The 72,089-nt window shown below is 35.4% G+C and overlaps 3 protein-coding genes and 1 non-coding gene across 4 annotated transcripts; 2 read left to right on the top strand and 2 right to left on the bottom strand.

The window, feature by feature from the left end:
* Positions 1 to 22,375: 22,375 nt before the first annotated feature.
* On the top strand, positions 22,376 to 34,165 carry LOC122308273 (peroxisomal fatty acid beta-oxidation multifunctional protein AIM1-like). The gene is made up of 18 exons (XM_043121510.1): positions 22,376 to 22,683; positions 22,781 to 22,852; positions 23,507 to 23,569; positions 23,674 to 23,730; positions 23,865 to 23,932; positions 24,029 to 24,110; positions 24,270 to 24,325; positions 24,927 to 25,229; positions 25,472 to 25,558; positions 29,338 to 29,512; positions 29,940 to 30,061; positions 30,329 to 30,492; positions 31,752 to 32,006; positions 32,231 to 32,352; positions 32,463 to 32,584; positions 32,741 to 32,889; positions 33,456 to 33,594; positions 33,958 to 34,165. Exons 1-18 carry the CDS (start codon positions 22,590 to 22,592, stop codon positions 34,000 to 34,002), a joined length of 2,175 nt encoding a protein of 724 aa, XP_042977444.1. The 5' UTR covers positions 22,376 to 22,589; the 3' UTR covers positions 34,003 to 34,165.
* Positions 34,166 to 35,049: 884 nt separating this feature from the next.
* On the bottom strand, positions 35,050 to 41,400 carry LOC122308272 (protein tesmin/TSO1-like CXC 5). The gene is made up of 8 exons (XM_043121509.1): positions 40,632 to 41,400; positions 39,398 to 39,505; positions 38,622 to 38,799; positions 37,675 to 38,034; positions 37,216 to 37,319; positions 37,047 to 37,141; positions 36,454 to 36,870; positions 35,050 to 35,735 (listed from the first exon to the last, which is right to left on the bottom strand). Exons 1-8 carry the CDS (start codon positions 40,949 to 40,951, stop codon positions 35,479 to 35,481), a joined length of 1,839 nt encoding a protein of 612 aa, XP_042977443.1. The 5' UTR covers positions 40,952 to 41,400; the 3' UTR covers positions 35,050 to 35,478.
* A 1,702-nt stretch (positions 41,401 to 43,102) lies between these two features.
* Positions 43,103 to 47,996, bottom strand: LOC122308271 (basic salivary proline-rich protein 3-like). The gene is made up of 3 exons (XM_043121508.1): positions 47,684 to 47,996; positions 44,125 to 44,428; positions 43,103 to 43,891 (listed from the first exon to the last, which is right to left on the bottom strand). The coding sequence occupies exons 1-3, from the start codon at positions 47,889 to 47,891 to the stop codon at positions 43,279 to 43,281; spliced, it is 1,125 nt and encodes a 374-aa protein (XP_042977442.1). The 5' UTR covers positions 47,892 to 47,996; the 3' UTR covers positions 43,103 to 43,278.
* Positions 47,997 to 65,033: 17,037 nt separating this feature from the next.
* On the top strand, positions 65,034 to 65,139 carry LOC122308625. The gene has a single exon (XR_006242144.1). It is a non-coding gene; the product is annotated as a small nucleolar RNA R71 (small nucleolar RNA).
* The last annotated feature ends 6,950 nt before the right edge of the window (positions 65,140 to 72,089 follow it).

Genomic DNA, 72,089 nt, shown 5'->3' with positions numbered 1-72,089 from the left:
AATTCCTACCAGTGTGACCTTTCAATCTAGTATTTGAAAAGAGTTTTTCTACTCATCATCTTTATCCCACATATCTATTAAAAAAAGAGAAATATAAGAAATAAAAAAGAAATATGGGTTGTAGGTGAGATGATAAGTAGAACTTTTGGTTTGAAACTATTGAATATCTAAATGAAATCAGAAACGCTGCTAAGCGGTCCATCCGCATTTCTTTAAAAAGCAGCCCTCCACTTAGAAGCTGCCACCTTAGTATTTTCACTAAACGGTTCCTACACTTGTGCGCATGGGATTACAATGCTTTCTCTGTTCCTTTTCAATTTCACACGGATTTTGCCTTACTCAAGCATTTCACCTCCAGACCACTTTGCGTCCAGACTCCAGACCACTCCCTGTACTACCAAAACCATCGCCGACCAGTTCACCACCACCAGCATCCACCGCCGACCAGTTGACCAGTTCACCACCACCGTCAACCAGTTCCTCCTTCACCGATTTCTCCCAATTTCAGCCTATCGCTACTGGCCGATTGCATTCCGCTACTGGTTTTAAAAAAACAACACCTCATCAACCATAATACCATAATCATATTGAAAAAACAATTAACCCGATAGTTTCTGGTTTCCCGTAAGCTACCCCACCATCCAAACGAAACCCCCCTCCTCACCCCAACCCCTTCCCGTAATCTGAAACCCCACCCCTTCCCGTAAGCGAAAACGAAACCCCCCTCCCCACCCCAACCCCTTCCCGTAATCTGAAACTCCACCCCTTCCCATAAGCGAAAATGAAACCCCATCCCCATCCCCGTCGCAGCTTCGGAATCGCATCTTCCGTTCACAGCAGCGAAAACAAAAATGGAAGAAGAAGATAAGAAAAATAATTTTTTTTACTTACTATTCCGTCATGAAATAAGATGAGAGCTCGCGGGCCGAGAGTGGCGGTCGTTTCACCACCACCGTCGCGTAATGGGGCGGCCGTCACAGAAGGGGGTGGGCTGCGAGGGGCTCTGATTTATTTTGTTTTGGGGGTTAGGTCACACAGAAGATAGAAGGAGAAAAAAAGGGGGGTGGCGGCGAAGAGGGTAACAGAAATTGAAAAGGCTCTTTTATTTTTTTATTGTATGCATCTCGGTCACACAGTTAAATGGGTTTGTCTCATACGTGGCATCACAGGGTTGGTGAGCTGTTTTTAAGCTCTTATAAGCCCGACCAGCTCTAAGGTATTCTCAAATGAAATAGTACCAACAGCTAGCCTATTTATCATGACAATATATAGTACCGTACGTGTGTGCAAAAAGTCGGATCAGTATTAATATATAACAGTACCGTATGGATGTTTAATGTCACCGACCAATCCCAAGCAAAATTCATGATCTAGCTTTGTCCTTTAACGTTAAATGTTGTACCCGAAAAGTCGGTGTCAAGTATATAACTTCATTCCAACCATACCAAACCACTTGATTCCGATATAATGCAGTGAAATGCATCGCGAATTGGCCATGCATGGGTTTATTTTTTGGAAACAAACCTACATTCCTGACCTAACGTGATTGTATTTGGATTGGAAAATGGTCTCATATCGTCTCATATCATCTTATTTTATCTCAATATTATAATATCATAAATATAAATATTTTTTAATTTCAAATTTTCAAGTTTCTCATTTAATTATTATAAAATTATTATAACTTTTCCAAACTTTCAAACAAAACATAAAAAATAATTCAAAATTTTCAAATTTGAAAACAAAATTATATTGAAAATTATATTATAACAATATTTTAACTTTATAATATTTTTATTCAACTTTTTCTCTCTCATTTTTCAAAATCCTATAAAGTATATCCTATAACTCAAACTATTAACTCATCTTAAACTTGTCATTTTCAATCACACTAATAGACTTTTTTTTATGTTAATCAATTAAATAAAATTTATTTAAAATATGTGACATCATCTAATATCAATAATAATATTTAAGATGAAAAAAAATTTTCCTTCTTAGCAATTTAACTTTTAAAGATATTTTTAAAAGAGCCATGCTACATAGACCGAGGATGTGAGGTGGATGTAGCACCAGAGGCTCCTCATTTTTGTTTATTTATTTATTTTCTTTATTCTTTTTTTATATTTTTAAATATTTTTTAAAATTATAGAATCACTAAAAAACACTTTCTTAATCACTAAGTTAAAAAAAAAAAAAAATTGTCGATACCCATATCTCAGTGACAATAGCATTTCTGTTTTCAAAATCATATGGTAACAGTAATTAATGAGGAATCCAAATATCAATTGTACTCTTTATTCCTTTCTAGGATCACTTGTGATTTAATTTAAGTTTAAACTTAAATGCATACCAACAAGATATAAGATACTTTTAATTTTTTTTTTAATTTTAAAAATAGATATAGTACATGGTTGTTACAACATTTGATGTTGCTTTTATGAAGTATTTGAATATAGACCTCATGCATGTATTTAATAATGTATCTAATTTCTCTTTCCATATTAAATCATATGATCTGAGTGGAAGCCAGAGAGTATGTAAATGAATTGAACGAGTGACATGATTTCTCCATGGGTTGAAAATCACCCCTCCCTTCTTGACCTCAGAAATTAAGGGTTGGAGAAAAACATGAATTACATGACAATTTTGAGAAAAATGTGAGTTTGAGAGGGACATCATGAGAGCCCAATTGTCCGAACATCCCTACCATTTACAGCAATACAAGCCCTTTTTAACATATGGGCCATTTTGGCCACAATGCCATAGGCCTTCGCATACATGTAGTTTTTTTTTTTTTTTTTTTAATAATTTTTTAATGCAATACAAATAAGAAGATGATTACAAATTCCCAGCAACCTTCTACCAAAATCACTCGAGCACAGTTGAAAAAGAGGTCGTGCTGCTCATGTCCTTCATGTGCTAAATTCGAATGGTTTGGTTGATGAAATAAATGAGACTTACATTGCTCTTGTTCCAAAATTAAAGTCCCCTAATAAAGTTTCTGATTTTAGATCAATTAGCATTTGTAATGTCATTTATAAAATTATTTCAAAAGTTGTGGTTAACATGTTGAAATCTATCTTGAATGATAATATCTCTCTCATTTAGTCTGCTTTTGTGTAAGGAAGGTTAAATTCAGATAATATTATTGTGGCATGTAAGGCAATGCTCAAAATAAACAACAGAGTGGTAAGAAAATCAGGCTATATGGCTTTAAAGTTAGATATGAGAAATGCATATAATTGAATAAAATGGACATTTCTGAGAGCAATTTTAATAAAGTCGGGATTTGCACAAAGATAGATTGACCTGGTGATAAGGTGCATTAAAATTGTTTCCTACTTAATACTTATCAATTGTACTCCTTAGGGCTCTTTCAAACCAACATGAGGAATTAGGCAAGGTGACTCACTACCACCTTATCTATTTATTTTATGCATTGAAGTTTTGAACAACCTTCTATGCTGTGCAGAATATGGTGCTATCTCAGGCATTCCCATAGGTCAAGGAGGTTTCATATCAACCACATTTTCTTTGCAAATGACTCTCTCTAGTTTTGTAAAGCTAACTCTTTAGAGTGGAGCAGGTTAATACACATGGGGATGTATGAGAGGACATCTGGCCAAAGGTTAAACAAAGACAAGACCTTCATCTATTTAAGCAAGAATTCTTCCAGATAGTCCCAAGATATAATTCTCAATATAGCAGACATTAGATCAACTCTGTCATATGAAAAGTACCTAGGGTTGATAGCACTTGATGGAAGATCATGGTCCAATTCATATAAAAGCATTCTGGACAGGGTTAGACAAAGAATTAGTAATTACAAAATGAAGTTTCATTAATAGGTAGTGAAAGAAATTCTTCTCAAGTCAATAATTCAAGTACTTCCCACCTATAGTATGAGAATTTTTAAATTTCCCAAATCCCTTATCAGCAATATAAATTGAGTTATGCAACAATACAAGTGGAGACAACAAGAAAATAAAAAGAAGATACATTGGGTCTCTTGGAATATGATGGGAAAGGCAAAATCTGCATGAGGACAAGGATTTAGAGTTTTGAAAAGTTTTAACCTTACAATGCTTGCAAAGAAAGGGTGGAGGCTTATCTAGAACCCTAATCCCTTAGCATCTAAAGTTCCAAAGTCCAAATATTATGCTGAGCATTTCTTCTTCTAGGCCAAACTTGGCCACAAACCTTCATTCCTATGGAGACGCATCTTTTTAGTAACACATATAATACAAGAAGGAACAATGTGGAGAATTGGCAATGGTAAACAAGCACGGCTGTAAAAGGATTAGATCGGATCGATAGTTTTATTGGTTAATCTCGGGGTGTAGTTTTTTTGGATCGGACCGAGATTAACCGGATGTATATATATTTATATATTATATAGCAGTTGTATAAGTTAATTATATAACTTTTATCCAAGAGATTACCATTAACCATATATAAAATGAAATTACTTAATATTCATTAACCATATATATATAAATTTTAAAGAGATCACTTAATTTAATTAACCATATATATATATACACAATGAAAAAATGTTCATAGATCAAATCGGACCAAATGAACCAATCGAATTGATAGCTAATGATTCGGTTTGGCCATACAAAAATGATGGATTGAAATTTTTCGGTCTGTGACTCCCCCTAGATTGAACTGAACCGAACTGATTACATTCATATGAACAAGTTCATATTTGGAAGAACAAATGGATTTCCCATCCAATCTCATTCAAAGTCCAAAGTACTATCAGGATACTAGATGAAAATTTCAAAGTGAAAGATCTGATTGAACCAAACACTCATCACTGGAAACACACTCTGATTGATCAATGTTTTTCAAAAACAGAAGCTAAAATCATAAAGAAAATTCCTCTAAGCTTACGTAACAATCAAGACAAGTTAATATGGAGATGCACTATAAATGACCAATTCTCTATGAAGAGTGCTTATCACTTGCAAAAAGAAATAAAAGAAGTGTTCCTAATGTAGAAAAAGCTTTTTTTGTGGAGAGCATGTCTAGAGTCTTTACCAACAAATTTGAATATGTTGAAAAAAAAAAAAAGTATTGTGGAGCCTATTGCCTGATATGCCTTGGGGAGGTAGAATCAATGACACATGTCTTATGGGAATGTATTGTAGCTCGAGATGTCTAGAGTCACCATTCTATGAAAATACAGAAAAGCTACTTTTCCAAAGAAAAGTGTTATGGAGCTAATAGAGGCCATGTGTGATGCTTTTTAGAAAGACCAACTAGAGGAGATTGCAGTAGTAGCAAGAAGAATCTGGCAAAAGACGAAATGGGCTTGTGTTTAATGATGAGTTAACCTATCCTAACTCTGTGGTGATGCACTCTAAGCAAACTTTGCAAGAGCTGAAAGTGAACCAGACACAGAGGAAAAGTTTTTAGAAGCAACTAGCCATCTAACTTAGTGCTGGAAACCTCCACCAAAAAATGCTATAAAGACCAACTGGATACTGCTATTGAAAACACTCAATGTAAGATGGGAATTGGGTTGATAGCTCGAGATTGGGAAGGAAGAATCATAGCTACTATGAGAATGAACGGGAGTCTATTCCCTAATCCTTCACTGGCAAAAACTTTTGGTGCTCTTCAAGCAACTATTTTTGGAGCAGATTTGGAGAGGCTGGCCCTTCTTGTATTCAATCCTTATTGAGAAAGTTGATTAATATATAAAACAATCTTGATTTCAAAAACCAAAAAAAAAAAAAAAAAAAAAAAACGTGGTTACAGCCATTATATGTAAATCATCTTCTAATTGTAATATAAGATCAACATCTTAATATTGAATTATTGATGTGTTACAAAATTCCTTGATCAATTATGGATTAATAAATAGTATTTTTACTACGAAATTATGGGATCGGAACCATTCCGTTGGTTTCGATATTATTTTTTGTATTTTTTTTTTACCACCATATTTTGGTTATGTCACGCTAGTAGATTTGGGTGTTGATCTAGGCTATAAATGCATGGGTCGTCATGGTTTGAAATGAGAATGAAATCACATTAGTTTATTAGAAGTTAGATCAAAATAGTACCTGCCCTAAAAAATAAATAGTATTAGTTTTATCAAATGATATAATTTTCTTCAATAAGCTATGTTTGGAACAAACCAGCTCATGAGCTCATTTAGGTTGATTTTAAATTTAAGTCTAGCTCAATATTCAAATACACAACTCTCAATTAATTAAATATTACTCAACTTAATATCTCTTTACGAGCAATGCTACATACAGTCTCTATTTTGGAATTGCAACACAGTCATAGGCAATTTTATCTTTAAAATTTTTTAAAATTATTAAAACACCCCTCCTAAAATGATATTTTTTTCTTTTAATAAAAGATCTACACATGCAGTCCCCACTTAAAGACTGCAAATAGAATTTCTATCTCTTTACACATGGGATATATAACTTTTTTCAACTCAACACTTTTTGCACGCGAGATCCACAATATCTTTCAACTTTCCATAAAATATATCTAACCTCATCTTAACATCCAAATACATCTAAACTCCTCTTAGGTGAGTATCACAAAACTCACTCTACCATCTCAACTCATTATTATTGAACTCAACTCAGCTTAATATATAAACACAATCTAAATAGAATATAACTATTTTATCTCCACAACTGTATCTTCTTTACCAATTGCATGACATATTCCAACAATCTGCTTCAAATATTACTTGACAAGGGTCTAACAAAGTGGCTTGTTGGATCAGAAGTACCAGAGCACTTTGCTCGCACATTGCCCCATGGTTGGATTATTTTCCTATCATGTTTCTTTTTACAATCTTATGTGATTGCAGCTAATATCGACAAATTTGATCAAACAGCAACATTAAAAATGGGAAAATATTAATTTTGACGACCAGTCAAAAGGAAATATACATTGTTGAGCTTTCTTTAACATGCTCTAAAAGTGCTCATAAATTTCTCTCTCACATGGGTTTTGTTATTTATAAATAAAATTACGTAATAATTTACATATTAATACTAATTTTTTTATATTAAAAATTTAAATTATCATTATTATTAATAAAATTTATTTTATGATCAATAACACTAAAGTAATATATATATTAGTATTGTTATAAACTATCTTGAATTGTATGATCACATTTAGTTAGCCGTCAAACACATAGTGCTAGTCGTCAAAAGCATAGTTAGCTAGCCGTCAAATGCATAGTATTAGTCGTCAAAAGTATAATCTCTTTTGTAACCCTATATATATGGGTATATAGATGTTATATGATATACAGATCAATAAGAGAATCTCTTCTCTCGTTCTCTCTCAATCTTTTGAAACTCTCTCATTTTTCATTGAGTTCATAACACGTTATCAGCACGATTCTCGTTGCAATCCATGATCACCGATCTGAAATCTGTCGCTACCAATCATACTCTCGTTTCTGCCTTTCCTTCGAAATTCATCACTTGCTCGCACGAACTCAATCTGTCTCTGAAGGAGACATCAACTGGTGTGAGCTTGTCCGGAGTATTGAACTTCATGGACAGGTCCGTGGGAGAGCAATCATTCGGTGATGGGAAGTTGGATCCAAAAGCCAAGGCGCGACTGCAAGAGATGGACGGTGACAGAGGTTCCCTGGAGTTACCGTTTTTCGAAAACATAACCTGAATATTATACTGGTCCGTACAAAAATAGAGGCAAGTTCACCGATCAAAGATTTCCAGCAGAATCTTTCCGATTCTTCATCTGGGTTCGTGGTTGGGAGCCACGTACCTTGATTTCCCAGTTTCGGACGGACGTAACAGCATACAAGGCTATGGACCTACACTCCTTGTACTGGGTCATTTTTACATCATCAACAAGCAGATCTAGCAGAACTCACCGTTGGTACCGTGGGTCGACCTCACGTTCAAACTCGGTGCATCCAAGACCTCATTTCTCGGCCTGAAACTTGGCACTGCAGGACGAGTACGGCGCTCCATGCGTACGGTATACTGGACGCCTCCATCCTTAGGTCGTTGGTTTGGACGTTGCAGCTTCCAGATGGATTCGCTGATGCCGAACTCAACGACACCTTATCTGCAACTTCTTCGTCAGTGCTTGTAATGGAGTTGCTGATAATAGAAACTCAACCACACGAAGGGATTAGTCTTGAGCACCGGCGCCCAACTGAGGCCTCTGTACCTGCTAACCACATCCTTTGCCTTTCTAAAAGCAGATTCAGTACCACATGGAGTTTTATTTTGTGTTGCAGGTGGTGCAGTGAGCGTGGATATAGACACAATGGGGCCCAACCATGTTAAAAGCTGAACGTCTGCTTATTGCTAATTTCTTTTTTCAATAATCAATCGAATGATTGAGTTAGCCACCACGAATTCGCTGCAATACCACGCGAGAATCGCGTCACCGGCGAAGTCTTCCTAACTTGATTGCCAAATTAAGATGTTATCTTGCTAACAGCTGAGACGTTTGGATCTTTTGCAGGTGATTTTATTAATGGCAACCAGATCGTAGTCCCTAGCTATAATTCTCATAGACATAAAGACGTGTTTTGTTGGACGGTGGTATTCGACGTAAGAAGGCAGAGACTTTGAGTCATGTCAAACAGTTGATCATCCGTGAAGGAGATAAAGAAAATAAATGGGCGAGAAGAAGACAGACTTGGTGAGGATGAGTGGAGGATTTGGTAAGATGCTGTCGGGGAAAAGAATCCAAAATAAAGGAAAGATTTACGGAAAGGTACGGCGTAGATAAGGAATCAAATGAGAAAAATCATAAATAAGAACCAGGTGGTGAAAAAATAAAAATAAAAATAAAATAAAAAATAAAAAAGGTTTTGGAGCCTTTTCAAAGTCAAAAATGACTCTTACCAACCTCCAGTAAAAAATGGTTGCTTACCATCCACATTAGTCTTATTTAGTCAAAAATAGCTGTCCACTACTCCTAACTATTTGGCATAATCAGGGTTTAACATAGACAGTATATATTACCAAATCTGATTGCAAGAAAAGTCTTTCTTTTCTTTTTCTTTTTGGTACAGGTTTCCTTTTGAGACGTGATGATGAAGATGATGGTGAATTAATTTTTCTTCTCATCAGTAGCTTTTCTACTCATATGATGTTGGACATCAAATAAGTTTTTCAATATATTATTTGAAATCTCTAAGATACAAATTGTTGCCCAGATGACTAATACAAAAGGGGGGGTGAATTGAGTTGTATTAAAAAAATAACAATTATAAATCAAATATATAATATAAAATATAAACAAAATATGAAATAACAATAAATATAAAGAGTAAGGGTAAGAGAGAAGCAAACTCACTATGTTAACGAGGTTCGGCCCCAATGCCTACGTCCTCGCCTCAAGCTACCCCTTGAGGATTCCCAAATTCACTATTCAACCTCCTTCAGGTGGAGATAGAAACCTATTACACCTTTGAACAGCACCGCTACAAATGATCCGTGTAGAACACCCTCTACACTTGCAATCACCTTACACGTGGTGATTCAACTATTCCTCGTGTAGAATACTTTCTACACGCACAAGGGTTATACACACCCTCTTTCTGATACAAAAGCTGATAGTGGGTAGATTATCAGAAAACACTCCTCAATGAGTGAAATAAGAACAATACAGTGCAAACTATATCTCTCAAAATGAACAAGGATTAAGGCTCAATGCTTAGAGAAGAGAGAATGAAAGTTTTGAATGAATGTTGTATGCTCTTGGTGTTGTAAATGTGAAACTCTCAAATGATCTATTTATAGGCATATGAGACTTCATATTCAAATTTAAAAAGATTCACATGTCAAAGACAACATCATTCACTTTTTCAAAAAATTCAAATAAAAGGTTCTTCTTTTTCAATTGTCAAAGACAACATCATTCATTTTTTCCAAAAAAATCAAACCTAATCTTTTACTTTTGGCATATGACAAAATAAGCACACTTTCCTTTTCAAAAAATTCAAACCTAATCTTTTACTTTTTGCATATGACAAAAGGAGCATACTTTCCTTTTCAAAAAATTCAAACCTAATCTTTTACTTTTTGTATATGACAAAATGAGCACACTTTACTTTTCAAATTTTTCAAACAAAATCATCTAACTTTTGTATAAGTCTAAAAAAGCATCAATTACTTTTGAAAATATTCAAATAAAACATGCACATGTGAAAGATGACAATCAATCATCTTTAATATTTTCAAAGTTCAACCCTTTAATCAAGGCATGCACATGTAAAAGATAACAATCAATCATCTTTCAAAATTTTCAACTTTAATTTTCAAAAAAATTCATGCAAATTTGGAAAATGTATTTTAATGTTTTATGATAAAATATTAATTTTGAGCATTAATCCTAATTTCGAATTTTAAGAGATTTACAACATTATTCTATGACTTTAATGTGAACTTATTTCCTTCTTGCTCATACTTGGTTCTTTGATGTGCTTAATTCAATTGTGTGAACAACTTGAGCTTGAAACTCCTTTATTCTTTGAATTCATTTGTTATCATCAAAATCCATGTGTAGATTTATAATCACATGAAACTTGAAACCTTTGGTTCAACAATCTCCCCCTTTTTGATGATGACAAATACTTGATAGAACTTGAAACCTGTATTAATACTTAAGCTCCCCCTGAAAATATGCGTTAGTTTTTCAAGCAAAAGTATAAATATAATTCCAAGCATATATAACAAGTTTAGCAATTTAAACAATGTTAATGTTCTAGTCTAAAACTTCTCCCCCTTTTGGCATCATTAAAAAGGATCGGCAGCAAGTAAATGGACTGAAGAAAATGATGCGTTTAATAGTCATTGTAGATAGTTGAAAAAGGAGCCATCCGTGACCCGACAAATGCTGCAAAATCTTGAGGCTTAACTCTATGAATTTAGTGCGGCTGGAGATTTAAACAATCGCCTGATGTTGTTGACAAACGTGATTGAAGGCTCTGAGTTGCTATAAAAAAATGATCATTTTCATCTATCGGATGCCAAAAAAATAATCACTTCTTGACCTGAGTTCTGTTTTTCCACAACGATAGAATGGCTGAGCAATTCTCTTCTACTAATGTTCCAGACTTGAATCAGGAACCCTTGACGCATCAATCATCAATCTTCTCTCCTGAGGCCGTCAATACCATGATAGGAGCAGTGAACCATTTTTCTAGTAAGGCTGATTCTGAGATTATTGCAGAATCAAGAATGCTCAGTAGTCAATATGCTGCCTCTGTTACGATCATGTCTCGGAGGTTAATGGCGAGGGTGAGTGAGATTGATCATCTTAACATACAAATATTTGAGTTACGACAGAAGCTTACTAATAAGGATAGTGAGAATAAAAGGCTAAAGCAAGAAAACCAAGAGTTGAAAAAATTTACAGATTGGTATGCTCATGATCTGCAACCACGAATAGAGGAGCTGAAACGAGAAAGGGTTCAAATACAAGGTCAATATCGGCAGATAACAGCAGAGATTCATCGTTTACTAGAAAAATAGAGACAATCTACTGTTAATCTCGCTGGCTTAGTAAGAAAACTTTTGACAATGTGTGTCCAGCATATCTTGTATTTCTTTTGACTAAATAAGATTTGAAGAGACAATAGTTTGTCTTATTCTTTATACTATCTCTATAAAATCAGTCCTGAAGTTCATCCAATCCGCATCAAGTTTTCATCTCATCTCTATAACTCATATGCATTCTTTCAGTATTCTCGTTTTAAGCCTTCTATTCTTTTCTCAATGGCTCATTCTTCTAACATTTCTCTAGATCCATCCATGAGACATTATGTATCTCAACCTCCTGTCCTTTCTGTAGCTGCCATTGGTGCCATGTTGCAGTAAGAAAATAATAATCTGACTAATAAGTCAGATTCTGATGCTATTTATGACTTGGTGAGTCTTGGTACTCGCTACTCTTCATCTATTGTTGCTTTTTCTCAGCGGCTACAAGCCAAAAATCATGAAGTTGAAAAGCTCAAAGAACAAATTGTTGTACTTCAACGAATTGTTCAAGAGTCTCACACAAGGGAAGGAATCATTCGGCAGAAGAATAAACAGTTGAAATCTTTATTAGATTCTTTATTCCGTTTGTCGGTTCCCATGGATAAGAATGACATGATATTGTATGAAGAGATTAAGCGTCTCAGACATGAGGCTAAGAATCTCAAGTTTATGTAAAAGTATTTAAAAAATCTATCTCTATTTTTATTGACTCTAGTCTATCTTTTAAGAGATATTCATAGTATGGATCATACCTATTTCTCTTCTGATCATACATAATCTATCTTCTAGTAAAGGTTTTGTAAAAATATTTGCTAACTGATCGTGTGTGTTTGTGAATTCTAGTACTATATCGCTTTTCTGCACATGATCTCGAAGAAAATAATATCTTATTTCAATATGCTTAGTTCTAGAATGTTGTATTGGGTTCTTTGAAAGATTTATAGCACTTGTATTATCACATTTGATTGGAATGTGATTATACATGAGTTTAAAATCTTCAAGTTGTTGCTTCATGTAAAGAACTTGAGCACAACAACTACTCGCAGCAGCATATTCTGCCTCAGCAGTAGATAGTGCAACAGAATTTTATTTTTTACTAAACCAGGAAATTAGTGCATGACCTAAGAAATGGCATGCTCCACTAGTGCTTTTTCGATCTATTTTACATCCAGCATAATCTGCATCTGTGTAGCTGATTAGATCGAAAGATGTGTGCTTAGGGTACCATAACCCTAGGTTAATTATACTACTAAGATATCTAAGAATGCACTTAACTGCAATTAAATGTGATTCTTTTGGAGATGATTGAAAGCGTGCACATAAGCACACACTAAACATAATATCTGGTCTACTGGCTATTAAATATAATAAGCTACCAATTATACCTCGATATATCTTCGAATCAACTGACTTACCGGATTCATCTTTATCAAGTTTAGTTGATGGGCTCATTGGTGTTCCAATTTCCTTAACATTTTCCATCCCAAACTTCTTCAGTAATTCCTTAATATATTTTGATTGATTGATGAATGTCCCACTTTTTGCTTGCTTAATTTGCAATCCGAGAAAGAATGTAAGTTCTCCCATCATGCTCATCTCAAATTCTTCCTGCATAGTCTTAGCAAAAACTTGACACATATTTTCATTAGTAGCACCGAATATTATATCATCAACATAAATATGAATCAAAAGAATATCATCATTTTCATATTTAATGAAAAGAGTTGTGTCGATTTTTCCTCTTGAAAAACCTTTTTCAATCAAGAAACCACTGAGTCTCTCGTACCAAGCTCTAGGAGCTTGTTTAAGTCCATATAGGACTTTTGTGAGTTTGAAAACATGATTTGGAGAAATATGATTTTCAAAACCTGGAGGTTGCTCAACATATACCTCTTCATTTATAAAACCATTTAAGAAAGCACTTTTAACATCCATTTGAAAAAGTTTGAAATCTTTATAACAAGCATATGCAAGTAGCATTCGAATAGCTTCTAATCTTACGACAGATGCATATGTCTCATCATAATCGATTCCTTCTTCTTGATTAAAACCTTGGGTTACAAGTCGAGCCTTATTTCTAGTAATGACTCCAAACTCATCTTTCTTGTTTCTAAAAACCCATTTTGTTCCAATAATAGTATGATTTTTGGGTCTAGGAACAAGTGTCCAAACATCATTTCTTTCAAATTGATTCAACTCTTCTTGCATAGCTAGAATCCAAGATTCATCAAGAAGTGCGTCATTAATATTTTTGGGTTCAATTTGAGATAGAAAAGCAGTATGATTGCAAATATTTCTAAGAGATGATCGAGTACTTACACCTTGTGAAGGTTCTCCCAAAATTTGTTCTACTGGATGATCTTTCACAAATTTTCACTGTTGGGTTGCATCTTGTATTAAATTTTGATGATCTTTCCTGATGGCTCCATGTTGAACTTCCTCTATTGTTTTCTCTTTGTTGAGATTGAGACTTTCCGTATTATTTATACATCCTGTTTCTTCATCAATAGATTTCTTGGAGAGTGAAGAATTAGATTCATCAAATACTACATGCATAGATTCTTGTACAGTCAAAGTCTTTTTATTGAATACTCTATAAGCTTTACTATTAGTAGAATATCCGAGAAAGATACATTCATCAGATTTTGCATCAAATTTGCTTAAATTATCTCTGTCATTCAAAATAAAACATTTGCATCCAAATACATGAAAGTAACCAATGTTAGGCTTTTTCTCATTCCAAAGCTCATAGGGGGTTTTATCTAACTTAGACCTTAGCATAACTCTATTTATAACATAACATGCAGTACTTACTGTTTCGGCCCAAAAATAACTAGGCAAGTTGTTCTCATTGAGCATTGTTCTTGCCATCTCTTGAAGAGATCTATTTTTCCTCTCTACTACCCCATTTTGTTGAAGAGTTCGAGGAGCAGAAAAATTATGCACAAAACCGTTTTCATCATAAAATGTTTCAATATTTTTATTAATAAACTATTTTCCCCTATCACTTCGGATACTTGAAATAATATAGCCCTTTTCATTTTAAATTCTCTTACATAACTTGGTAAAGGCATTATGTGCCTCATCTTTATGAGCAAGAAAGATGACTCAAGTATATCTAGAGAAATCATCAACAATAACAAATGCATAATATTTTCCTCCTAAACTTGCAACTCTATTTGGTCCAAAAAGATCCATGTGTATCAGTTGCAATGGTCTAGTAATGGAAATATGTTTCTTAGTTTTAAAAGAAGTTTTTGTTTGTTTACCAAATTGACATGCATCACAAATTTTGTCTTTAAGAAAATATGTTTTTGGTAAACCTCTCACAAGATCATTTTTTGAAAGTTTGGAAATAAGTTCTATGTTGACATTACCTAGTCTTTTATGCCATAACCAACTAGTTTCATTTTGAGCTGAAAAACAAATTGCATCTTATGAGGTAATTTCTTCAAAATCGATTGTATAAACATTGTTACTTCTAAAAGCAATATAACAAATATTACAATCATGATCATTCAAAATAATCCATTTATCCATTTTGAAAGTAACTGTAAATCTTTTATCACATAATTGACTTATGCTCAAAAGATTATGTTTTAGATTTTCAACAAGTAGAACATCTTCAATTATGAGAGAAGATTCATTACCAATTTTACCTATTCCCACGATCTTCCCTTTCGAGTTGTCTCCAAATGTCACGTGTCCTTCTTCTTTAGATCTAAGATCAAAAAACTTAGTCTTGTCTCCCGTCATGTGTCTTGAACATCCACTATCTAAAAACCATTTGTTTTTGCTTGTGGAAGACTTCATGCATACCTATAAAAACAATTAAAATGATTTTTCTTGGTACCCAAGTTCTTTAGGTCCTTTATTTATTAGTATTAGAAGAAACAAGATTTTTAGGTACCCATATGGCCCTAATAGTTATTGTATGATTTCTTCTAATAGGACAAGTATGATAATTATGACCATTTCTATTACAAAAATTGCAAATAGCATGTGACATATATGAAAAACTTGAATGATTATAATAATATCCTTTTTTGACAAAATTATTTTTATGAAAAAAATTTTGAATATTAGTCTTTGATATAGAATGATTATCAAAGAAATTTTTATAAGGTTTGTATTTTTTTTTTTGCATATATCCCAAACCCGCCTTGTCAAAAACACATCTTTGACTACCAAGAAGTTTTTCAAAATTTCTTTTTCCATTCGTAAAGTTTTCAACAATATTTTCTAAATCGGTTTTCTTCTTATTTAATTCAAGATTTTCATCTTTCAAAATGATACTTTCTTTTCTTAAAATTTCAATTTCATTTGTTAAAGAAAAATTTTTCTTTTTCAAAGCAGTATATTTGATACCCAATTTTTCAAATTCCTAATAAACATCTTCTAAAACATTTTGCAATTCTTCATATAAAGGATTTTCAATATTATCGAGATTTGTTACCTCAATGTCATTTTTAGCCATAAGACAAAGATTTGCTGATTCTTCATTTCTTGATTCACTATCTGAACTACTTGAATCATCATCCCATGTAGCTTTCATTGCTTTCTTGCCATTGTTTCAATCTTTCTTTAGCAGGGGACAATCTGGCTTGATATGATCAGGTTTATTGCATTTATAACAAATTAAAGTGTCATTTTTACCTGAATCTATCTTGAAAAACTTTTTGAAAGATTTCCTAGGAGGAGTTCTATTTTTCTTCAAGAACCTCTGAATTCTTCTTGTTATCATCGCAACTTCTTTATCTTTATCGTCATTTTCTTCATCTTCATCACTTTCACTTTCATGAGGAACAGCTTTAAGTGCTAAGCTCTTCTTTAGCTTTCATTCTTCTTCTCCTCTTTTCAATGTGTATTCATAGGTGATAAGTGACCCGATGAGTTCATTGACTTCGAGCTTCTTGAGGTCTCTAGCTTCAAGAATCGCTGTAACTTTTGATTCCCAACGTTTTGGTAAAGAGTTGAGAATTTTTCTTACTATCTCCACCTTGGAATAAACTTTGCCAAGAGCTGTCAAGCTGTTTATGATGTTAGTAAAATGAGTGTGCATACTAGAAATAGATTCATCATCATTCATCTTAAACATTTCATATTCATGAGTAAGAATATAAATTTTTGATTCCTTGACTTGAGAAGTTCTTTCATAAGTTACTTTCAAGTTATCCCAAATTTCCTTTGCCGTAGCGCAATTCATTATTCTATTAAATTTATTTCCATTAAGAGCATTATATAATAAATTCATAACAGTTAAATTTAAAGTATAAAGTCTATCGTCTTCACGATCAAACTCTTCTTCTTCCTTTTTGACCTTTACTCTATCAATCGCTTTTGTTGGAATATAAGGTCCATTTACAATACATTTCCAGATTTCTCTACCTTGAGCTTGAAGAAATATTCTCATTCTAACTTTCCAGAATGAATAATTATCTCCACAAAAGAGTGGAGGCCGACTGCTAGATTGACCTTCACCAAATGAAGCTGCAATGTTAGCCATAAGATCTTAACTCAAAAGATAGTTAATCTTATAATATAGCTCTTAGCTCTGATACCAATTGTTGCCCAGATGACTAACACAAGATGGGGAGTGAATTGAGTTGTATTAAAAAAATAACAATTATAAATAAAATATATAATATAAAATATAAACAAAATATGAAATAACAATAAATATAAAGAGTAAGGGTAAGAGAGAAGCAAACTCAGTATGTTAACGAGGTTCGGCTCCACTGCCTACGTCCTCGCCTCAAGCTACCCCTTGAGGATTCCCAAATTCACTATTCAACCTCCTTCAGGTGGAGATAGAAACCTATTACACCTTTGAACAACACCGCTAAAAAGGATCCGTGTAGAACACCATCTACACTTGCAATCACCTTACACGTGGTGATTCAACTATTCCCCATATAAAATACTTTCTACACGCACAAGGGTTATACACACCCTTTTTCTGATACAAAAGCTGATAGTTGGTAGGTTATCAGAAAACACTCCTCAATGAGTGAAATAAGAACAATACAGCATAAACTATATCTCTCAAAATGAACAAGGATTAAGGCTCAATGCTTAGAGAAGAGAGAATGAAAGTTTTGAATGAATGTTGTATGCTCTTGGTGTTGTGAATGTGAAGCTCTCAAATGATCTATTTATAGGCATATGAGACTTCATATTCAAATTTAAAAAGATTCACATGTCAAAGACAACATCATTCACTTTTTCAAAAAATTCAAATAAAAGGTTCTTCTTTTTCAATTGTCAAAGACAACATCATTCATTTATTTCAAAAAAATCAAATCTAATCTTTTACTTTTGGCATATGACAAAAGGAGCACACTTTCCTTTTCAAAAAATTCAAACCTAATCTTTTACCTTTTGCATATGACAAAAGGAGCACACTTTCATTTTCAAAAAATTCAAACCTAATCTTTTACTTTTTGTATATGACAAAATGAGCACATTTTACTTTTCAAATTTTTCAAACAAAATCATCTAACTTTTGTATAAGTCTAAAAAAGCATCAATTACTTTTGAAAATATTCAAATAAAACATGCACATGTGAAAGATGAATTTAATTTTCAAAAAAAATTCATGCAAATGTGGAAAATGTATTTTAATGCTTTATGATAAAATATTAATTTTGAGCATTAATCCTAATTTCGAATTTTAAGAGATTTACAACATTACTCTATGACTTTAATGTGAACTTATTTCCTTCTTGCTCATGCTTGGTTCTTTGATGTGTTTGATTCTGTTGTGTGAACAACTTGAGCTTGAAACTCCTTTATTCTTTGAATTCATTTATTATCATCAAAATCCATGTGTAGATTTATAATCACATGAAACTTGAAACCTTGGGTTCAACATAAATTTTATTTATTCTTTTATACTTGTTATAAATTATTGATGATATGATTTATCTGAGAATGGAAATGGAACATACCTGAAGGATCGCCCTAAATCAATAATAGCTTTTGAGTATCTTATAGTTTAAATGATTGATACTTGTACCGAAAGCTCATTATGATTTATGCACCTGAAGTTGCATAATTGAAATTGTGAAAAGAATATATATTTGAATGAACGTCTCGAATATGCTCCTGAAGTAGCAATATCGAGTATGCTCCTGAAGTAGCAATATGAAATGCAAACGTTCACAATATATTCTAAATTTATATCTGATCTTTTAGTGACTGAGCAAAATAATGAGCTTTTGATAAGAATCATTAGTCACGTCTTACTAGATCTACATCATTCCCTGAAGTGAATAATAATGAATTTATATCATTCTATTCCCTGAAGTGAAAAGAATGATGCGTTTCATTCAAAGAAACTAAGAGATTGGACGTGATAATGAATATCTTTTCGGGCCAGAAACTCGTATTGAAAAAGCTGTAAGCTTTCTCTTTGAGATGATATTATACAAATTATTGAATCAAATATTATGATGCATCAAAATGTGATATGATTCAAAATATTTGTATCTTTTCATGGTTATCTTGATCATCCAAAATCAATTACGATAAGTCGAATGATTTTCATATGGACGTCCATAAAAGAACCAGAAGATTCTTTTACTATAAAGTCTTACCACTAGAAGTGGAAAGAAAAATTTGCTTGAATCAAATAAGATGAAATTATTTGACGTTATCTTGATTATCATATGTGAACCAGAAATTCAGATAATAATTAAATTTTGGATGCAATAAGATAAAAATGTCTCATATTCTAGCTGCTAAAATCCCAGCGAGGATTGAAGTTCCTGTAGGACAATTAAGAAATTCAGCAGTTTGAAAGCATGTGAGACTTATTGATACAAAAGATAGAGCATCTCAAAAGAGAAAGGCACAAATAATTGGTGCTCCTGAAGAGGCCATACCCACAGAACAAGCAATAAAGTCCATCCAAATTTTCTGTATAAAATTCTCCTATATAAATCTCCTGAAGAGTGCCTCCTGAAGAGATTTTTCATGAAAATGTCTTCTTTGAAGAGGGACAGGTACCTGAAAATAAAGAGATCTCGGTATATTTCATGAATATTGGAGAAATTATGGAGAGAAATAAAATCGTTGTCGACAACGTATTTCCATATGAGATGGCAATTGACATTATCAGAAGTAATGATGAAAGTGAATCAAGAACCGTCGAAGAATACGACGTAAAATATTGGCCAAATTTGAAAGAAACAATTCCTACAGAATTGATTCACTAGTAAAATATGATGCATCGGGACTTATAGTCCAAACACCTATAAAGAGGTGATGCTTGTTGAATGTCAATGGGTATTTATGGAAATGAAATAAAAATGTGATATATAAATCACGAGTCAGTTTCTCAATTCCTGCAGAATTGATATCACTAAGTAAAATGTGATAAATATGGACTTGAAATCCAAACACCTAAAGAGGTGATTTTTGTTAAATATCAGTGTATATTTATATATATGATATAAAAAACTTGAAACTTTTAATATGAAAATGTGATATAGAAATCACAAGTTAGTTTCTCGAAGAAACAATATTGATATGATTTTAAAATGGTTGAAATTATATTGAGATTTTTATTAGCTTGAAAGTTACCGAGAGTTTGGATATGCATGATTAACTGCATATTTATATGGATCATTGGATCATGATATATATATGAAAATCCCTGAAGGATAGGAAATGTTTGAAACTTCTAATATGAATACATCTAGAAATATGTATTCTATCAAGTTTCAAAGATTCTTATATGATCTAAAGCAATCCAAACGCAAATGGAAACAAGCTATCATTGCAGTTTATATATATGATTTAAATGTCATTGAGGCTCCAAAAGAGTTCATGAAAACTGCATATATTTGAAATATAAATCTGAAACCCTTGCGGCTTCAAGGGGAAGATGGATGATGTTATTAGTTATGAAATACCATCTTTTAATACAATTAGTATTTCAGATTCATATTATGCGTTTGATATGAAGTGTGCATTATTAAATAAGAAATAAAAGGGAGCACACAGAACATCTACCAAAAGATAGAAACACAAATATAAATATTTGTGAAATATTATTTTATTATCTTGAAGCAAGAATTACAGAAATTTGAGGCACTTTACCTCATTCTTCAAACGCTCTTGTTTTTCAAGAATCTGCATGGCATCCCTATCTAAAGGGGTGGGCAATCGAAAAGAAGATTTAAGCAAGGATTTTAAATTCCTATTCTCTTGCTTTATTAATTCTATCTTCATCTTGAACTCCAGAAGAAGTCTCTGAAGTATAGCAATATTCTCGTGGAGATTGTCAACTCCACAAGTTTTGGATTGCAGTCGCTGAGAAAATGCGACAATGGATGATGAGTATCAGGTACCGAGACTCACAAGCTCATAGATAGCTTCATTATCTGACCTATGAGTCAGATCATTATATTACTTGATAGCACCTGTGGTAGAAGCAGGAACAGCTGATGAACGAGGTTCATATACTGACCCTGAGAAGATTGTTGAGCCATTGCAAAGAGAGATTGCAGGATAAGAATGCAGGAAGAGATTGCAGAGTAAAAATGCAGTATGATTACAGAAAAGTGAAGAAGATGAGATGCGAATGAAGATGAGCTGAATATCTCTTTTATAGAGAAAATTATGATACAACATCTCTCGTGAAGCAAGAGAAAAGAGATAAAATATAGCTTCATAGCTCTGCTGCGCCTGACTGCACGCCTGACACCTACAGAGGAGTTGAAAATCCACGGTGCTTGTCTGATCTAAAAAGGCTGGTCACCGTTTTTATTGAAAAAGGAGGTTAGCGGTTTAATGTTGATGAATTCTCCACTGACAATGTTATTTACAAGAACTTCAGAAGAGTACAACTCCAGAAGAGTAGTGATGAGCAAAAAGATCCAGTTGTAATTATTTTATCAACATGGTTTTAGTCCACAATTAGTTGGATGTACAGATGCGAGTTATCTTTCAGATCCACACAGAGGTAGATCTCAAACTGGATATGTATTTACTCATGAAAATTCTGCTATATCATGGAGATCTGTCAAACAAATACTATCTGCTACCTCTTCAAATCACTCAGAGATCATTGCAATTCATGAGGCAAGTCGAGAATGCATTTGGCTAAGATCAATGATCCAACATATTCAAGAAAAGTGTAGTCTTCCAGTGATTAATGATAGTCCAACAACTTTATACGAAGATAATGCTGCTTGTATTACTCAAATTAGAGGAGAATATATCAAAGGTGATAGAACCAAATATATTTCACCTAAATTCTTTCATACTCATGAACTTCAGGAGAAATGTGAAATTAACGTCAAGCAGATCGATCAAGTGATAATCTGACAGATTTATTCACAAAAGTATTACCAACTGCAACATTTAAGAAAATTGTGCAGAACATTGAAATGCGGAGGTTTAAAGACCTGTTATCATACACTTTTCAGGAGAAGTAATGTCTTGAAAACTTGTACTGATTGTACTCTTTTTCCTTCGCTAAGGTTTTATCCCACTGAGTTTTCCTTTGCAAGGTTTTAATGAGGCAATCCTAAAACACTTGGCGGTTCACATGAATACTGTACTCTTTTTCCTTCGTCATTGGTTTTTTTCCACGGGTTTTTTCTTGGCAAGGTTTTAACGAGACATATTTTTTAAATATGGTCATCTAAAAGGGAAGTGTTATAAATTATCTTGAATTGTATAACCACATTTAGTTAGCCGTCAAACACATAGTGTTAGTCGTCAAAAGTATGATCTCTTTTGTAATCCTATATATATGAATATATAGATATTATATAATATATAGATCAATAAGAGAATCTCTTCTCTCATTCTCTCTCAATCTCTTGAAACTCTCTCCTTTTTCATTGAGTTTATAACAAGTATAACAAGTATACATTATTCTTGTTAGTAGATTTTTCCTTGGAAGTTAAGACGAGCAGAAATCCGTTGACCTGTGCAGTTGCTCTTTCTGCGTAACGCTCTGATAGACGGAGCTTCTTCGTTTTCTTCATCTTCATCGATCGTGAGATAAAGGTCTAAACCCTTGGTTCTCTCATTTCGCGGTATCTATGTATGGCGGAGGTTAAGGTCACCTTGGAGGTGGGAAACGATGGCGTCGCGATAATCACTTTCTCTAATCCGCCGGCTAACGCCTTAGCCGTTCAGAGTGAGCTCCGCGCTTCTTTCGATTCTGTGGAATCTTGTGTATTTTTATTATATATAAAGTTTTTGTTTTGGCTGAGATTTGTCTATTGTCGGTGCAGTTATTGCCGGGTTGAAGGAGAAATTTGACGAGGCGATCAAAAGAAATGATGTGAAAGCTATCGTTTTGACTGGTATCCTTTTGAGCTCTCTCATTCCATGCCTTTTGAGTTTGCCTTTTCTTTTTGGTATTCATTGTACGGTTTGATCGGGTTGAAGGATCTCTATGTTGGTGATTGTGAAGTAGTTGTAAGTGCTAAGGGTACCTTTAATTATGAAATTTTTTTAGAATTTTCTTGATATGTATCGTCTATTGGATTTTGGGAAAGGAGAGTCTTGTTAAAATAAGCTTAGTATTTTGTTCGTTTGGCATTGGATAAGTAGAGTGGAAAAGTTGTTTCACTGTAATTTTTTAAAAGCAGTTTCTGTTTTGGTATTTGTAAAGGTTGGTTTGTTTTTTGTGGTTGGATAATGAACAAAACGTTGAAATAGAAAATTTCTTTAAAATTTGAAGATATTTAATTTGAAATTTTCAAAATTTTGAAAAAAACTTGTAGCCAAACAAGGCCCAAGTTTCTTCGAAGTAAATTCAATTTGGTGATTATCATATGTTAATTAGTGATTACCCCTGCTCCAATACGTGCCATGTGGATATTTTGAATTTTGTCGACATGTTTTGTGGGTATTCTTCTTTCGTGAGAATAATATGTGGGAGTTTTGCATTTGGTTGCTGGAAATTGACCTCTGATTTTGTGTTTTGCTGGGGTTGTGGTATTTGTTCATTGAAGGTAGAGGAGGGAAGTTTTCTGCAGGGTTTGACATCAATGTTCTTGAGAAGGTTCAGGAGACTGGTACGAGTTACTTTGACATACCCTGTACAGTGGACCTCTAGATACGTAGAACTTAGATTCCACTGTCAGTACTTGGTATTCATCGCTCTTGTTTGACCTAGCAGGGAATATTTCGCTCATACCTGATGTATCAGTTGATCTTGTGGTCAACACAATCGAAGGTAACTTAATCTTCTGGATCTCATGGGCTCTGTTTTTTTGCAAAAGTTTTGGTCTCCAAGAACCAACCTTTTTATTTGAGCATATTTTTTTGATTCACTCTTGGCTTTTTAATCTTGTTTCTTCATAAGAACAGATTGCAAAAAGCCTGTAGTTGCTGCTGTGGAAGGACTTGCTCTTGGAGGCGGCTTGGAGTTGGCACTGGTGTGTCTTTGTTGTTAAGCAGTAGCAGTTTCCTTTATTTTACTTTTCCTTTTCTTTACCCTCTTTCTTTGCCTCATTCCATTTAGCCTCTTTCAGGGATCCCATGCACGTATCGCAGCACCAAGAACTCAACTTGGCTTGCCTGAGTTGACACTTGGAACTATTCCAGGGTTTGGAGGTACACCTACATTCAGTGCACACATTTTGTTACGTATGTTCATTTTTTCATCTGTTCTGACAATCAACAATTAAAAAAAAAAAACAACCATGTTGATGGTCAGAACAGATGAAAAAATGACTATCAACATGGTTATTAAAACTTCAGTTATTTTATAAGGCACACAACGTCTTCCAAGGCTGGTAGGGCTGTCAAAGGCAGTTGAAATGATGCTGGTAAACATCCCCGGCATTCAATTTTTCTTTTCCATTTCCAATTGCTTTGAGCTTGTAAACTGACTTTCTACATTTCCCAATTTAACTAATTACTGATACTAATACTACTTGGACATGGTAAGCTACAGCCATAAAAAAAGGGGAGAAAACTGAGGGTTTTACCTGAGAATCTGATGATTTCTTGAGAAAAGCTTACTTTAAATATAAAACCACAGCCTTAGTAAATTATTTAAGGATAGTTGAGTGGGAGGGACACTAATAAGCTCTTTTTTTCATCCCATTGTCTTGCTTATGCTAGTTTGTGGTGTGATGGTGGTTTAACGTATGAATTTAATATCTGGTGACAAAAAAAAAAAATCTTTGCAATAATCAGCGTGAGTTTAGTTATGCTTTGAATGTTCAAAGAGAAAGCAAATACCTAGCTAACCTTTAAAATTCCTTGAATATGCTGTGGGAAGAGTGAAACCACCAAACATGGTATTTATCTGAATAGTTTTGTTTGGGACCATACTCTACACCTTCTGAGTTTCTCTCTTTTTGGTGAGTGGTCTAATTCCTTTATCGTTTAATGTCATGTCATCTGATTGAGTACGGGTTTCAGTTGTCCAAACCAATCATGTCAGAAGAAGGGGAGAAGCTAGGTCTTATTGATGCTGTTGTGGCCTCTGAAGAGTTACTGAAAGTATCTCGACTATGGGCTTTAGACATTGCAAACAGGCACAAGCCATGGATACGTTCCCTTCACAAGACAGACAAGCTTGGTTCCCTGTCTGAAGCATATGAAGCATTAAACGCTGCAACACAACAAGCCAGAAAAACTGCCCCAAATATGCCTCAGCACAAGGCCTGTCTTGATGTGATGAGGGATGGAATTGTTCATGGAGGATATACTGGAGTTCTAAAGGTATTGTTGGATTTTTTAGGAGCTACTGTTAACGTGTGTAAATTACCTTCCTCAAGAAGAAAAAATATGCTATTTTATGGCACTAGGAACTTTTATTGGTCTTTCCTGTGGGAATGAGATGTTTGTTATTGTTTGCTGAAGTAAGCATGTTTCATCACTGAGAAGTCATTAATTTAATATTGATGAAGGAGCTGGGTTGTTACTTGTTCATATATGTCCTAAATATGAAATTATCATTGCAGGAGGCTAAAGTATTTAAGGAGTTGGTCTTATCAGACACTTCAAAAGGACTTGTCCATTCCTTTTTAGCCCAACGTGTAACATCCAAGGTACTATAAGTAGTGCTGGGACTCTCTCTGGCTCTTTTCATGATTTTCAATTTAGGAGTTATCAGATTTGCTTGATCCTTGCTTGGATTCTAATGGCTTTCTCTTTTCGGTAAGCAATGGCTTTTATTTTCTTTCAATCGTGCTGACAATGTGTAAGTTTAATAAAAATTATGACAGTATTTCTTTATGTAAAGCTAACGGTTGCATAATATGGGCTCATTGGTTTTTGTTTTAAAGTGGCAATTATTTTACCTGGCCATGTCAAGCCATAAACATATTCCTATTTACCACATAGTTCAAATTATGTAAGATATGTGTGTGATTATTATTTCATAGTTTATTTGCATCTGTCTATTCCCAGTCTCTATTCTGTCCTAATCATGTATTGCAATGCTTGCTCATAGGACTGAAAGGAAAGTAATGTATGACTACTTAAGGGATATGATGTTTTTTTTTTTATGTGTGAATTATCATATTGCTTATATGGCTTAGATGTGTAACGCCCCATTCCCCTAGGGTTAAGAATAACATTAATTAAAAAAACAGTAGAGGGACCAAAAGTGCTACTAACCTTGCGATTATTTTTTTTTTCCTTTAATGTAGCGCTAGGTATAAAGATTCTATAATTTAAAATAAAACAAATTTCAGTCAAACTTACTGATAAAAAAAAAAAAAAAACTGATCAAAACATATTTCAGTAAAATTTAAAAGAGTCTGCAAAAGCACATTAAAATTTTTCAAATTTTGTACTATAAAAATCATAAGTTAAAAATGGCAGGCGCACTCGTGTTTCAACCCACTATACTATTGATAGTTGTGGGCACTGTGTACATACAGCCTCTACAAGAAGCAAGTGAATGGGGCTGGTGCGTGGCAAATGGAATGGTTCATCAAGCCATTTCTCGCTCTATGCCTTTGTCTCGCCTCCATTGGCCAAGTCCCATCCTACAATTCCATTCTCCAAAAGATCCTCACCTGGGGTGGTTAAAACATAAAAATGTACAAAAATGAGTCAGATACTCAATAAGTAGCACATCATATAGTAAACATAATAAATATAGGGTTTTCTTGAAAGGCTTGTGTACTTGATACTTATACTAACATAAATATGTAACTTATACTATGCATAACTTGTTAAACTTGTCTCTTCCTTTCTTTAACGGCCAGCACACCTTAACCCTCGGACCCACAACACATACCCTTTTATATGAACATCATCCACGTTACATACATAAACATCTAATATAATTAGAACTAAATAAAAAATATAGGTCTATACTGAGCAAGAGGGAGAGAGAGGGAGGAAGAAGTTACGTAGAGAGGGAGAGAGCTTTACGTAGAGCGAGTGTATGGAAATAGAGGGAGAAACTGAGAGAGAGAGAGAGAGAGAGAGAGAGAGAGAGAGAGAGAGAGAGGGTTATACAAACGCGGGGAAACTTGCCGAGAGGGGTTGGGCTTCCATGATGGTTGGCCTCTACATGCGGCGGCTTCTACATGCAACCTCGTGGTTGGGCTGCATCCATGTGGAACGTGAAGCAACTTGTACATGAAGCTCCCATCGTGGTGAAACTTGGATGTGACAGTTGCTAGTGTGAACGTGGGAGGTGGAGGAGATGTGATTTATGGTGAGGCTGTTTCTATCAAGGTGTAGTGGTGTTGGGTCTTGAGGGGAAAGGTTGCTGGCCTTGCTGTCCATGGTGGTGGTTGGCGCTGTCTGGTAATGTTGCGGCGATTCTTCAGTACAGCCATGGTGCAGCGGCAGCCTGTTGAGACGAGAAGAAGGCAACCCACACGGTGGTAGGCATTTTTTGTGCCAGTTTGAGGTGCTTCCAATGCAATGCTATGAGTATAGTTTTTTATCCCTTTTTGGTTTACAAAACAGGGGATTCCATGAGGTTGCAATGAAGGGGAGTGACTTGACCGTGTGGATAGGGCAAGTGGTTGCTTCACGGTGGAGGCTGCAATGTGCTACAGTGCAAGTGAGTTTGCCGTGACTGTGAGGGAGAGGCTGGGAGGTGATTCGCTGTGCAAGGACCTGGGCTGGCAACGTGGCTGGAACAAGATTGGGATGTGGGTCACGGTGGTGTCGGATAGAGGCTTGAGGCAATGGCTTGGTGGCTTTGGTCGTGCAAGAGAGAGTTCGACAGCATGAGGTGATGGTTCACAGAGATTTGTGTCTATGGCCTTGATATTCTTCTTGTTGGTTTGACGTGGTCTGCAAGTGGTGTCAAGCATGATTACAACCAGAGTCCTCCATGGCCTGACTGAGCTGGAAAGTGCTTTGCTGTGGGAAAGGATGAAGCTACAGTGGGTGCGATGCAGATCGACATCAACGTGGGGGTTTATTTTGATTCCAGAGGAGGTGGCCATGGCCGAAACTGTCAACAATGATGCTTGGTGCCGTGACTGTCAATGGCTGAGCAAAATAGAGGGAAGCACGGGCTTGGGAGGGGAGGTGATGTGGCTTTGGACGCTAGGGCTTCATGAGAAGGAAGAAATATAGTGCTGATGAGGGCTTTATACACTTGCGGGTCTGGGAGTTGGGTCTTAAGGGTAGTGTGTTTATCAAGCACATGGGCTGGGCCGTTCACATGGGTTAGTCCATTTTTGTGGGCTTGGCCCTTGAGTCCTAGGATTGTCCAAATGGGCTGGACAATTTAATGGGTCCAACTATAGTATAGGGCTTGCCTATAATTTCATGGGCCAAGTCACTTAACAACCATAACAGGCCGATCTTAAATTTCAAAATGAGCCTAACTTGTCCAATAAATATTTTTGAGCTCATAAATTAATTCTTGGGCCTAATACCCAATTAAATAAGGGCCTGCTAGATCCATAAATAATAAATGGGCTTTAACTCAATTTCTGAGCCCAATATAAACCATTAATCCTCCATAATAAATTTTGGGCCTGTGGTCTATTCAATATTATCCAATAAATCTCAATTGGGCTTTTAGAATAATTTCTTGGGCTCAAACCAATTTAATAGGGCTCACTTGGTCCATAAGTATTAAGTGGGCTTTAATCTAATTATTGGGCTCCATAAAACCATTAATCCATCATAATAAATTTGGGCCTATGGCCCATTCAGGATTACCTGATAAATACTTAAAAAAATATTAGCCTATTAATGCCATCAAAAATAATCGACCGAACCTTAACATGCCTTAAAAATAACCTTTTGGGCCTATGCACCTAATTAAAATTCTTAGTCATCCTAAAAAATTATAGCGATAAAAAAAGTTGCATGTAATTTTTTAAGAAACAAATTTGAAAAAATAAAAATAAAAATCAAACAATAGATAACCTTCATGAGAAAGAAATAAAAGATTAGATATTCTATTATGCAAGCTATTGAACAAAGGTCATCGTAGATATCTTGGTTTTTTGTAGAAAATTGAAGTCCTAAAAAACCTTGTAAATTCACTAAATGAGGCAAGTAGGTAGGAACCATCTGCCACTCAGCTACAATTTGTGAGCTGCCACCTAACCCTCTCCAGGGATAAAATAGATCCACAACTCTTCGGGGCACAACCCAAGCCAATCCAATCTGCCTTTTTCTTTTCTTTTAATGGGCTAAATCTACATGACTTTCTTATATCTTTAACTTCTTGTAGATTGGCATCTCTTTTGTATACTTTCTGTGTACTTGTAATTCTTTTAGCTTTTGGAGATGTACAGATAATTTAATTTCTCGTTTCCTAGGTAACTTGTCCTGGTTTTTGTTGACAAAATTGAATTCTTTGCTTAATTCCCCTGTTTCAATATTTTTTTTACAGGTACCTAATGTTACTGATGTTGGGCTTAAACCAAGGCACGTAAAGAAAGTTGCTGTAATAGGGGGAGGACTAATGGGTTCTGGGATAGCTACAGCTCTTATTTTGAGTAACATATATGTTGTTCTCAAGGAAGTCAACTCTGAATTTCTTCTGAAGGGAATAAGAACAATAGAAGGTGGCTTCTTTTTTCACAGTAGTTTTGAGATTCACAATGTTATTTTCTCGTTCAGTTTGCTTTAATTTATGAAGGAGATAGTTTAAATTATATTAACTGAAGTGTTAGCTGGTATAATTGATGAAAAGTTATCAGGTATTGTCTAAACACAGACACTCTAGTTAAAGCTGCCTGTCAGGATTTCTCTTTATACTTCACTCTTATGCAATCATGCTAATGTATTGTAGTTCTTTTTTTATTTTTATTTTTTTTAAGGTTACATATTTCAACAATGGAAAATGAACCCCTACCCCCCCCCCCCCCCCCCCCCCAAAAAAAAAAAAAAGACAACAATTTATTTTATTGGCACTAAGTGTCCGAGAACAACGTCTTGACTATGCCATATCCATGCAATAGAAACTTATGATGACTGTAATTTGTGTGACAGCAAACGTTCGCGGTTTGGTAACAAAAGGAAAGCTGACACAAGAAAAGGCAGAAAAAAGCTTATCACTGCTTAAAGGTGTATTGGACTACTCAGACTTTAAAGAGGTGGATATGGTCATTGAGGTGGGCTTTCTCTAAACTCATTCTGATTGTGAAACTTTGGAACTTTAAACCTACAAAATCCTGGCAGTGCTAGCACTACTTTCCATTTATAAAATGGGTGGTAATCTCAGTCTGCAGTTGGCGGATGTGTTATCTGTTCATGTTTGCTAAATACATTATGTTCATCTACCCTATTTTTTTCTTTAAGTAATATGTCTTTTGAATGGAGAATCCATGACATATTTAGTGCTGTGTGTTTAACATTATTCGGTTTATCCTATTTTGAAGGCTGTCATTGAAAATGTTCCTTTAAAACAAAAAATATTTGGTGAAATTGAGAAAGTCTGCCCTGCCCACTGCATTTTGGCAACAAACACATCTACAATTGATCTCAATTTGGTTGGGGAAAAGACCAGTTCTCGAGATCGCATTATAGGGGCACATTTTTTCAGGTTATTATATTTCCCTTCAGTAATACATGCTTGCTATCATCAGCTTTATAGTTAATATATTTGCATGCCATGGACCTTCTTAGTTTTTTTTGTTTTTTTCTTTTCTTTTCTTTTTTTATTAGTTGTAGGAGTATGTATTCAATAATTGCTGTAAGTACCTGACTGACCAAGCAGATCCTCTTTCAGATTTTGGCAGTAGATATCAAACTTTTGCTCACTCATATTTCATTGAGGAATTGAAAAATAGTGGTTTACTTGAGCTCTATAGTTGGGCTCATCCAACAGAGCAGATTTTTTGAAGTAGCAATGCCACCCATTAGCTAGGGTTGCAACCCAAGTACACTAGGGGTATACAAAGGGGAACCTCTAGTTTAAGGAAGGTTAGGGCAACAAGAGCTAGTAAAATCTATAGAGGAATTGAAACAGTTGTCCCTCCTGAGCAGGAGGTTAAAAGGCTCCCCAGAGACACCAATCTGGGCGAGGAAGGCATCGAAAGGAGACCCTACAGGTGGGTTGCTCCTGGCTGATCTCTGGTCCTTGCGAACACGGCACCATGGTGAAGGTGACAAATTTGCTGGCAGAGACATCTTTTACCTCGGGGATTAGTCGAGAACCAGAGCCTTATCTAGGGCAGTGAAAGTTCTCGGATACCTCATCATAAAAAACTTACAAAAAAAAAAAAGGAATTGAAATAGTTGTTGTTGTGGATCTTAGTTTACTCATACAATGACCTAAGCATGAAGGTTCTCAAATCTGGCAAAGTTCTTCCCCATGATCTTTGATATTATTGAACACTTAGAGTTTGTAAAATATTGATAGGATCTGAGGCTCATACAAACTTTTCCACGTGACAAAAAGACCCCTGTCATGAAACCAAAGCACAGGATTCACTAGTTTTTTCAGAAAACATTTCCCCTGAAGTTTTGTTTGGTTGAAAATAATACGTCTAAAGGCAAAAGGTTCCAACCCCTTCTAGGAGGATAATTCTTTCTATCACTGTGCAGAGGCATGCATGCCATTTTAATCAGCTGAGCATGTTGCATACCTAGAATTCAATAATGATGGAATTCTAACATTCATGGTGTTAGTTTATTAACAGCAGTAAAATTTTATGGCAATGCATCAAGGTGTCCAGTGATATTACAATGCTTTTTTACTGCTATAGTACTCTCTCTCTCTCTCTTTTTCAATTCAGGCATTTCTATAGGTCATGATGCATTTGGTATATTCTTTGGTTAACATGGATCTTTGATATACAGTCCTGCTCATGTGATGCCTCTTCTGGAGATTGTAAGGACAGAGAAGACATCTGCTCAAGTTATTCTTGATCTCATGGCAGTTGGGAAAATAATTAAGAAGGTTCCTGTAGTAGTGGGTAACTGCACTGGCTTTGCAGTCAATCGGACATTTTTCCCATATTCGCAAGGCGCGCATGTTCTGGTAAATTTAGGTGTGGATGTGTTCAGAATTGACAGAGCAATCAGCAGCTTTGGCCTCCCAATGGGTCCTTTCCAGTAATCTTCTTCCCTTAATTGCTTTACATTTATATAGGGCAGTTAAAAACAAGTCTCCTATGAAGTTCTATCCCCAGCCATTTTGGGTTAAGAAGATTTGAATACTTTTTTGGGTTAAGCCCTAATGCTCTCTTCATCATCACCTCATGGAAAGACACAAAAATGAAATCAAAAAATAATAACAAACCATGAGATGTCTATTACCTGATGCTCTTGACTTTCAGGCTTCAGGACTTAGCAGGATACGGAGTAGCCCTAGCAACTGGGAAAGAATTTGCTAATGCATTCCCTGATCGCACGTTTAACTCGCCATTGGTTGAACTTTTGGTGAAAAGTGGAAGAAATGGTTATAATTACTTCTATAGCCACCCATATGAATATTTCGTATTGTTCTGATGTTGTGTGTGCTTTTTATGTTTTATAATTTGGGCTGACCATGCACTTCCATTGTTTTAGGTAAAAACAATGGAAAAGGTTACTACATTTACGAGAAGGGGAGCAAGCCAAAACCTGACCCCTCTGTGGTACCAATTATTGAGGAGTCTAGGCAACTAACCAATATTATGCCTGGTGGAAAGGTACTCGTGCTCCACATCAATACACGAGCATTCCATTTCCATGAAATTACTTAGTACTGCTTCAAGTTGTTGTTGGTCCACTTGTTACACTTAATTTTTTCAGTCCCTGTAAGACAATCAACTAATGGGTTTGCTGGATTATTTTAATGCTGGCAGTCTATATCTGTTACTGACCAAGAAATAGTGGAGATGATACTCTTTCCAGTGGTGAATGAGGCATGTCGTGTTTTAGGTGAAGGGATAGTTGTTCGAGCATCAGACCTTGACACTGCATCTGTTCTTGGGATGAGTTTTCCATCTTACCGGTGAGTAACTTTATGACCATTATTACCTTCTTTCTAGTTGGGCTTTCAAGTAATCATTTATTCCTTTCCAAACTTTTCCTATATACTCTTTCCTGAAATATTTTCATCAGGTTTATATCTTATTCTAGCAAGTGTAGGTACAAATTTGTATGTGTTACCAGTCTGCTCATTTTTGAGTTCTCCCTCTTGCCAAACTGTGCGGGCTGTTATGTACACTTGATAGATATCAGAGATTTTTTCCTTGTTCCTTAATGATAATAAGTCACATATATCTTGTCTGTGTAATAAATGTATCAAATCTGGTCCGCTGCTTGAAATCTAAAAGGCTGAAAGTAGGTTTCCAAGTAAATAGAGGCTATATATTTTACTGATGGTTATTCTGGAAACATTAGTATTGCATTATTGGAAATGAGGATTTATGATGTTTCACAAAATTATTGTCCAAACTCCAAAATGGGCTATTGAAATTTGATCCTGTACATCTACTCTTTTAGGTATATCATATTGAATCTTACATTTCCTTAGCCATGTGTATGAATTTCACAGCAATCATTTCTTTGTTGCAGTGGTGGTATTGTTTTTTGGGCAGATGCAACTGGACCTAACCATGTTTATAAAAGTCTCAAGAAATGGTCAGAACTATACGGAAATTTTTATACACCATCAAGGTTTTTGGAAGAAAGAGCGAGAAGAGGCATCCCATTGGTAAGAATTCTGTTTTATTCTTTGTATGCACCACTTAACCTTTTGGATAGGAAAAGGTTAATTGATCGTGATAAATTTTTATGCCTCATGGGTCGGCTTCTTGTTTGTTTCCTTGTAATTTGAAGTGGCCTTTAAAAGTGTGGTTATTTCCATGCCACTGATAGGGAGTGGTTAGTTGATAATGACACTAGTATTAATTTTGATGCGTCATGGCTATCAGCTTCTTGTTCGTATCTCTGTAATTTTAAGTTGGCTTTAATTGGTTTGGCTTTGTTCCTTTGACATTTGGAATATGTATGACCCTCCACCCCTCCCGCCCTCCCTCTCTCTATTTGTTATTGACATTCTTGTTTTCTCCTGCAGAGTGCACCTATTTCATCATTTCCAGCTTCGAAGTCACGCTTGTGAGCAGGAACTTCAACTTTAATCCGACCTTAATCAGACGGAATAGGATTAGAGATGTTCCTTTTTTCGTGGTGGGCAGAATAACTCATATTTGGTTGGCTAGTGATTCTTCAATATTCAGAAAAAAAATTCTCAATATTTAGAAGTAACAAGATCTTGATTTCTATGTTTGTTGTCTCTTTCTCTCTTTCTTCTTGGCGCGCTTTTTCTATTTCTATTTTTATTTGTGCCTCCTGAGTCACCCTCGGATGAACATTGTCTCCAACCCAATCTACCAGGTTGTCACGCGTCATTTGAGTATGATTAACTATTAATGAGTTAGTAATTTTACATATAATTATAAAATGCATAAATGTCGCGTAATTATTTTGAAAAAAATAGAATTCACTATTAAAAAATTAATTTTTTTTATGCGAGTCTTATGTTTTATTCATTTTTTTTTTAAAGTAATTACGTAGTGAATGCACAATTTATAGTTGTAAATATATTATTTTTTATATAAATATACTACTTTCTATCATTCTCGGATCATTCTTTATTTTTTAAGAAATAAATAAATTTAAAGATGATTGGATGAGGTGGATGAGAGAATGGAGTGATGGTGTTGTAAACTTGTATGTAGAAGTCACATTTTATTTTCACTTAACCATAATACAGCTGGAGAAGATGATGTGGCTCTATAATATAATTTTTTATTTAAAAAAATGCTACTCTTCTTGCTGGGAGTTTCCGTAGGAATTTATTATTATTATTATTATTAAACTTAATGATTAAATAAGTATTTTTTTAATAATGCTGTGATTTTTTTAAAAAATATTTTAAAATGTTAATAAAACATGTTAAAAAAACTTGAAAAAACATAAAAACAACTAGCAGGAGCCCCAGTGATACTTGTAGAGCTACCCTTTTATTTAATGATAATAAAATGAGATCGTAGATGATGTAACTTTACAAGAATAAAACTTTTGCTTTAAAAAGTATATTCTGAGGTAGTAAAAAATATACAAGAATGAATAATGTGCACATTTTAATTACTTGGAGCACGATAAATCAGATATAAACACTAAATTATTATTCTTGAAGAAATTCTATGAAACATATTCCATTACAAAATTATAATTCCGCTCTTTGTTTCTCTAGAAATGTGAATGGTTCAAATGAACCTCCTAGCACCTAATAATACAAGCTATATTGCCATTGGCATTATCACATCTTCAATTACAAAGGCTTGACATTTTACACCACTTTGGGCTCAAAGTCAAACTATGGCTGAACCTGGAAACTAACTTAGAAATATATTAATGGCGTAGAGGAAAAGAATAGAAAAAGAAAAAAGAAACATTGAATTAGATCCCCGTCAGCTCTAATAATGAGACCCAATACCATCTTGACCACTGCATTGAAGAAAACCTATACTGGTGTAGTCTTATGGAAATGTAGGGAAATGCCTTGAGGACAAATTTCTGTACTAAAATCTTTTTACACCTCCCTTTCAGTCTTCTGTTTTCTTTCACCATTTTCGGGGTGGAATGGAACTTTTGGAAGGAGGTCATTACTAGGGGTCGCAATGGCTAAAGCCATCTGAGATGTCATGGCTGTCTGTGGAAAAAAAGGTTTTGCAATACCATTGCTAACTGGACCCTGTTGATCCACTGCTTCAGACCTGGCGTTGGCATTGGCAGCACCATTGCTCTGACCTCCCAATTCACTTCTGGCTAATGATGAACAGTTTGTCTCTGCAATGTGTCAAGTAAATGTCAATAATTTTCAGTACTTTTTTATTTGCACCAAGTGTCCGGAAACAAAGTCATGACTAATTCCGGGGTGTTCAGGCCCTCCACAATAAGTGCATCCCGAGTAATTCAAGGGGAAGTCACCCCGTCCGATTGTCCCTAAAAATTGTTTACACTCGCTCAAGGGTACGCATACCACCAAGACCAAGGGCCTATATAATTTTGAGTACTAAAGCAGGCAATAATGAGTGCTGTTGTCATCAACTGTCATTGCTGTAATTATCATTAACATTAGCATAATAAGATTTGAGCATCCATTGGATATGAACTCTACCCCCAACTATAACAGTACACAGCCACAAAGGGGATAGGGTGGGGGCGGGTGTAGGGAACAAAGCAGGCAGATGAAGAAACCAACTGCACTCAGTAATTTACAACATCTGAGGGGTACTCGGGGCAGCCGGATGCAGGCACCCCAAAAAAAAAAAAATAATGATCCTAATTTTCAGACTTCCATCCTCAACCTGTTTATTTGTTCAGTCAGCCATAGTTTAACAGTTGAATTTTGACTTTTAAGCATTACTTAACAAGATTTAGATGGAGATCAACTTGACTTTCCCCAACAATGATCAATGATTCTATTCTAGTTTGGAAACTTGATTTAGCTGTTTTTCTTTCACAGTTAAACCATTCATCAAAATTTAGATGAAGATTAACTTGCCTTTTATTTCACCAAAAGTAATGAGCCTATTAAGGCAATCTCGAAGCTTTGTCAGAACAATCCTTTCCTGCTCTGCATAGACCTCTGCCATACCGTGCCCATAAGGCAAGGGTGAAGACGTGTTGCCATGACGCATCAACCCATCTGGAGAAGCAGATGCCATGAACATTGCATCTTGTTCATCACACATCAATGCTAAAGTTACAGGAGACATTGGCCTTCCTTTTGGCGCATTGGCGCCATCTGAACTGGAATCTTCAGCACAGATTTTACCCGCCTGGGTAGCACTTGAGCAATCATCAGTCACAGCTTTCTCAGCATCAGGTTCCTTCTGGCTTTGAAATCTTTCTTGTGTTGATGAAGCAAGGGAAGTTTCTGTCTGATCTTCTGCCCGCTGTTCTGTCACACTTCTTTGTTCTGGACATATTAATCAAGTTAATCACGTTCGTATGTTATAGAATCAGAAATAAGTCATCAGGAAATGTGTTGTCATATAGAACTTCATATGCACCTCAACTCTAAAGTAATGGTAATTTAGACCACATTGTACTAAAACCTTAAATACAATTTTCTTAACACAAATCATGACATACCTGCAATTGTTCTGGCAGCTTCTCCTGATAGTACCACCAAAACTGAGCAAAGCTCCTTAACGTCCTGTGGTTGGATAATGTCTGCTAAGAGAGACCTTCAACAATTATGACAAGTTAGTAGTGTAACCATGCTGGTTAATGCATCTCCCAGAAGACAACAATTTTTTACCTGTAAGTAAATTTGGAAGGGCCTAATGCTGCAGCTCCACCAACACCAGCACCTGGGACTAAAGACGGGGAAGGGGATGGTGCAGAAGGTCTGAGTTGGTTTGCCTGATAAACATGGAAACATAATTGTGAGTATACTAAGTAATGAAAGTAGCACCCAAAAGTCACAACGAGAGGAAGTTTAGTGGTGGTAAATAATTTAAAATTACTAAAAATTTTATCCACGTACTAAAAGACAGCAGCCATGCCTTATCAGCAGTGCACAGCTGTCATCAATACTTCAGTCAACTTCTCTTTTTAACAAAAATATAATGCTTAAAATCCCTATAAGACAGATATGATCAGGTGATCTGTCATAAGCAAGAATTTGAAGAGAAAAAATTATTCTCTTATACTCGCCAATTGAAACCAATAATCGGTCGAAATACAATTCCTCCTCAAATATGACGAGCAAGTTTACCTGTTGAAGATGTCTGAGCCGTTGCAAGGATGGATCCTTAGCTGCTGAAGCAAAGAAGAGATCCTGACCTTTTCTCTTCTTTGATATTGGAGGGGATGCATAGCCAGAAGACCCAATAGCTCCAGTTATGGCAGCATTTGCTAACTGCTGCATATATGCCATGTTGTTGCCTTGATCTCCGTGGAATAGAGCCTGTCTCTCTTCACTACCCTCAAAATTCTTGCAGTCTATGCACTTACAATTTTCAGAGCAGAGAATGTTGGCTTGGAAGCACTCACAATACTTCTTGAGACACCCAGATTTTTTGCAATGGCATCCCTTGTTGTGCTTTCCCAATATTACAACTTCCCCAGCCTCCTCCTGCATATAATTTCAAAAGACACCATATGTTTTGTCGTTAACATACAGTAAAGAGAACAATGTTTGGTGTACTAATACAAAAACATTCAATTGGTATATTACCAATGTATGCCTCTCAAATTATTAATTCAGAACATGTAATTTATCTTTTCTCTACGCCAGTATTTTTCATAATGGCATTACAAAATATTCTAAGATACAGTTCAGAGCAAGCAACACAAGCATGTACAAGCCAAAAACAACATGCACATGGCAGAATACAATAAGTAACATGATAACAATTCTCTATCCACTAATTCTTGTAATCATCTCATGCACAAAAAACTAGGAAAACTGTAAGCAATGATGTGATTGCTGATGTCACATAAGTTTTAATACAAATTTCCCAAACAAACAATAATGGATATCTGTAGTAGAACCATCATTGGAAGTAACAATGATACCACAATGGCTAGTCACATGATACCACCATTAATTAAAAGTAGCTTAAACACTGAACTTCTTGCATGTTTATCTACACCAACATAAAAAGTGCAAGATTCCCAGTACCTGATAGATGGATTCAAAATACTGCATATTAAACATACCCTATTATCCCTCACTCCATGTGGGCTGCTTGCAATTTTTGGCCTGAACGCATTTGGATTACGCTCTAAAGTTGCTTCTACAGCTTCTCGCCTAGCAGCTTCATTCTCAACATTGTTATAACAATTTACACAGTTGCACCCATCACAGTATATTCCAGACGCAAAACACTCGCAATATCTGACATGATCACATTGACCAAACAAGCTTCACATCAGTAAAAATATCTTATACGGAACGTTAAATTTCATGCAGTTAGCATATAAATTCAGAGGCTTCAATGAGCTTTGGCCATGCCCTTACTGATTTTTATTATACACTGTTAAGCAACCAACACACAAACAAAGAAGAACGGAAGTGTAAGAAATATGTCATTCTCTTTGACTTCTATCAGAATGCACACATGCAAGCATGCCCAACGTACACACACGCACACCCATGGTAAAATAAAGGAAGTGTAAGATATAAACTTATTACTTTTGTTCCTCTTTGGTGCATGAGGAAAAATCCCACCAGCTCAAGTTACATGATTAGAATTAAACAATTATGAAGTTGTGAGGCCATGGCACAATATTAAATTAAACATTTATGAAGTAGTGAGGCCATGGCACAGTATTAAATAGTGTGATTATCAAGTTCTACCAAAAGAAGCATAGATGTGGGTGGTGTGTGTGTGTGTGTGTCTGTGCGCGCGTGCGCAGGTGTGAGCATTGTAATTCAAGGGTAGAACAAAACTCTTTAGTCATACCAGGGGACTATAAAGTGGTCATCTACTTACAACTTCAAGCATCGAGAGTGTTTACAGTTGCACTGTTTTTGCTTCTTTGGAGTACCATCCTTCACATCAGCATTTGCTCTTGGTCTTGATTTTGGGGAATCTGGTTTTCTGCAGAAAGAAAGGTTAGGGTTATGGTAAATTTCAGATATAAATATTGAGCTTTGATATGAACATATTCACTTGTACCCTATTAGTAAGTTATTTGTATGCAGTCATATTATTTCACCTGCAACAGATTACTCTTCAACGATACAAGGGCAAAGCAATGTCAATTGGCATCCCTTCTTTGGGTTGGGGAGCAGGGTTACAACACAGGTAAACTAGCTGAAGGAACTATTATGATAGCACAAAGGGAAAAATATATATACATATATAAATTCCAAAGTTATTCTATTCTCAAGCTGGTGTGTAGAGCACACCATCCACATCACTTAAACAATAAGATTTGATTTGTAAGATTCAAATTTTAAAATTTATCTTCCAAATCAAATTATGTCATGTAAGCATTTTACTAGGTGTGCTCTACAAACCACCTTGAGAATAGAATTTTCTAAATTCAAACAACCACAAAAGTGAGATAAAGTTCTATTTCATAGATGTGGCACAACACATAACACCATTATGAAAGATACCATAATATGGAGAATTCATAAAGATTTCAACAGTTCTGCTTAAAGGAAACAAAATAATATCTATTACTTATCAAACTATTATATTTTCACATAACATAGATAAACCCAAAAAATACCGTTACAGCTTTGTGACGCTATAGTAAGATGTTATTAGTGTAAAAACACTATATATGTTATTAGTAAGAATTTAATCCTCTCACTCTTCTATAAATATAGGAAATAATAACTTCAGAGATCCATAAAAGCAACAAACAAGTGAACAAAATGTGAATAAGGCTATAAATAAAGAAACAGCTGTGATTATGGGTACTTTCCAGATACACATCAAACTTTATACTCGAAAAGAAATCTTTCACCTAAATGAGGTACTTCTCAATAAACCCACGAACCAAAAACACAAATGTCACTCTCCACTAGCAAAAGCTTCCAAATCAAATAAAATTCCTTCTCAACGCAATAAACACAAGTACATACAAATACCACTCTTTCGAAAGACCAAATCTTTCGAACTAATTCAACATTTTTGTCAATGAACCAACAACCACAATTGCCCAAACAAAATCAAAGCTTGTCCCTACAAAACCAGAATTGTACGAACTTACACAACCCTCAATGGCGGATGAGCCGTATGATGCGGCGGCGGAGGGGGCGCCTCCACCGGCATCACCATCACCTGCGGCTGCGTCTGCGTCTGGGGGGGCACTATCACGGTCGCCGCCACCTTCTGAGGCTGCGACTGCAATTGTGGCTGGGAGTGCTCCGGCAATACCACACTCCCCGAGCCCCCTGCACCACCGAAGGCCGTGAAATCCAGCTGCCTCGCCAGCTTCTTCGCCGCTGGAGCCTCCGTCGACGCAGAGGCCGCTGTACCTTCAGATTGAGCCTTCTTAGGATGCAAATCGCTTCCTTCACCTTCTCCCATCAAATTAAAAATTCGAAAACTCAATCAAAATTTCAAATTTATCTTCTCTTTTTTCCTTCAAGAGTTCAATCCACTGATTACTTCCAAATAATCACCCAAGTTCCTCAAATTCAGGAACTTTCAGATCCAAGAAGAAATTGAAAGCCACCGAAACGTACTCAAATACACGATTTTGCAGCTCAAAATTTAAGCCGAAGCTAAGCGAAGCGAATAGTGACCGAGTTTGAGAAGGCTTTAAATTCAAACACAGAGAAATTAAAAAAAAAAATTGCAAAAATTCCTAGGAGAGACTAGAGAGCCACACACACACACACACACAGAGTCTCGTCGAGCAAAAGGAAGCAATGAAGAAGCAGAAGTGGAGGAGGAGAATAGCATTAAGGGACTTTTGTTCGTCTCTACTCCCTCTCTCTCCCAAGCTTTTGAAATTCAATTTTGTGGAATAATTAACGATGAGATTAGCCCCGATAGTCTGATCAGACGGTATATGTTGGATATAGTCATCTAACGGTTTGAATTCATAGAACTGGGAATCATCAGCAGTTGACCGTCGGCTGAGATGGGTGAAATGTGGACGCAAGTGATTGGAGAGAGCAGAAATCATAGGAGGATTGGAAAACGAGGGAAATTATTATTAATATTATTATAAGATTAATTGTTAGAAGTGAAAATAAAATAAATATATAAATAAAATGGCGCTAAAATGGGTGAAGGGTCTCCAACTCCGTGAGTCGTGACCGTGAGAGTGAGAGATAGGTTGCTGAGGTGGGCTTGGAATATTGGATTACTGTGTGATTGGACATTTTCTAGGCAGGTAAAATTAGCGGTCACGTCCGGAAGGAATCCGAACTAATCAAACGGTCGGTTAATTGTTTGAGATTAAAAAATAATTAATTTATAATTTTTTTATAATATTATATTAAATGTTGGATATTTTATAAAATTAAAATTTATTTTTAATAAATTGACACTATTGTATAATTAATTTTAAAATAAATTGTAAAAGAATTATAAAGTACCATTATCCCCTTTATACTTACTTGTATAATTGATAAATTAAGAATAAAAGAAAATTACAAATTATTAGTCACAAATAAAGATCAATTGCAAAATGAATTTTTTATTTATTTGCAACTCGAGATATTTAGATCTTCACGATTTGCAAAATTAACACCTGAATTTTAAGAAATTCATAATTAAATATTTCCGTTAAATCTCCCATAAGAAAATTAATTATAGGATTGTCACATGGCACCAATGTATGGGGTGCCAGTTTTTGATTGGCTAACATAGATATTAATACCACTTGTTAGCCAATAAAATCCTAACATGTGACTTCCCGTCTAACGATAGATTGATGAAGATATCTAATTACGAGTTTATTAAAAGAATAAGTTATATATAATCTTAAGATATATAATTTTTGCGTATTTATTTTGAAAAAAAAATAAAATTTACTATTTAAAAAATAATTTTTTTATGTAAATTTTATATTTAACTATTTTTTTAAAAGAAATATGCGAGACTTGCATATTTTAAAATTATAAATATCATTTCTCATATTACAATTCATACGAAATTGAGATCTCAATTTGCAAAAATCTAAAAACACAAATAATGATTACAATTAATCCTACAAATAATATGTTTATATATTATTTATTAATTTATTTACCACGACCAATATGGTATGGTTTATACGCCCAAATTTATTGAGTGGACAAAAAGCAAACTCCTATTCAAACAAGAAACCTCAACCTAGAAGGCTAGATGGATAGTTTTATAATTTTCGTCTCTCTTTTTAACGTAATTTGGCCATGGGTTAAATATCTCACTCCACCTAAAATATTTAGACGATAAGATTGGAAGAAATCTCAATACCAAAGAGACAGTCTCTTGCAATTACATGGCGTTGCGTGGAAATACATCAATTCTATCATCTTGACTTGCGAAGACTGGGAACACCGAACAAGTGTAGGCTAGACTGGCAAATGACAACGACAGTAGCGTAATCTAACTCGCAGCTCAAGCATAACCCAACGAGAACAAGAGAAGAGAAGCAAACCAATACACGGGAATCCTTGTTCTCTCTCTCTCTCTCTCTCTCTCTCTCTCTCTCTCTATATATAGGTTCGCAAGGACCAATAATTGTAAAAACGTTTTTTTTTTTTTTTTTTTTTTTAAGTCAAATAATTTTACCAAGGTCGGAAAAAGAAAACCCCAAGTTTAGTCCTGATTTGTGACTATCCTTTCTATATTAACAAACACGTAAAGATCGACTACTAGAACCAAAATTATTCGTCTAAATTTTAGTCCCTGGCACACCGCTAATATGCATCTCCAATTCTGTCTTGCCCCACGGCGCGCCGATCACCTCGTCCTTGATCCATGTACATATCCCGGTGATAGTCTTTTGGTGGCGGGCCACCCCTTATTGGAGAGCGGCTCCTCCCTCTAACATCATGAGCCCAGCGGCGAAATGGTGCTGCTGGTGGAGGTGGAGACGGTGGCCTCCTCTCAAATCCTTTCCTTTCATTGAAGAAAGCATTCCTTCCTCGGCCCCTATGGCCCCAGTCTGCTGGCATTGGCCTATCAAACTTGTTTCTTCCCCTGTAGTCATTTTCTGGATAGTCCAGCCTATCTCTCCGCATGTGGTGATCAGAAAACCTACCTTCATGCCTGGGAGGTGGCAGACCACCAGCGCCAAACTCCCTAGGGCCCGCCCTAGCCCAAGCACGAGGTGGAGGCGGCGGCGACCTATACCCATTCATGCTCCTGCCTGGAGAACGCTCCAGTGGAGAGCCAGGGAAGCGTCTTGGTGGAGGAGCATGTGGAGGAGGTGGGCCAGGATAGCCTCTCCGAGGACTAGCCCCAGGACCATGGCGAAGCCTTTTGCAGCTGTTACAGTACTCTCGCCTTGCAAAATTCAGGTTCCCACACCTAGGCATGGTCAAGAAATAAGTGAGACAAGAATGAACACTCGTCGAGTCACACATGCAAAACTAGAACAGGCAAAACAAGGAAAATCTCTAGCAAAAATGTAATAGATCATTTATTGTCCTTCTCAAAGAAAAAAGAAAATTTACAACAATTAAAACTTGCGGAACACACTACAAGCAACAGCCAATACAGACTGCAAATAGCAAAACTGTCACATAAAGAGATGGACTTACAAAGGATCTGGGCAAATCCAATCTCCTTCTCTTTGACGCACATTTGGATTATTTCTACTCATGCCTTCACCTCTGAATACCCCAGGACCAAGCCCAGGCCCATCAAAAGCCCTACCAAATGGCCTGCCACCACCCCTTCCTCGGCCAAAAGGCGGTGAAGAGTCTCTATATCTGCCAGGATCCCTCCCGCTGCCAAATTCACGGCTGCGTGGCAGACCACCTGAATGATTAAAATTAGGACTGTAACGATGACCTGCATCTCTGTGGCGTACAGGAGAACCAGAACCTGCCCGAAGTGTATATCCTGGAAACAGAAAAACCAGTGAAGTCTAGCAATAAGCCACCCCTGTTCCAGTAAGGGGAAAAGGTCAAAGACTAAAAACTATATGGTATCTGAAGGACTGTGACCATGAAACTCAAAAATGACCCATCGAACAGAGTTTGCAAGGATGGTTACCATCACTTGAGGCATCTTCTTGCCATATGTAGCAGAATGCAAAAATATGTGAAATAGTAAGAAGTTCAGATGATATCTGCGCTTGTTGCTACTTCCCAAACAAGTGGTTCATATCCCCAGTGAATATAACTAAAGCATGACAAGTCAAACAGTGTTTACTTGTACCCACCACATACAGAAACTGCTCATGGTCTTCAAAAAGAAAACAAGTCCAGTATTTCTATCTACAAAGTCACGTCCATTACCCTGTGCACCATTACATAATTTATACTTTCAAACCTAAACACACGAAAGCCAATGCTAAAATTCATGGATCTGGTGCGACCACAACTTAATACAGCACCGTAGCAGTTATAAGGAAGCGAACTTCATCCAAATCTGCTGCCTGCAGATAGAGAATATGGATATGTGCCTAAAACTAACCCAGCAGATAAAGCAACACCTCCAATAAACCTTGTTCCAAAACCTCACAGTCGAAACATGCCAGCCAAAAAAAGCAGCAACAGCAATTGAGTGAACCCCAAAGGAAACCCAAAACCAAAAAGCATCCAAATAATTCAATAGTTTACCCACTACCAACTTGGTCTGCTTCTTTTTAATCACCACCTCAGCATCTTGTAAACACCCCCAAATTTGACTTAAACGCAACACAAGCGTCAAAGATTTCCACCAACCAGAGAAAACAGTTGCTCAGATGAGAAAGTGTGGTGAAGCCATATGGCATGGGCAATCCAAGATGAGTAATTCATTGTTACTGTTTGCCATTGACTTTGCCTCTATAACTTAGAAACAATAGAAGTGTGAAAGTATAGGATTTTAAAGATCTGAAGTTCTGCACCAACTCACCACTCGTCAGAAATATGATTATAACCAAAACCTACAGAAGTTCACTAGAAGCAAGAAAGTAACTTGCTAATAGAAGTTCCCAAATCCCCATGCATTTATCATCCACCATAACAAGTCTGAAAAGGACAATCTCATATTGATTACTATAAAACAGTCCAACTCAAACCTATTTCAAAACCCAAGGGGAAGAGCTGAAAATGCAAACCCAACTAAACCATCAATCCTCATAAGAATAGTCCATATAGCAGCAAAACACCTGCTAAAATCTATCAGTAAGCAGGAAGAACAGAAATATGCCTTTCCATGCACTAAAGAACCCAATGTAAGCAAAAAATTATAAAGCACGACATTCACCAGTAAACATCAGCTTCCAACACAATGTCAGCTTCTGTAAAGGTACCATTTCACCACACTGAACTTCTTTCCATAGACTAAGCCCTTGTACTTCTCTTTCTTGTATACTTCTTTTGATTGATAACAAGTTAGAAGTACCATCATGGTAACGGTTGATGAGAGTGTGGTTCACAGGCACTTTATCAAGGCATATGAACATCTTGGATCATTGCAAGTTCATCGTGAAAATGGCTAGCATTCCCAGTACAACATGATTAATTTCAACCCCAACCAATAAGTTTCATTCCCAGAAATACCCAATTTTCAATGCCCATGACCATGACTTGCAACAAATGAGTCCCAGAAATACCCAATTTTCAATGCCCACGTCCATGACTTGCAACAAATGAGACCCAGGCCCTTATTTTGGTGGTGCTGCACCCCATAAACTCAAACACAACGAACACTATCAACTGATGGCAAGTATCGAAACACATTTAGTCCTAACATAAAAACATGTTCCCCGTACCCTGATCCAAGACCGCACACACACCAACATGCCTTCCTCAAGGCCCAAGTGCATGTAGGCAACATTTAGAGCTGTAACAAATAATAGCACAATTTATTTGCAGTTTGATACTCCATAAGTGATACTCGATCCACATGCTCGACACACAACACAAGGAATATTCAACAGGTTTTAAAAACACTATTACTTGGAATACTGGACAGACTCATGAGGCAACATAAATTAAACGACATAGCTAATAAGGTAAAGATAATAAATATTATTCTGGCACAGAAAGACATATAATAAAATACAGAGCTTATTTGCAATTAGAAGTCCATGACAGCAATTTGATTAGGAGCAAATATGAGAGAAATAATCATAAACATGCAAGATATAGAGAGCCCATTTAGCATGGAGATCAATCAGTCCTCAATGTGACCCTGAGTTTACATAGGCTTTCATACAGTCTCAGAGGTAACTAAGTTCGTCGTTTTAGTATGACTCATCCTCCAAATTATTCCACTCAATTCCACAGGCCTATATGTGTTTCCAAAGATAAATGGCATAACTGTATTTAACATATGAAGATACAAATCCATCATGCATAATGGTGTCATTGAAAGTAGAGCCGAATCACAAAAAGCAGCCACCTTATTGTTTAACCTTAATTTGTAATTAGAGTCAGATGTTTGTTTCAGCATTCCTATTTGTAATCATGATTAATTCTTTAAAAGATACCCCATCAGAGTAATTCAACACCCCATGGGATAAACTACGGCATAGTAAGACCAGGAAAAAAGCTACATGAACTGTAACACAGTAGCTAGACCACAAATTTTTTATGTATAAATTAGATTTCCACGTGGTTAACAAAATCTTGACTATCACCACAAAATCTAAATATAAATTAACAATTTTTTCCCATTATCAATTAATCCAAAATTTACTTATAAAAAAATAGCCAAAATAAAACCAATCAATCAGCTCTATATATCTATGCTAGCAATACGCATAATAAAAGCTGTCTCTTCATCTCAATCACAATCGATATATTACTCACAAAAAAAAATCTCAATCACAATCGATATGAAAATTTAAAAACCAATTCAACTCAACAAGCAGATTTATAACCGAAGGATAAAAAAACATAACGAGAAGTAAAGAAACAATACAATTCCAAATCAATCATAATTATTCAGAAACCAGCTAAGACCAGTAACAAATACACTTAGCACAGACCCGAAGAAATTACTTCCATGATATAGGGTTTGGAAAAACTATAATTCCTGTAATTTAAACCAGAATTTTGAGTCTAAAGGAAAGGACCCGAACAATTACACAATCAATTTTTGCACATTAAAAAAACACAAAACCAAACAATCGAGAAGACGAAGAGAGAGAAAGAGACGAACCAGGCTCATCGGGGTATCGATCGGGGCGAGAGTACGGAGGAGGATGATCACGGCGGACCTCTCCAGGCTCGTAATCGCTGACACGGCCTCCAAAACCACCGTCGACACCACCGCCTACGGCGCCGTCGCTGACAGAGGCACGGACGACGAGGCTGCTGAGGAAAGGCTGGTGATGCGGTGTCGTTTGGTCCTTGTCTCTCGAGGACATTTTTTCCCTCTCAGTGGACGGTGAGCAATAAGTGCGCGTCTGATCGCCGAAGATTTCGGTGACAAAGCAGAGATATATGTACGCCCCCAACTGTCAAAGGGATCTTTTATCGTGAAATTATGAGAAAGAGCATATCTTTATTTATTTATGGGTTAAATAACAAAACAAAAATTACATAATTTTGCAAACTGTTTAAGAAAATATTAGTTCTTTAAAATTTATATAAATTTTATTTGGAATTTAATTTAAAAAAAAAAATTTATGTGAAGTTACTTTTAGATATTATTTACGTATTTTACTGATGTAATTGATTACGTTATTTTTTTAATATAAAATAAATATTTTAATCAATCACATCAATGAAGTGTTTAAAAAACATATAAAAGTGACTGTATGTAATAGAACTTTTTCTTATATTAAAATTGTCTTTGCATTTCTTGCTTTCTTAAGATAATATTTTGTTTTTTGTTTTATTATTTTTAATTAAATTTGTTGATCTGATATATATTAAAGGACTTCATAATTAAATCAATTAAATAAAATTGCTTAAAATACGATACATTAGTTGTGAGTTTAAAAATTATAAAGTTTATAATAAAAAAATTATATTTCTCTTTTAATATTACTGATTTTATCCTTAATTTTTTGGCAATCATTGTTCTTCCCTACGTTTTTGTCAAAAAGCCAGCACTATATAAAAAAAATTAAAAATTAAAAATTAAATAATTAGATAATAAATATGGTGTGGCATTGTGAGATTAGTAAAGATCCTCGCCCATCTTTTGGATAGGGCTGAGCAACCGAGTACCAGACCGGATATCCGGATATACTTGGCCCGGAACCCGGATTCCAAATCCGGGCCGGAGTCCAACCCGGATACACCCAGGTTATGACCCGGGCTGGAACCCGGATTGATCCGAGTTTTTACAACCCGAAAATCTGGGTTCCGGCCAATACCCAGGTTTTTCCTTTTGTTTTTTTATTTTTTTTATTTTTATTTTAACAAAGCCTGATTATTAAATTTTTTTCAGCAAAAAAATATTGTGGCACTCTTTTTTCTTTTTCAAATCTGTTCTCTTTTCGCCCAACAATGATGTTCATTGCATGAGTAAACAAATATGGTGGCCCAATTTTGCCATCTCTTAGCCAATTTATGTACAAAGTCATATCTACATAATAACATCTTTCTGGCAAAAAGAAGTAGTCCAAATAAATCTAGCTACAAAAATAGTTAATTGAATAAGATGAACTTGAGAGTGGATAAGTTTAGCCTTGCCAGTGTAATCAGTGCGTGTGCTAGCAGGATATCAAAAAATGTCAAGGGTCTCGTGTACTTTACCATTGTTAGTCAAACCCAAAATCATGGTGTTCCAGGATATCAAATCCCGTACACCCAAATCAGCAAAGATCTTAAAATGGCATAATTAACTGACCCAAATTTAGCATACATTTCCATGAGTGAATTAGCAACAACTGGATCTGACTCAAAATCCGATTTAACAACCAAAGCATGAATTTGACCACCCTGCTCTGCTGGGGGGAGTGTACAAATAGAACTTAGAACAATACTGAGTGTGAACTCAGTTGGCCTGAAATTCTTCCTCAAGCTCCACACAAAGAGTTGCAAAGCATCCTCCACACAACCATGTGCTGCATAGCCTGAAATCATGGAATTACTAACTGCTAAATCCCACTGATCTAGTTCTTCGAACAACTGGACCGAATCCCCCAATCGATTGCATTTAGAAAATAGATCAATAACAGCACTTGCTACAATGCTATTAGAATTAAATGGTTAAATATATAAACAACAGCACATAATTATATTCTGTGCATGCAAAAGCATTACCAAATGTATAATGCATGCATGGTTTAGGCATATAATTATATTCTTTCCAGTCAAAGATGAATGAGAATGGTCCTTCTAAACTAAATTATTGACCCATATCTTGCATAAATAAACACCCCATATCTATTTAAAAACCCCATATCTTGCATAAATAAACACCCCATATCTATTTAAACACCCCATATCTTGCATAAATAAACACTATCTATTTATTTTAATTGAAACAGAAAGATCACTATTCGCTTGAAAAGAAAAAACAGATGTCCGTAATGTTCCATTCTCTCCAGAAAAAAGCAAACACAAGCCAGAATGAAAAATAATGTGTCCCTCCTGGACCACACTCAAATCAGTCAACACTAATTAATATGTCCCTCCTGGACCACACTCAAATCATTCAACACTTCTTTTTCCCAATAAACTAGAATGAAAAATACAATTCAGTCACTAGTCAGCCAGAGTAAGTCACATTTCAGTGATTTCACTAGGTGTTGCTTCCAGAGACGCCCCACTGCACATGCAGAAAATGTGAAAAAAATGGCATCATGTTGCTAGCACCTGCAAATTATTATATTCTCTTCAGATGAATTATGCCCATAGAGGTACATGATGTATAAACGCTCTGAACCGGCAAGCAGTAGTGCCGATCCATTCCTATTGATGGAGATTTTATGAACTACAAAGTTGAGTTCCATATCTGCTTGCAATACCTATTAATCGATGATATTATTAGCGAAGCACTTCAAGCTAAAAAATGAAACAGAATTGAATGTAGCATTTGAGCATGAGGAGGAGAAGAGGTTCAAAATAAAAATAAAAGAGGCAAACTTTCAAAGCCTTTATGCTTGCTTAGCTCATGTGATAATACTAAGCCGTCCAATTTTAGAACCAAAATGATTATTCTCAACTCAACTCTTCAAGAATTTATCCCAACTTCCCAGACACTCAAGGTGGGCTACAATACTACAGAAAAAAAACATATAGAACTAAAAGAAGATCAAATTTTAAACCACATTGAGTTATACCTTTCATTTACCAGCAAATCGGGGGAAAAGAGTGTAAAAATTGTAAATTAGAGGGAGAGGAGAGGGAGAGAGAGAACCTTAGAGGGTGAAGCAGCAAGAACAGAAGTGGGTTCGGGCTCGCCCAGGCAAATAGAGATGCGATGGAGACAATTGTTGTGGGAGTCCCAGAAGTAGAGTTGGGAGGCACCGTCCCATGCCACCAGGTTCCCAGGAAACGAAGCGATAGACGCATGGGCTGACGGCGACGACGGGATGACGGCGGCGACGAGATGAGTGGATGACGACGATGGGATGATTTGTAGGGTTTCGGGAAGATTCTTTGAGAGAGAGAGAGAGAGAGAGAGAGTCAGATTTTGTGGGGGGGAAAGCGAGATGCCGAAGGCCGGAAGGGATATAACCCAGTGCCAAAAAGGAGTCGTTTTGTCACTGGGTTTTGATTTTAAAAAAACCCGGGTTTTAAAATCCGGGTACCGGGTTTTAAATCCGGCACCCAGCTCGGGTGCACCCGGGTTTTAGAAACTGGGCATCGGCCCGGGTGTTTTCTGGGCCGGTGCCCGTAACCGGAACCCGGTTATCCGGGTTCCAGACCGGGCCAGAAAGAAATCCGACCCGCTTGCCCAGCCCTACTTCTGGACACTGGAGAATGTAGGGATGGCAACTTTAGAATGCAGAAGACCTTCCTTCCCAGCAAGAATTGGGAACTGAAACCATTGGATATGGGATGTGTTATGTTCCGAAGGAAGGGTGATATAAACGGCAGCGTATTATTCTAAAGGGAAACGGTGGCGTATCAATTGTAACATTTGAGTAGATAATAGAGTAGAATACAAGGGGTTGACTTGTATGGGCTTAGCGTTAGTTGGCAGTTACTGTTGTAGTCCTAGGCTAAGCCTATAAAAGAAATGTATGATCGAAATATTCAAGAGTTTTGTTATGTACAAGCAAAATCATATATTAATCTGCGTACTAATACTGATTCTTTCATATTCAAAATTTAAATTAGTATCGTTTTCAATAAGATTTACTTTTTGACCAATCACATTAGATTGGTGCAGATATTAATACACAGTTGTACTTGCAACTAGATTTTTCCGTATTAAACTATTTTTTCCTTCTAAAATCCTTATTTTCTTCTTCTTGAAGAGTGACGAGCTCAATTCTGTCATCTTTCCTAGTGAGTTCATTATAATTGGTATCAAAAAAAGCATTCTTCTCTTACATTTACAACAATAGCGGATGGAACTCACTCATATACTCAAATGATGGATTCTTTAGCACAACTGAAGCAGCAATGGAAGCAGAGTCAAGAGACAATGATTTTGTTGGAACGGTAGAGATATATATATATATATATATATATATATATAACGAGGTTTAATTACTAACAATTTGTGAGAAACACCATAGTTAATAAAGAGACAACAAAAACTTAACATGATACTACGATGAATTTTAATGGAGGAGTTAAGTTGGAGTTTCCAAGATTTGGAAGCTAGAATTCGTCGGCATGGCTATACAGGGTGAATAAGTATTTTGCTTACCACCAAACTTCAATTGCACATAAATTGTTAATAGCATCCTTCTATATGGATGATGAAACTTCAATCTGGTTTCAAGATGCAAGTGAAGTGGGAAACCTTCGATCATGGGAGAAACTTGTTCAAGTAGTGTAGCTAAGGTTTGGGTTTACTCCTTATAATGATCCAATGGAAGCATTGACAAGATTGAAACAAGTTTCTACAATTCCAGCTTATAAATCTGAGTTTGAATATTCGTCAAGTAGAATTAAAGGTATCTCTAAGAAAAACAAGTTCAGTTGTTTCATGAGTAATCTAAAGGATGAAATAAGACTAAATTGAGAATGCTTAAGCCCAATAGTTTAATTGATGCTTTGGGTTGGAAGAAATTTGATCAAGAACAATATGTTTGGAGTAGTGGGAGAGCTTGGCGAAATAGTGATGATGTGGGACGACAATGCCAATTGATGAATTCTGATAAGAATCTCTCCAATTCAATTTTGAGGGCACTTTGACTAGATTGCCTTGTCAAAAAATTAGTGATGCTCAGATGCAAGAAAGGAGAAGAAATGGCTTTGTTATTTTTGTGACGAGTAGTGGCATCAAGGTTACAAATTTATTGGGCCCAAGCTCTATTTGATGGAAGGCATGCAATTAGTTGACCATGAGGAGCTTGAAAAACAATAATTTGAAAAAGAAATTTCAGTAGAGCCAGTAGAGGAATTGGTGGAGTTAGCCGAGACTTCATTACATGCTACAGCTAGAACAATGGGAGTTTTGGGGTAGAGAAGGAATTAGTGGGTAGCCATTTTAGTAAATACTAGAAATACCCATAATTTCTTGGATACTTCAGTAGCTACTAGGTGCCATTTACCTATTTCAAAACTACAACTTCTTAAAGTGCGGGTAGCAACTGGAGAGAAGTTGCGCAGTGAAGGTAAATATGTAGATACACGTTTCAAAGTGCAAGGTGTTATATTTTCCATTAATTTTTCATTCTATTTTTGAATGGTTGTGATAGTATTAGGGGTTTAGTGGTTGTGATCACTGGGCACCATTGTTTGGGACTTTGTTCATATAACAATGCAGTTTCCTTATAATAACACTATAGTGATGCTAAAGGGCTCACATTTAATGGTGTATTGATTGATGATAGGGAAGTTACCGAACTTTCAAAGAGAGAAAATGATATGAACTCATGGGATTGAAATCATTTGAACCTAAAATCAATTTGAAAATCAACCCAAGAAATCCAAAATCAAGTCAAAGAAAATCTAGACCCGTTGAAATCCCGTTTCAAAAACTTAGATCTGAATGATCTAGACTCGTTAAAATCTTGTTTCAAGAACCTAGATTGAAGGGTGAACATTACAGAGGTTTTTGTCTTTGATAAGTTTCAAAGTTTATTTAAGAACAAGAGAAGATAAACTCAACTCATAATGAAGATTCATTCAATAGTTTAACCTCTTGAAAGTGCGGCTACAATAGGTTAAATAACCCATCCCCAGAAAACGCTAGGCCAAATAAAAGCCTTTTCCAAAATACCCTCGTGTGGCCTGCGCCCCCTTAGTGTTTACATTAAAAAATTTCCCTTAAAACCTTAGTTAATAAAACATAAGACATATGTGAGCCAAACATCCTCAAGTCCAAATATTCTCGACTAATGCCTATAACTAATAAAATAAACACTTTTAATGAATTAAACAAGTCCAAAGCATTCAATCAAATAAACATAATAGGTCCAAATAATAAACCCTAAGTCATGTTGCACTCTTCCATAACTTGTATCACATGAACTAAAACTGATTCTCATTCTTTCAAGCCTATTTTGAATGTTGGAGTCTTGCTAGTTTCATCCCAAGTGAATTGCACCAGTTCTTGCATTGCTTCCTTGATTTTCTTAACTCTTAACCTTGTAATTGGCCCATCTAAAACGTGCAAAGAATCTTTAAGACTCGGTTCACTTTGGTGCCCATCAGGAAATGGTTTTATTTTTTTATTTTTTATGAATTTGACAAATGGTAAGGGCTCTAAGGAGCAAAGTAAAATAAGTGCATTGTTGTAGTAGTACATAAAGGTTCTTGCTAAACCTATGTTTGCCCACAAAAAGGATGCAAGACCACAAGATTGTATTGAAAGACGGTTCTCAACCAGTAAGTGTGACACCCTACTATTATCCTTACTATCAAAAGGCTGGAGTTGAGAAGATAGTCAAGGAACAACTAGAAACAAGAGTAAGTAGACCCAATCAATCTCTATTTTCCTCTTCATTATTACTTGTACGAAAGACTGATGGCATATGGTGCATATGCATTGATTATAGGGCGTTAAATTAGGCCAAGACTAAGGACAAATACCCCATTTTAGTGGTAGATAAATTGCTAGATGAATTACAAGGAGCAACGATCTTCTCTAAGCTAAAATTACGATTTGGTTATCACCAAATTAGAATGAGAGAATAGGATATCACAAGACAACTTTTCAAACTCACAAAGGGCATTACAAATTCTTGGTTTTGCTTTTTGGCTTAACCAAAGCTCCCTCCACGTAAGGCCTTATGGATGAAGTCTTTAGGTCTTTCTTGCGGAAGTTTGTTATTGTTTTCTTTGATGATATTTTTAGTTTATAATAGGAGTTTGAAGACTCATCTCACTCATTTACAACTTGTTTTGCAGACCTTACAGGATAACCAACTTTATGCTAAGCAATCCAAGTACAGATTTGGATAAATTGAGTATTTAGGCCATGTCATATAGAGAAGTAGTGAAGGCAAATCCTTCTAAGATAGATGCAATGGTGGAGTGGCCTAGTCTTCGAGGGGTGAAGTCTTTAATAGGTTTTTTAGGTCTCACTGGTTACTATAGGAATTTTATAAAGGATTATGGGTTAATTGTTGCTCCTTTGATTGCCCTTCTCGAGAAAGACTCATTCTAATAGTCATCTTCAGCTGAAGCTACATTTCAAAGACCTAACTGCAGTCACAACTCCTCCAATCCTTGTACTTTCTGATTTTTCCAAAAACTTTGTTATAGAGTGTGATGCTAGTGGTGATGGAGTGAGAGTAGTATTAATGCAAGAAAGGCAACCTTTAGCTTATCTTAGTCACGCTTTGAAGGGGATATCTATGCAATTATCTACGTATAAATGTGAACTCTTAGCACTAGTACTGGCTGTAAAAAAATGGAGACCTTGCTTATTGGGAAATCTATTTGTTATCAAGATTGACCACTAGAGTTTAAAGTTACTTTTGGAGCAAAGGGGGGGGGGGGGGGTCACTCCTACTCAACAAAAATGAGTGTCTGAATTGTTGGAATATGATTTTGTTACAGAGTATAAAAATGGGATTGAGAATAAAGTTGATGCTTTGTCTAGGCAATTGGAGGCAGAGTCTGGAAGTTCATTGGGTGTTATCACATTTCCAAACCTTGGCTTTAAGAGTTGCAAGACCTATATCCAGCTGATCAGAATGTGCAGCAAGTTATGACTAACCTGCAGGAAGGGTTATCTGAAACCACTAGGTTTACTCTTAAAAATGGTGTCATGTTTTGGAAGGGTAGGATTTATGTTTTTGACCATATAATTTTCAAGCAGAAAATTCTTAGTTTATTGCATGATGAACCCACAGGCTACTGCTAGCATTCTGTTTTTACAAAACATTACAGAAAGCTCGAGCTAAATTTTCTTGGCCTGGCTTGAAGTCTGACATCAAACAATATGTTAGAAGTTGTGATAGTTGTCAAAGGAATAAAGTTGAAATTGTGCATCCTCTTGGACTGTTGTAGTCGTTACCTGTTCCTACCCAGGTATGGACTGACATATCCATGGATTGTGGAACAACTTTGCATCTCTAAAAGGTTTTTCCGTTATCATGGTTGTGGTAGATAGTTTAACTAAATATGCTCATTTTGTACCCCTCAAACACCTTTATATAGCTGCTAAAGTTGCTTCTATGTTTATGTCTAACATTTTCAAGTTGCAAGGGTTGCCTAAGTCGATTGTCTAGGATAGAGACCCTACCTTTACTAGTTCGTTTTGGTAGGAACTAATTCATCTCCAAGGTACTACTTTAGCTGATAGAGACCTACCTTCCTCAAAGTGATGGCAAACATAAGCAGTGAGTAGGAGTCTTGAATATTATTTGAGGTGTTATTCTAGAGATAAACCAAAAAAATTCGGTGAATTGGCTTCCTTTAGCTAAGTGGTGGTATAATATTGCCACTCATTCCTCTACTAAGACATCTCCATATGAAGCTGTGTATGGAGTGGCCCCTCCAAAGCTGTAATCTTACCCTCCTGGTACTACTCATAACCCAGTAGGTTGATGATTCCTTGAGGAATCGTGATCAAATGCTTTCTTTCCTTAGGGATAATTTTGTAGTTGCACAAGAAAGAATGAAGTTTATTATGACAAAAATAGAACAGAGAGATGTTTTGACATTGGTGACTAGGTTTACCTCAAACCTTAGCCTTACAAGCAACAATCTTTGGCTGTTCAATGGAATTTAAAGCTTGCTCCTCACTTCTTTGGTCCATTTCATATCTTCCAATGAATTGGCCAAGTTGCCAACAAATTGGACTTACCTTCAAATTTCCACGTCTGTCCTGTATTCCATGTTTCCTATTTGAAGAAGAAATTCAGAGATAGTAATGTTTCCTTACCAACTCTACCACCAGTGAACCTAGCATGAGAAATTCAGCCTAAGCCACATCAAAGTTTACATAGGCATAGTTGACAAAGGGTAATAGTACCATTGTTAATGTTTTGGTACAGTGGTGTGGTGCAAATGCTTAAGATGCTACTTGGTAGCCTTATTGAGATCGTTATCTTCGCCTTGTGGGCAATGTGCTCTTTCAAAACTTACTGATGTTGATTCCTTAGAAGAAAAAAAATTACGTTTTTACTATGAAAATTATCTCGATTATTTTTTTGCACTATTCTTAGTAGCTAGATATTAGATTGAAACTTTTGTCATGAATAGTGTAGACATGAGTAGTTTTTATACACTACTTTCCACTACATAAATTTTTAAAAACTCCTCTATATTGATAATTGTAGTCACAAGAAATGTTATGCTCATTTCTCCATTAATGTTATTGTATTGCATTTAAAAACCATAAGGTATAAGATTCTTTTTTTGCTTTGATTACTAGCCCTACCATAGGCATTAATTGTGGCATTTGCTTATGATACTATTATTACGTTGGTACCAATTTTTGCTCTAGTTCTAGGTGCACCCACTTTAGAGTCAAAGTAGTTTTTGTGTAATTTTTTCTAAGTGCACAATCGGCTTGCCGATCTTAATAGGAAAAGATTTCACTTTTTGTTTCTGCTTCGTTTGCCATAAAGATGTAGAACCCTGCCACGAGGTAAACATGATCTTTAATTCTATTACCGATGCTATTCAGCTATTTGCTATGCCAAGGCTATTTTGACTATACTGTGATCAAAGTTTTCAATTTCGTTCCATTATAACCGGAATGCCTAGAATCTTTCATTCTAGAATAATAACCGACAAAACTTAATTAGACGTTCCATTTTCGGATCAAATTTTGGCCGTTCTTGTCTATTCCAATCCATTCTGAACAGATTTTGATGTTTCACTGGAATACATATTTCTGTCCGGAATATACACTATATGACAATTTTGTAAAGACTTGAAAACAAAGAGACAAACTTGTAATTATTGGCATCTCTTTTTCTCATCCCCTGCCACATCTCCTTTCCTTTTCTCCTAACCTAATTTCTCTACCTTACACCTTCCAACTTCCAATAGCGTAGCCTTTAAGTTCCAAGCTTCAAACTCCTGCCACAAGTTGTTGCTCGGTTTCTTAGTTATCAACAGTGTAGCCCAGCCACAGTCTCTCTCTCTCTCTCTCTCTCTCTCTCTCTCTCTCTCTCTCTCTAATGGCTTCATTCAATGAATCATTAGCTCATTTTATTTTTTGGGCTTTGAAATCAAAGATTCAAAACTCTAGAGCGTGTCACGTTCTTTATTATGAATCATTAGAAGTTGAATAAGCTTTTGATTTTCTTTTTAATATCTTTCTTTATTTATCAATAATATTTACATTCAAACGTGTCCCATTTTTTACATGCTAATGATCTTGTTTGAGTTACTTTGCATAACCTTTCTTACTTTGAGAATCTACAACATATATGTAGTTGTCAAAACCCCGAAAGGAACCGCCTACGAAACATAGTCATCTGAGATTTTGAAATGATATATTAACACTTACCATCTGAGTTTCTGAGACGAGGACAAAAGATTTGTATTTTGACGATGAATCTCTAAATCTTGTGCCCAACAGTGTTAAGTGCTAATTAAGAATGAATAGAATTTGCTCATTCTTTTGTTATAAACTTCAAAATTTCAAATATCTGTTAATTATTTCTTTTAACATAATCATAATCAGTGGAGTTGAATTCAAGAACCTGCTTTAAAACATTGTCACAATTGTTGAGACTAAAGAGACCTAAAAATGGAGTTCAAGGAATTGAAACAACAAGCCTCGTGCTCCAATTAAATATTTTCAAGAAGGATTTGGTTAACATAACTCTCCATGGACATCTCAATCCAACACATCCAACATACACAAAGTAATATGTAGATTTAGCATTAAACAAATAGCAAAAAACAATCATATTCTTACTCATTAATTCAAGTAATATAGAACTTAACTCTAACTTCAAGTAATTTAGAAAAGATATATTTTGCATAACTTTCAGCCATACTAATTAATCAAGAATTCGAACAATTTGTTTTTGGTAGCTCTACCATTACTTCATCATGAATTTGTCTTTCTTATAGTTTGGATTCTTGGAATCGTTTAAATTTAAAATTTAAAACTAAGTTACCCCTAAAAAAAAAAAGAAAAAAAAAAGAAAAAAGAAAAAAAAAGATACATTGCTACACAAGATACTCGTTTGATTGTTGTACTTTTTTTTTGGCTTACAAATAAGGTATTTTTGTTTTTTAAGATTTGTATTGATGATATTTTGAAATATAGTTTATGTATATAATTTATCCATATAACGACTATCCTGAAATGGTATAACAAAATGTACCGGTACCATAACAGAATTTAAAACTTTGAGTATGATACCTAATACTGTGTTATGAGTGTAGGTGGTATATGGAATCCCATATTGCTTGGAAGTGAGAAGTTATTGCACTTTATAATGGTTCAAATAAGGCTTCAGTTGTATCATAAACTATTCTTTTTGTAGTATAGACCCAGATGATATTAAAGTCTATCTTAATAGAAAAATGTAGTATTTGACTCGTGCCACCAATGATAGAATGGCTTAACGAGAACGTAAAGAATTTAAGAATTGAGAGCTATGATAACTCAGGTGCAAGGGTGATTTAACCCAAGGCCCGAAAAGCCCAATTTCAAGGCCCCAATCCAATGTCTATAAAAAAATCTTAAAATCATTTTGTTCTCTTTCTTCACCCCACTATGCTGTGAAACCCCCCGGTCGTCTCTCTTTTCACTTCCTTTCTCTCTCATTCAACTCTCCCACATTCCGTTCTTTCTCTCTACTTCTCGACCTCTGCCTCTTTGTTTTGTCCTTTGCTCCACTACTTTGTGCAAAATAGCTGTAGTCCTTCCATCACCGTTAAGCTTTTTCTCTTTTTATGTACCTCTTCAATCATCTCTCCCTCTCTCTCTCTCTCTCTCTCTCTCTCTCTCTCTCTCTCTCTCTCTCTCTCTCTCCACCTCTTTGTTCTTTGTGGCTATTGTTTTGCTGCTGCCCACACCATTCCAATAATAGACTTTCCATCACCAGTAAGCATTTCCACCCATCACTATCTCGTAACCACTCTCATCTCTCTCGGTCTCACTCTTCCTCAGATCTCTCTCTCTCTCTCTCTCTATTTTTTTTGTTGTTCATTGACTCGGTTTCGAATGTGCTTCCAAGTGTAGAAGTGTCAAATTGTATCAAGGATAAGTCCAAGATCGTATCCACATGGACAAAGGGTTATCAAAGCGTTTGTGAGATTTTTGTGTAACAAATATGTCGACTACGAGAGATAAAAAAAAATGCATTGAGAAAAATATTGAAGATGAAGTAAGAAAAAAAAAAGTATAAATTCAATCCCCCAAAAAATTTAATCAAAGTTGAAATTAGAGTCTCTAATAAAAAAAGACAAATTAACAAACACTTAGGTTGGGTATGAGATTTTCTTTATTTCGAATCCTAAATGATTTTCTCGATTAACAACCCAATCAAGGCATTGATAAACAGAAAATAAAAAGTTATGCTTAAGTTTTGCAATATTTCCCTAAGGAATTCTCTACTTTACTAGCCAAACACACATTTACAATCAATCGAGAGAAGCCTTGATAATTTTCAAGTTTTTGTTATGCCTTACGTCAACAACAAATCAAGAGCAAGAGCCGCAATCTATTTTCAATTTAAATCCAACTAGTAATATAGTGAAATCAATATTTATCAACAAAATATTGCATTAAATTAGAATCCCAAAACAAATCAAGTCTCATTCCACAATCCAAGTTTCAGAAATTAGCTACACATGGTATCTCTAACAACAAAAATTAATATAAGTTGAACCATGAGAAAATTTGAGAAAATATCCAAAATGAGATATATCTTAAAGTGCAAAACAAATGGTCTTTAGAAATATGCAGGAATTAAAGATAAAAAAAACTCAAACATTCACTCACTAGAAACAGCCGCAGTCTAGCGAAATAAATCCACTCGAAAAGTAAAAAAACAAAAGCCTAATGAATATTTTACAAACCCACTAAGAACGAAGAAAGATAACTGGGAAATAATAAAAATGAAACTAGCCGAGAGAGAGCTCGTCCAGCGAGAAACTAGAAAGAACTAAGAGGACGCCGCCCAACCAAACGCCAAACAAAAAAGCGTGAAATAAAAACTAAAACTAAGGGAGAGTTCCGTCCAAAGCTCCCTCCCAGGTATGGAAAAATAACCCAGAAAAACTAAAAAAAAATCCAACTGACCGACTCCCATAAAATGAAAATGTCAAAAAACAGCAAAAGAAAAAAAAAAACTAAAAACAACCGAAAACCCAGTCCTGCTCTGAACGAAAAAAAAAAAAAAAATTCCAATGAATCCCAGCCCTCTGTCTAGTGAAGTAAAAACTCAAACCTGTGTGATCTGACTTTTTCACACCTGCACACATGTTTTACAGTAGCACCTCGCGTGCTCTATATTATTTTTTTGTCTTTTCGCTTCCAGCCCATAGCACCATCTGCCTCTCCCTTTCACCAGAGCACTCCAATCTCCAAGCGTAGCCCCACATAGTTTGTTGAGGCTTTCCAAGAATGCCCTTTCTTTAATAAGCCATTACATTGCTTTTCTATTATTTTCATAAATGCCCTGCAGCACATTAAAAGTGTATTTCTTTCAAAGGCAAATATAGAGCTTTATGTGTAAAATATTGACATCAATTAATTTGACATTCAGTATTAGAATTTGATGTATAATTAAGTGCTCAATTCTCATTTGATAAAATAAATTACTCATTTAAGCAACTTAATTATGCAATTCTAACACTTTATCACACCCACCAACTAGCTTTTTGCTAGACTCTAGCAAATAAAGCGAATGAATTCATGCAAATGTGAATTTACCAACTACAATTTCAGAAAATTCAAGAATTACATGCCATGAAATAGACTTATTGAGTTTAAGAACACTGGAGATAGATTAATCTGAATTTTGTATCAACTAGGAGATTTATATACCATTTAGTTAATCAACCAAGGGAATTACATGTAACAAATCTTGCTTTCTTTCAAGTGCATGGGAATGGGGTTAGAATTTCAAGATCGACTACCAAGAGGCATTAACAGTTTCAATCACAACAGCTAATCTGAGAAAACCACATGGTATTACTCTAATTTAAAACCATTGTATTGGTGGCTTTCACGCTATTACACTTTAAAAGGCACATAATTTCTTATTTAGTAAGGACCCCGGTAATAGTCAGCATTTTCCAATACATAAAGGTAATTTTTTTTTCCTAGTGGGAGAATCAAGCCTATGAATGTGTGCCTACCCACACTTACACAAGTCAGCCCTTACCACTAGTCTACCTAAAGGATATTTTTTGTTATCCCTGGCTTGTCTCTTTTCTCATTTAATTCATTTCAGATTCCTTTCTAAGCCATTAGGATATGGTTCATTAGAGTCCCAAACAACCAAAGTGTAAATCAACAAACAATGACTCAATGTAGTCTTTATAGGCATTCCATCATGTAAAATTCAAGAATAGGAAATTTAATCCACTTTCAACTCATTACTAGCACTCCCCCAAGGTGGACTAAAATATGTCTAAGGCATGCAAATAGAAAAATAAATTCTCTTCCACCTCCAACTAAATTGTAGCATTGTCCTCAATGATGCAAGAGAAACGAAAGAATTTACACAAAGAGAGCAGTGAATGAGCAAAACAACTATAAGAAGAACCAAATAGGAATGCAGGCAAAATAAAAATAAAAATTGAAGAACTAAAGAAAACAATGAAAAGAAATGGATATATCAAGAACCATCAATTAGGATCAAGCAAATGCAAAGTATATTCTTCAGGTGCAAAATTAGAAATAAAAGGCTTGAGCCTTTGACCATTAACCTTAAAAGCATTTCCATTTTATGGATCGACAACCTCAATAGCACCATGAGGGAAAATGGTTTTAACCAAATAAGGCCCACTCCACTGAGACCTTTACTTACTAGAATAAAAAATCTTACTTTGGATGTGTTTGTTAGGTATACATCTTCGAAACATTTGGTCAGAACAATATTTAAACAAGTGAAGGTCATCATAAAAAAAATGATTTAACCTCAGATTTGAACTTTCGAATGTCCTGAATGCCCCAATGAGATGGTGTTTGTCATCTGAAGATGGCTTTACGGGTGCTGCCCAAGGTTGCGACTCTTCAAACAATGGTTGCCAAAGCACCCCATGACCAATTCCTGCAAAAGAAACATTAGAAATATCATCAAGTATATTTACATCACTTAGAACACTTTCTAATGACAATTGTAAATTAGTGGAAGGCAGATTCAAGTGAAAATCCTCATCAAGGATATTTTCTAGCAAATTAACTTCTTGAACTTCTTCTAAATCCTGAGGTTGCCTGCAAGTATTAAAGATATTCAGCTCCAATGTCATGTTTCCAAAACTCAATTTCAAAATTCCACTTCTACAATTAATCAATACATTAGATGTAGCAAGAAATGGTCTACCAAGAATTATAGGAGCTTGGAAAGTAGATGGAGTCGACAAGTTCATATCAAGCACCACAAAATCCACAAGATAGTAAAATTTATTAACTTGAACCAAAACATCCTCAACTATACCCCTATGCATTTTTATAGATCTATCAGCAAGTTGCAAAATGATAGGTGTGGATTTCAGTTCACCTAAACCAAGCTGTTCATATACAGTGTAAGGCAATAAATTGACACTTGAACCAAGATCCAACAAAGCGTGACCAATTTTTGAATTTCCTATCACACAAGCAATTGAAGGTACTCCAGGGTCCTTGTATTTAGGTGGTGTATTAATCTGAATGATAGCACTAACCTGCTCAGTAAGGAAAACTTTCTTATGCACATTTAATTTTCTTTTCACAGTGCATAAATCCTTTAAAAATTTTGCATAGGCAGGAATTTACTTAATAGCATCTAACAAAGGGATGTTAATCCTAACTTGCCTAAAAACCTCAAGAATTTTAGCGAGATGCTTATCTTTATGCAACGAAACTAATCGCTGAGGAAAATGAGTAGGTATAGGACAATCAATTTTTTTATGGTCATCAGACACATGCTCTCCATCTTTATTAGAAGGGTTAGAAACCTTACCAGAATTGTATGGCTCATGTGCTAGAATGTCTACCACCTTACCGATTCTTAAAGTAGTCATCGCTTTGACTGACTTTAAGTTAGGACCCTCACGTATTTCTTGTACTTGATGAGGCTGCCCTTGTAGATTTGCTTGTGACTGTGCAGGAAATTTACCCTTCTCTTGGGTATTTAAAGATGTAGTCAGCCTTGTGAGGGAACTCCTTATGTCATTAATTGCCAATGAATTCTAATTGTTGAGTGTTGCTTGACCTTGCATGAACTGTTGAAGTGTCACACTCAACTGTTGAACTGTATCTTCAAGTCCCTTTTTTTGCATTGAAGGTGCTTGAATTGCGAGTTGAGAGGGCTTCGGAGCCAAAGTTGCTAGAGCTACATGTTGGTCACCCCTCCATTTGAAATTTGAGTGGCTCCTCCATCCTGGGTTATAAGAATTAGAGTAAGGACCAAAATATGGTTTATATATCATGTTTACAGCATTAGATTGGTCCAACAATACTTCTTTGAAAGCAGGGATCGTGGGACATTCATTAGTTGAATGTCCATGATCCTCACATATGCCACACTTCTCAGAAAATTTAGGGACAACATGCACTTCATTTACTTTCTTTAATTCCATGGCTTCCATTTTTCTAGACAGCAAGGTTAATTTAGCACGCAAATCATCATCTTCCTTTAAAGTATATTTCCCATGACTAGAATCAAATTACCTAGACCTATCATGCACATCATTTGTATCCCAAGATTGGACATTTTCAGCAAGATGATTAAAATATTCAAGTGCCTCCTTAAGCTCTTTGTCAAAAAATTCTCCATTATACATGGTTTGTACAAATTGGCACATTTTAGGTGTCAAACTTTCATAAAAAAAACTAATCACAGGCCAATGTTCATAACTATGGTGTGGGCATGAGTCTAATAGATCTTTGAACCTTTCCCAACATTGATAAAAAGTTTCATAATCCTTTTGAGAAAATCTCATGATCTGTCTTTTCAAAACATTTGTCCTATGTATTGGAAAGAATTTTTTCAAAAATCCTGTTTGCATCTCTTGTCAAGTGCCTATGGTTCTAGGTTTTAATGAATTCAACCATATTTTAGCTTTATCTTTCAAGGAAAATGTGAACAATTTTAGTCTAATAACCTCCTCAGTGCAAGTTCGGACTATGAATGTAGAACAAACCTCTTCAAACTCTTTGATATGCAAATAAGGATTCTCAGATTCCATGCCATGAAAATGTGGAATTAATGAAATCATTCCAGGTTTGAAATTAAAATTGTTTGCATTCAAATGTTGAATTATGCATGAGGGTGTGCTAGTTTTGACAGGTTGCAAATAATCTCTAAGTGTCCTATTTTGATTCACCATTTCCCTATCATGATTCTCATTTGCAGTCATGGTGCTACGAGTGTTAGAAGATGATTCAAGAGAAAGCGATGCAGAGTTAAAAGATGATAGTGATTCTGTCCTAAACAATCGAGAAGTTTGGTCCCTAGTCCAACTAGTCATACAAACAAAAACAGAAAAGAAAGCGAAATGTAAAATAAATAGAGAAAAGGGAAAAAGATCAAATGTCACTCAGGCTGTGAAGAGGTTCACAGCCCCACAAATGTCCTCTCAACAGTAGAGGAATGCTCTGATAAGCACCAGTTGTCCCGGACAACGGTGCCAAAAACTTGACTCGATCTTGAATGTGCTTTCAAGTGTAGAATTGTCAAGTTGTATCAAGGATAAGTCCAAGATCGTATTCCACAAAAACAAAGGGTTATCAAAGCGTTTGAGAGATTTTTGTGTAACAAATGTGTCGACTACGAGAGATGAAAAAAAATACAATCTGAAAAATATTGAAGATGAAGTAAGAAAAAAAAAGTATGAATTCAATCCCCACAAAAATTTAATCAAAGCTGAAATTAGAGTTTCTAATAAAAAAAGGACAAATTAACAAACACTTGGGTTGGGTATGAGACTCTCTTTATTTCCGATCTTAGATGAGTTTCTGGATTAACAACCCAATTAAGGCATTGATAAACGAAAAATAAAAAGCTATGCTCAAATTTTGCAATATTTCCTTAAGGAATTCTCTACTTTACTAGCCAAGCACACATTTACAATCAATCGAGAGAAGCCTTGATAATTTTCAAGTTTTTGTTGTGCCTTACATCAACAACAAATCAAGAGCAAGAGCCGCAATCTATTTTCAATTTAAATCCAATTGGTAACATAGTGAAATCAATATTTATCAACAAAATATTGCATTAAACTAGAATCTCAAAACGAATCAAGTCTCATTCCACAACCCAAGTTTCAAAAATTAGTTACACATGGTATCTCTAACAGCAAAAATTAATCTAAGTTAAACCATGATAAAATTTGAGAAAATATCCAAAATGAGATATATCTTAAAGCGCAGAACAAATGGTCTTTATAAATATGCAGGAATTAAAGATGAAAAAAACCTCAAACATTCACTCACTAGAAACAGCCGCAGTCCAGCAAAATAAATCCAATCGACAAGTAAAAAAAAGGCCTAATGAATGTTCTGCAAACCCACTAAGAATGAAGAAAGATAACTGGGAAATAATAAAAATGAAACTAGCCGAGAGAAAGCTTCGTCCAGCTAGAAACTAGAAAGAACTAAGAGGATGCCGCCCAACAGAACGCCTAAAAAAAAAAGCATGAAACGAAAACTAGAAAAGAATAAAAACTAAAATTGAGGGAGAGTTCCATCCAAAGCTCCTGCCCAGGTATGGAAAAATAACCTAGAAAAACTAAAAAACAAATCCAACCAACCGACTCCCATAAAACGAAAACGTCAAAAAACAGCAAAAGAAAAAAAACTAAAAACAGCCGAAAACCCAGCCCTGCTCCGAACGAAAAACAAAAATGGAAAACTCAAAAAAATTCCAATGAATCCCAGCCCTTTGTCTAGTGAAGTAAAAACTCAACCCTACATGATCTGACTTTTCACGCCTGCGCACATGTTCTGTAGCAGCACCTCGCATGCTCTATATTATTTTTTTGTCTTTTCCCTTCTAGCCCATAGCATGATCTGCCTCTCCCTTTCACCAGAGCACTCCAATCTCCAAGCATAGCCCCACATAGTTTGTTGAGGCTTTCCAAGAATGCCCTTTCTTTAATAAGCCATTGCATTGCTTTTCTATTATTTTCATAAATGCTTTGCAGCACATTAAAAGTGTATTTCTTTCAAAGGCAAATATAGAACTTTATGTGTAAAATATTAGCATCAATTAATTTGACATCCAGTATTAGAATTTGATGTATAATTAAGTGCTCAATTCTCATTTGATAAAATAAATTACTCATTTAAGCAACTGAATTATGTAATTCTAACACTTTATCATTCATTGCCGCCACTCCTACGGCCTCTCATCTCCATGTTTTGTATCACAATCGTCATGTGTTGCCAACCTTTGTCACTTGCTTCCCTCACTACTATTCACACTGCCGATGTGAACCACACCTCCTTGATGCCGCACCCCACCTCTGTTTCCTTTTACCTCACTCTCCCTCACTTTGATTGTTCTATGCCATTGCATTGGTTTCACCACAACCTTATACACCACACGACATTGTGTACTGTCCAGCCCAACATCACCACACGACATTATCACATCCTATAGCACCCCATCACAAGTAACTCTCTCTCTCTCTCTCTCTCTCTCTCTCTCTCTCTCTCTCTCTCTCTCAAGTTGCTGGCCACCCATACCACCTCTTGTTGACCACCTTTGCTGTAACGCCCCCAAATTCCGTTTGGGATCGGACGGACATTTGAAGCGTCGAGACATGCAACACAAGGTTACCTGCTCCTGTTCATGACATATAAGATGCAATATTCCTAACATGCATCTAACAATATGCAATATTCGCAGCGGATAAATTTTTTCTTTAGCAATACTATGCACCAAATTGAAAATATCCCAAATACTTAAAACATACTTCATACATAAAAATCCATTGAACAACTAAGATCACAACACCAGTCCAAAATGGTTATGATCCAAAAAGTACTAGAGATGCAACCCAATCGTACAAGTAGTAATTTACGTTAATTACTATATTAACATTTATGTCGCACCGTCGCTTAGTCAACTGTGTCTAGTTGATCAGCTTCTGATTCTCCTTCAGGTCCTGTAACAAGATCTACCATTCGGGGGGAATGGTAGTTGGGACTACCAAAGTGAGATTTGATTATAAATCTCAGTAAGTTAACAAAAAACTTCCACACAAGCTAATAATGCATGGATGACAGTAAAAGCATAAATGCATAATCAAATTCATAAGTAATTAAAGCATAACTTGGTGTACAACATAACATAATTGACATAACTTAAATTGAAACATGAACTGAACTTGACTTGACATGAACTTGATTTGAAACTTGACTTAGCATGAACTTGCTTTGAAACTTGACTTAACATGAAAAATACATACTCCACAGTTGTTGTGGCCCCATGTATTCTATGTGTAAATACATACTCCACAGTTGTTGTGGCCCCATGTATTCTATGGAAACTTATTCTTTAACTGCTTAAATACATACTCCACAGTTGTTGTGGCCCCATGTATTCTACGTGTCATAATTGCTGTGTCTCACGTAGTGTATGCCCCACAATTGTTGTGACCCCATACATAAGTAATCAAGATGAAACGTGACTAGAATACGAAATGACTGAAACCCTGACGTAACATAACGTGACTTGAACATAACTTGAAATACATGACCAACTTGAGATAGAAACATTTCGTAACATGGCATAACATATAATAGACAACATATTTAACATGACATACTTGCAACAGTGAATGTTACATGACTTGACATACATGTAATAGATGACATACTTAGCATGACGTACTTGTAAGGTACAGTATTACATGACAGAATATATTATGTAACAGATAAAAATTGATGACAGAATAAATTCTGTATAATAGACAATTACGTGATAACTTGGCATGGCATGACATATATGATAACACACATACATACATTGTAGTTCCTTTACTTAGCACACATACACAGTAGACTGCTAGTAAGTTAAAAGCTAACTTACCTCGATCTCCGCGTTTCTTATAAAACTTCAAGTGCGATCACGAGGAACTGTAATTAGTGATTCTAAAAGTTAGAACTAAATCACTAATAATTTGAAATATGGAAAATACTAACTTAAAGAGTAAAATTTTCATTTTACTCTCTACATGTGGAAAAATGACCGTTTTACCCATAACTTAAGGATTTTGCATACTAACTCCAAAAGTTTTCAAAATTTACATTCCTCGTGTAAATTTTGTCCTAAACTTAAATATCAACTTAGAAAAATTTAAAACAAAACACAACTATGAAGAACACACTATGGCCGAAACATTCATAGGCCATTTCCCTTGATTTTTGTTGCATCCTTCCAACTTCAAAACTCATGCTTAAACCAAAATTTTGCAACAAACATCTTCCAATCCTAAGTTCAAAACCATACTTAAAACATCCATTTAGAAAAAGTTAATAATTAACACCAAACTTTTTTGTAAAAAGATCCAAGCACTTGAATCACAAGTTTTGACCTTAAATCAAAACATCTCCAAGAATTTCAAAAATCAAATCTTACTTTTAACATATTCATAATATCATCCTAACATCAACCATGCTTTAAATCATCAAACTAAAGTCACCAAAATCACAATATAACATTTGGAGTTTTTGATTTTACACTTAGTCCAAAAACAGAAACTTTTTCCTCATCTAGTTTTGATAAATCTCTTGATCTATGACTTATAAATATATGATCTTCAAACTAAACCATCACATGGTTTAAAAAGATGTCCTAAAACATATATAAGCTTCTAATTGAAGATCACAAAACATAAATTTAGCCAAGAATATCCACACTTTGGCCTATCTAAATATCTCTTTGCATAAAATTTCATATCTTTGAAACTAACATCAAATATTTTCAAAATAATAATATAACATGTATATAAGATGCTTAGGATCCTTCAATAAAATTATTAAAGTCATTAGAATAGGTTTAGACCACCAAAGAGTTAAACTTTCTCAAAATAGAAACTGTTTTTCTTCTTCCAGTTTCTAAGTTTCTAAATCTAAGAAAATATTTCATCAAAACCTTTAATCATGCAAAAATTCTCAACCAATAGTCACATATACATGTTAACAATACTCCATAAAATTTTCAGACCAATATCTATCTATTAACTTGGTCAAAAACTCCAAACTATAACGTATTCTCCAGTTTATCTCCCATAATGACCTTTCTATAGTTTATATAATATTTGACTGACCAAATAATCTTCAAATGAGACAAATAATATATCCATGTAAACTAGACTCAAAAAGGAACAAGTTACATGAAGGATACTTTATGATAAAACACTTACAAAAGTTTCAAAATGGGCATGCAAAAGAACTCCTAAAAACTGTCTGAGAGAAAGTATTTGATATTATTTTAAAGGAACGTGTAAATGAAGATAAGTTTGTAGGTGATGGCTGGAGCTACTTATGGACGAGATAAGGAAGATGATAAGACTGGAGTTGAGAGTTGAGTGTAGTTTTCTCCTACCCAAAATATCAATAAAAGATTATCTCATAATATTCTATCCAATAATATCTACAAAAAATCAACTTAAGATATTTTTATCTAATAATATCTATAAATATCAACTCAAAATATTTTTACCCAATAATATTCACAAAAATTACCTCAAGATATTTCTTTTTATCCAATAATATTTACAGTTTTGAAAAGACGTTTTGTCCGAAAATATGAAAAAAAATATTATTGCGCCATAAGACTTTAAATAACCCTCCGAGTCTAATGGCACAAACCATAATACATTTTGACACTTTTAACTATCTCCAATAATCAAAAACACACTTCTAATACCATAGTAAATAATAACACTAACTATGTAGTTAGACAAAAACCTATACGATTAATGGATTCGTGAAAACTTATGGGGTTTTCACAAGATTCCTAAAGTTAATAGAAATTTCACAATTGAATTTCTAGCGGGCTGTTACATTTGCACTGAAGGCCCTTTCATCAATCACACCCACCCACGTTACCAAATATCCCATCACTTAAACCTTTACTCAATATTGAAACAGAAACCACTGCCACTCTAGCCACCCCATTACCATTCCTTCATTCCCCTTCTCATTTGATGTTGCAGCAATGAGCCCTCTCTCTCTCTCTCTCTCTCTCTCTCTCTCTCTCTCTCTCTCTCTCTCTCTCTCTCTCTCTATATATATATATATATATATATATCTGCCCCCTCCCCCCCCCCAACACACACACACACACATTCTTTCCCTCACTGTCTAAGACACCACCTACACCCACCTAAGAGACCATTGTGCCTCCCAGTTGATAGGAATAACAATGGGAAGCAACAGAGCTTAGGAAGCCTGTGATCATCCATAGATTTTCCCCTTTATGTGGTAATTGATTCCCTGACTATGCTTATGAGATGGTGTTGTTGGTTTTGTGAGTTGCGATGAATTGTAAACTTCTTGTTGATGTTCTATTGCGTGTGATGTGGCTGATTGTCCTATGAAGTGTTGGGATGATCTATGTAGTGTTGTGTTATGGCCAAAAGCCTTGTGAAGTGTTGGAATGATTTGTGTAGTTTTGTGTTGTGGTTGAGTACCCTATGAAGTGTTAGGAACTTTGTGTGATTTTCTGGTAGAACCTGCACTTGCTTTCCAATTGTTTATTTTTGTAGCAAAAGTAGTGTTGTAAACCACTCGTTAGGGGTGTAATTGGTCCGTCATGAATATTTTTTAGAACCAAACCGGTATACACTAGTTTTGGAAATTCAAGAGCTGAAACTGACTGATTCACCTCCGAAATCAAAACTTCTAGTTTCAATCCAATTTTTTTGATTTTATGAATTATGTATGTTTGTAATAATAT

Source organism: Carya illinoinensis, chromosome 4, assembly GCF_018687715.1.
Source record: "Carya illinoinensis cultivar Pawnee chromosome 4, C.illinoinensisPawnee_v1, whole genome shotgun sequence".
In the NCBI taxonomy this organism is placed as follows: Eukaryota; Viridiplantae; Streptophyta; class Magnoliopsida; order Fagales; family Juglandaceae; genus Carya; species Carya illinoinensis.
The sequence above is the reverse complement of the archived record's forward strand: the minus strand, read 5'-3'. Positions and strand labels throughout refer to the sequence as shown.

What these genes read in the sequence shown, in the direction of transcription:
- LOC122308271 (XM_043121508.1), bottom strand. Translation starts at nt 47,891, where the DNA reads ATGTCCTCGAGAGACAAGGACCAAACGACACCGCATCACCAGCCTTTC. An exon ending in TCGATACCCCGATGAGCCTG is followed by an intron (nt 44,429 to 47,683) that starts GTTCGTCTCTTT and finishes TTCTGTTTCCAG; the next exon opens with GATATACACTTCGGGCAGGT. An exon ending in TGGATTTGCCCAGATCCTTT is followed by an intron (nt 43,892 to 44,124) that starts GTAAGTCCATCT and finishes GACCATGCCTAG; the next exon opens with GTGTGGGAACCTGAATTTTG.
- LOC122308272 (XM_043121509.1), bottom strand. Translation starts at nt 40,951, where the DNA reads ATGGGAGAAGGTGAAGGAAGCGATTTGCATCCTAAGAAGGCTCAATCT. An exon ending in ATGGAGTGAGGGATAATAGG is followed by an intron (nt 38,035 to 38,621) that starts GTATGTTTAATA and finishes AATTATATGCAG; the next exon opens with GAGGAGGCTGGGGAAGTTGT. An exon ending in TACTTTTGGTGAAATAAAAG is followed by an intron (nt 35,736 to 36,453) that starts GCAAGTTAATCT and finishes GACACATTGCAG; the next exon opens with AGACAAACTGTTCATCATTA.
- LOC122308273 (XM_043121510.1), top strand. Translation starts at nt 22,590, where the DNA reads ATGGCGGAGGTTAAGGTCACCTTGGAGGTGGGAAACGATGGCGTCGCG. An exon ending in TAACGCCTTAGCCGTTCAGA is followed by an intron (nt 22,684 to 22,780) that starts GTGAGCTCCGCG and finishes TTGTCGGTGCAG; the next exon opens with TTATTGCCGGGTTGAAGGAG. An exon ending in TGTGGTCAACACAATCGAAG is followed by an intron (nt 23,731 to 23,864) that starts GTAACTTAATCT and finishes TCATAAGAACAG; the next exon opens with ATTGCAAAAAGCCTGTAGTT.